Source organism: Crinia signifera, chromosome 2 (genome assembly GCF_055691185.1).
Source record: "Crinia signifera chromosome 2, ASM5569118v1, whole genome shotgun sequence".
Taxonomy (NCBI): domain Eukaryota; kingdom Metazoa; phylum Chordata; class Amphibia; order Anura; family Myobatrachidae; genus Crinia; species Crinia signifera.
In genome coordinates, this window is record NC_139218.1 from 187,070,299 (window position 1) to 187,142,387 (window position 72,089).

The window sequence follows — 72,089 nt, forward strand, 5'->3', positions numbered from 1 at the left end:
GTAGGGATGAGCGGGTTCGGATCCTAGAGATCTGAACCCCCACGAACTTACCTTATCCGAGGACAGATCCGAGGAGTTCGCCGGGTCCCGCCATTTTCAGGAGTCCAAATCGAGGCCAAAACGTCATCATCCTGCGTCGGATTCGGATCTGCCGCTGTGAGTGTGACATCATCATCCTGCCACACTGAGCAAAGTACCGGTCTGGGGATTGCTGCTTCTGCCTCCGCCGCTGTGCCCTGCTGGAAGGAGGCGATCGCTGGATTGTACTTGTCCCCAGCAGGCAGAGTCCTCCGTTCCCAGCCTCCCATCCCATGCTGGAAGCTACAGCGTGTGAATGGTGCGGTTAGCATGGCACCGGAGGTAAGCGGCGGTAGCCTCCCCCGGTCCACTAGCGTTACTACCAGCCCCCCCTCCACTAGCGTTACTACTAGCCCCCAGTCCACTAGCGTTACTACTACCCCCCCCCCCCCCGTCAACTAGCGTTAGTACACAAGAGAGTGGTTTAATTTGTGAGATTCTGGGGAAGTTCCCGGAGTCCAAGAGTTCTGTTCATGGTTCTTTTCTCCCACTACATCTACTGGGAGTTGGCTATTTTCTTATTTTTGATAAATATATATCTTCTATGAGTCTAGTTGAAAGTCATCCTGTACCGAAATGTTTTGGTTATTTAAACACCAAGGGTGCGCCGTGCATTTGGGCATCTGCAGGGTCCTTAAAAAGACCACTGTGCCTGGGTACTGGGGAGGCGTGGCCATATTTGCCCACTTCACAACCATGTAATTTTTTGTCAAGGCATTCCCACTTTTTGGGCACTGTGGGCCATAGTGTCCCGAGTTGTCGGGGAGGAGGGGGGTTAAGAGGCATATATTCATTTAATAGAGGGACTGGAGGCATAGTTATCAGCTCAGAGATCTCTTGGGATGACCCCCATCGTAATGGAAATGAGGGCATGGCTAATGGGCGGGGAATTTTCTGTGAGCCAGGAGGACACACCCCTAATTTCAGGCATTTGTGCGCCTCTGGGTCAGCAGGGGCTTGATTGCTACAATCTGCATTGTTCATTGGAAATACTGTATGTCGCCCTAGATACAGTATATTTAAAAGTAAATATGTTTATAGTAACGTGTGAGCTGTTCAGAATAGACTGGAAATGAGTGGAAATGAATGTTTTTGAGGTTAATATAGCGTAGGAGCAAAAAAAAAACCCAAGAAATCCAAACACAAAACACTTAGGAGGTGTTTTGGCAAAACCCATTAGAACCCAAAACCTCAAGGTAATCAGAACCCAAAACCCAAAACCCGAAAAGTGGCCGGTGCACATCCCTAATTAAAAGACTGGGTGCTGACAGTGAATTTTAGTGCATTCATCTGTGATAGTGATTGCATATGGAGCAAATAGCATATAAATAATCGTGGATACTGTAAATCAAATGGCATAGAAGTGGCAAAAAAAAGCCTCCTATGGCATATGAAAGGGATGCCATAAGGGGGCATGTGGCAGCATAAAATCGGAGGGAAAAAATAGTTGTAACCCTACTGTAGCTTTTGCTTTTGCTCACACTCCCTTTCCGGTATGGAGATTAAGCAACGGTCTGGTGTTCTCTAGGACGGGAAGCACATGTGGCCATTTGATATTTTGCAAAGATACATTTAATTATGTATCAAAAGCCCAAACCAAATGTATTTACTGATAAACATTTAATGTAGATTTTTTGTTAATTCACTTCCTTATAAAAACACTTGCCAGTCTAGTTTTAAAAATGTACACATATCTTTAAATGTGCACATAAATTACTCCCACATGCTGAATATGCATTTTCATAAACACGTGAAAAAGCTCTAATCTGGAAAGGGGTGGGGCCTACAGATAAGGGGGCGGGTCTTGGACATTATGTAATTCCATCAAATCCTACTTTACATTGTAGAAAAATAATGTGACTGATGCTCACAAAGATCATTGTAACCTGCAGAAACCATTGCTGGACACATACTGTAGCTGCTTAACCAATATCATGATACAGTGACAGGCTACAGGAACAGGCTGTACTTTTCCCTATGCCTGCTTCATCACCTGTCCTGCAGAGACAACTATGTGTACTTCACTGACAATTCTCCACAGAACTCAATGATCTCTCTGTCAGTGTCTATCTCTCTTCTATCACCTGTCAAAACAAAATGGAGAAGAGATTAAATGAACTATTGTCTGTGTGCATAACCCTGTGTAAAAGGGAAATGAGAGGAAGCAATATGTTGGGGACATGAGATGATGTTTACCCAAGAAAAAAAACACAGGGAAGGGGTAACTCCAAATAAGGTGAAGTCTAGATGCAGGACTAAGGTGTATAAGCCTATTAACTATACAGAATACACATATACACAAATGTTAGAAAATGTAAGAAAATAAAGGTTCTCTGAGGTTTGGTGAGTGACAGTCTGACAGTGAAAGGGGGCAGCTGTACTGGAGGTAAGTTAGAATTATTTACAGAAGTAATCAGAATTACTAAAGAGAAGTCAGGGGTGTAAATTGAAGGTGAGTATTGCTGTAGAGACAAATATGTTATTGGAGAAAAAGTCAATGTCTGTGGGGATTGAGGTAATATATGAGAAGGAGGAGTGAGTGTTGGAGGGGGAAATGGTAAGGGAAGGGGGTGGTAGAGGAGGATCTGCATGCACGAGAGAAGGAGTATTTTTTCTTTCCTCCACTCCCTCCTTTTCTTTCAGTTGATGAGGATCGAGCATCCTGTCCTCAGCATCCTTCCTGCTGTCTCCACGGTAACACAGACTCTGGTACCACTTGTACTTAGCATCTGTGCTGGAGCAAGTGCTAGCCCACTGCTTGAATATGGAGTTAGAGCTGTCCACTTCACGGCTATACTCAGACATCTTATTCTACAATGCTACACAGAACCTCTCTTCTTCTACTCCATCCAACAGCAGCTTCAGTGTCCCAGGCCAGGGGGTCTCCAGAAACCATGCTTCAATTATAATGGCTGTGGCAATCACTGCCCTCTACTCTGTGGTCTGCGTTGTGGGGCTACTCGGGAATGTCCTGGTCATGTATGGGATTGTGAGGTACGGGATTTAGGTCAATATGCAGCATATTAACCTTGTTAGCCAGCTATCATATTTTTATAACAGATTAGCAGCCTCCTGCGGGAAAGGCAATAGTTTGAAAATGCTTAGTATGAGTATTGGAAAACATGTAAAAGTGTATATATATATATATATATATATATATATATATATATATATGTGTGTGTGTCTATGTATACTAATGCATTTATACATTTATACATTATATATCTATATTTGAGTGTGCCCTGTGTAAAATCAGACATGTGTGCTGAGAATAAAATGAAAGCTATGTTCTATGCAAGGTATTATACATAGCACATATAGTATAGTAAATAATTTATTCCTATGTAATTTATATATGGTTACAATGTTTATGAAGATTTTAAGTCTGCACTTTGCACCCTATATATTCATCTCTGCTCAGAGTTTCATGCTTTCCCCTTGCAAGTACATGTTGGTGATATTGGCAACGCTGACCTGGGAATAGAGAGATCTTAATTATAACGGAATTTTAGAAAGAAGAGGGGACATCACAAAATGTTTCCTAGGCTTTCTAAATGATGCACATTAGTATAACTTATGTCAAACGTTTCTTATAGTTATATGTATTTTATGCTAACTATATAGTGTGTGCACGTGTCCTCTATTTAGCATCTCAAAGTAATGTTTAATTGCATTATTGCCCATACAGTCTAACTATAACGTGTCCAGGTACATGTGATACTCTGTATTACGACTCCCTATATCTTTAAATATTTTCTCCATATATTGTCTTGTATAACTCTATTCTTCCATATAACTGCTCTCTATAATATATCAATTATGGGAGAGATTTATCAAGCTTGGAAAAAGATAACATGAAGAGAGAAAAATTGCTGACCAATCAGCTCCTGTCATTTTTCAAACACAGCCAATAACATGGTAGTTAGGAGCTGATAGATTGGTATTTAATGGTTAAATAAAGTGCTAGTGTGCAAGTTAATGTAAAGTAAGGTAGCAACTATACACTTTGGAATCTATGTATTAAGCCGTGGAGAGTGATAAAGTGGAGAGAGATTAGGTACAATTCAGTTTATTTTTAAATGCAGCCCGTATCATGGCAGTCAAATACGTATTAGCTAGTATTTTAACACTCTCCACTGTATCTCTCTTCAAGCTTTGGTAAATGTCTCCCTTTCAGTTGTTTTCTATTCTAGTCATACCTCCCCCCATATAATGACTTCTATTACTCCCACAACTTTTATTTATTGTATGACTGAATATAACTCCTCCAACATCTTTATAAGACAGTTCTATATAATTACTCCTATATATCCATATAAGTGCTCCCATAATGCCTTATATTCTTACATAACTTCTACTAAAACCACAGGAGCCACATTTTTCTATTTTCATACACTAGAGACTAGTCCGTGTTACATATAAATGACACAGCCACATTTACCATGAAAAATTTATTTTAATACAGATGCAAATATCAAAGTACTAGATACGTTTAATAAAATTCCCATCACCATTGTGTACCAATTTATAAACCACATGACAAACATGGTTCCTGCCACATTCTGAATGTACGGTAGTTATCTATCAAACGTAAAGCAGAATGCAGCAGCACTTAACTTATATTTCAAAGATTCTAATAATGTATAGAGTATAATTAGTAGGGAGATGATTATGCACCCAGACCATCAGAAGTGATCTGCAATCATTATCATCATTGTGATGCTTATCTTGAACCAGAGGGTGAGTATCTGCAACAAAACCTAAACTATTTGAATTCCAAGAGGGAACCGCTTTTGTGATTGTAATGAGAGTAATTGAGCAGATATAGCCTACATAATGCATATTGTGGAAATCCCCCCAAAACTTAATTTTTCATATCACTTATTCCTGTAATTCTTCCCTGTTACTCATACTTGTTTACTCTCCTGGAACAGCTAGGACACTCCCAAATCTTGGGTGGAGCTCCTAGCCACTAGGAAGAGTATTCAAATCTCTTGATGACTGCCCATGTCCCCCCAGTGCCACCCACTTCACTAGTAAAGTGGGCAGTCCTGCGTGGCCAATGTTGCGATTCACACAGAATGATCATACCCCCTACTTACACTGAGGGTAATCTTGGCACTGTATAGTGGGGGTGTGTGGTCACAATTAGATTGTCCTGTCATGCCCCTCACTGCCCACCTATAACCATTCTATGCTCCTCACAAGCCCTCACAAGACCTGACTGCCTTTATCGTACATCATCATATCCTAGTGTTCACTGAGATGGACAGTAGTTGACAACAAATTAAGATTGCATGCTGCCTGAGGGTTTGAGAGATCTCTACTTTGGGAATGGCTTCAATTTGGGTAGAGTAGGCTATCGTATTCAATATGATGCCTCCTATCTCCCATCTAGAACTCCTCCTACCTCTTCATATAACTGCTACCAATGCTTTATATCCTTAGGTGGTATGCATCATGCATCACATTTTGAATCCAATGAATCCCACCACTTATCACATTCATAATGGCAATAATTAACACTGTATGCATGTAGAATAAATCAAAGGACAGCTCTCCTGATAACAGCTGTCCTTTGCCGTGAGGGGACTACCAGGTTCATGACCTGAGAGTCGGTCAGCATGTGTGTCCATAAACCAGCACATGTGCATGCTGCATAGGACACTGAAATGGATCTTATTGGATTACTCCCATGAATTGTATGGAAGAGCCCAAAGGGTTCTATTTGGTTGTTTCGGAAGAAATCTATTTGGTTGCCTATCGGTTGCAAGATTCTGAATGCTTTGATTTCTGGAGCTTGGTGCATATGGGGATTGTTGTCACATCTCCGAAAACAAAATTTCCTGAGGTAGTAGCGCATTGCCAATGACGCATACTGTATGACTTCTTAGACTAGCCCTTATAATTCTTGTCATTTTTCAACTACTGTACTCCATATAATTAGACCTGTTTCTACTTATTTACTGCTTTTTTTTAACTCTTCCTACTTCCATGTAGCAGCTCCTAATCTCTCATATTTCTGAAAGAATAATTTAGTAAAAAAGAAAAATAATTCAAAAGAATCTTATTCAATAAATAAGGGGGGGTGGGATTTAAAAGGTTTGGAGTTTGTAAAAGTACATTTTTTAGTCAAAATTGCTGAAAACTGTCACTTTTGCAAGCACCTACCCATCACATTCCCCTAAGGCTTGCTAAACTTCCATCCAAGCATTTTAATCCTATTATTATGTTTTAAATTCTGGAGTTATTTTTTATTTGGCTAATGTATATCAAAAAAGGATCAATTTCTGCAGCTCTAATATTAAGCACAGGTTCATCATCAACATGTGGAATGTATTCTGTTAAGTCAAGAAACAATGAGATGTACTTGAGAACTTCCTATTGTTTTCAATGGAGACATCTATTATTTTTTTAGAATTACCAGAATGTCCATATCAGTAATGCTGCTCTTTTATGTATGGTGTGAGATTTGGAAAGACTCTGCCTAAGCTTATTTTCCCCTCTTTGGCATACAGCCTCTTCTAAGGGTTGACAGCTGGCATTGCTGTCTTGGCACAGGACCCAGCTCTTCAATGATTTGTGAATCTAGACATACACACTCCTGTTTTTCCATCTATACCTAGAATACCTTGGGGAGACGTATTATACATCTATTTTATGAAGATGAAGCATTCATGTAATGTCACTGTAATTAAGTGCTGAATGCATACACTTATGAGAAAAACAAAAACAAACAGTTTACTGTGGTAAGAAAAAGCTACTTTGGTTGAAAGAGAACCCAGCTATGTCCATTACATAAATCCTGAAGAAATTTCACAATGGCTATTATTTAATGAGGACTTTTCAATGTCTTATAGTTTAGTTCTGACTAATCACAGCCAATAATGAATGTCCCCCTGCACATGCTAAAGGTATGCAAGCACAAATCAAGGGCATGGCTTCACTGGCAGGGGGTGTGACCTGACAGAAGTCACCCAGTCATTGCAGGGAGATCAGTGGCGTAACTACTAAATTTGCGCCCCACCCCCTATATAAAATTTTGGAAGCGCCCCAACCCCCCCAAGTAAAGTTATAACCAACCACAAAAACCCCACGCCACCCAAACCTGCCTCCTCATGCCGCGTCTGCCGCCGGCCTTGTCTGTGGTCCAGGCACTCCTCGAACTCCTGCTAGTGAAAACTGACCCTCACAAAATGGCTGCCTGTAAGAGCAAAAACTTTCTGCTGTATGGGGGGCAGCCATTTTGTAACGGTCAGTTTTCATTAGCAGCTGGAGCCAGGAGGAGAGCCGGGACCGCAGACAAGTAAATCTGCTGGTCCTGGCCACAGTCACGGCAGGTCCCAACAGGCGGCAGTGGCGTAATAATAGCCCAGCAGACCCCTGTCGCCCACACTGTCTAAGCGCCACACTGCCATCGCAGGGTCTGTGGGGCAATTGTTACGCCACTGACGGAGATGCTGATCTGTCCCCTGAGACTCTGGATGTAACTCCTTCTCAGTGACAGAAGCCAAGTGCTACATAATAATGACACACTGCGGCACTTGACTCCTGTCACTGTGAAGGAAACAGTATGTGGTGTCACCCCCTGGAAGGGTGACCCTCAGGTGCACCCTGCATACCACTTGTGATACCACTGGGGACAGATACAGTGCACTTCGAAAAATTATGACTGTAGTCAGGGGCGGATCCAGGATAAAATTACAGGGGGGGCACCATGATAAAAGAGGGTTTGGGTGGGGGAGGGGCGATGTTAGTGGTGCCAGTGTACATGCTAAGAGAGCGGCAGAGAGAGGATGGGAATGGGATTAAAAATAGGCCCTGGTATTTAAAGTACGCAGGGCCACCATGGTGACAAAAGTGCAGGATGTAGTTGTATGCGCGCCAAAGGCGTGCTCTGGAAAAGGGGGTGTGGTCACTCAACAGGGGGCGTGTCCTTGAGTGTAGTGTACAACACCATATACAACTTCTACACATTATGCAACAAAATACTAGACCCCATTATACTTACCCCTTACACATGATGCCAAATGGAATGAGCCAAAAATCACATAATGCCACACTGATTGAGCCAAAATTCACATAATGCCACACTGATTGAGCCAAAATTCACATAATAACACACGGATTGAGCCAAAATGCACATAATGCCAAATGGATTGAGCCAAAATTCACATAATGCCACACGGATTGAGACAAAATTTACATAATGCCACACGGATTGAGCCAAAATTCACATAATGCCACATGGATTGAGCCAAAATTTGCATAATGCCACACGGATTGAGCCAGAATTCACATAATGCCACACAGATTAAGCCAAAATTAAACAATACGCTTCATAAACAGGGACATTGTCCACCAAAGGCATGCATTAAACATTTACAACATAATGTCCATTACACGTTAAGTTACACACCATTATGTCCATTATGTATTATGCCAAACACGATAATGCCTATTAAAAATTATGCTACGTAAGTGCTGCTTATCTACATGCTCATTGCCAAGGGTTCCATGCTCATTGCCAGAGGTTCCATGCTCGCTGCCATGTGGGATTACATGCTCATTGCCAAGGGGGAATACATGCTCACGGTAAATGGGGGACAGCCGCCGCCAGGCAGAAGTGATAACCACTGACAGTGGCAGAGCCTGGCTGTATTCAGAGCACTGCAGGTCCCGCCTATGTGAAATAATACCCCTTTCACACCAGAAAATGCATTCCCCGGTTGGCTCCTTTTACACCAGCCTAGTCCGTGCATTTTCTGGTGTAAGGATGAGAGAAAACCACCCCTCTCCCCCTTTAACCAGTTGTCTCATTTAACCGGCTATATCTTCGGAACCAACTGACCCATTTACATGAGGCAAGTATCATATTGAAGAACTTTTGAGTGGGCTTTGAATGATTTTGGTCCAGTGAAACTGGAACGTTTGGTTCCAGAGTAATCTGCCCTCAAAGAACATGAACAGCCATGAAATTACATTTCAAAAATAAAAAAATAGGTTTACCCGCAATATCTCTGGAACCGATTGACCGATATGGACCAGCCTGATATCATATTGAAGGCCCAGAGATTTGGAATTGAATGAGATCAACCACAAGCTTCTGTGATGCCAGGGAGGGAACTGGCAGCCATCAGAACCGGGTGGGGGTCGGAATTGACGGCTCCCATATTATCCAATGGGGAAAAAACGTTACAGCTTTGCCAGGTGATATCTCCGGTTCTTGGGGGGCTAGAGACACAGGGCTGGGCTCGTTGGAAAGCCCTGGTCCTCAGCTACACGTGCCCGGGTGCCCCCACCTGAATCCGCCACTGATTGTAGTCTGTAGCTTTACTGTGGCAAGATGGTTGGTATTTTATCTCCATCTAAGGCTTAGTACATTTGCCGCTAAGGGAGGATACAGTACAGTATATCTCTAATATCTCCCTTGTTGTACCTTTGTTTTTAAATAGGGTGAACTTAGGTTTATTGATAGGAACCTAAATGAGTATAAGAAGTATGTTACCATGGGCTTGCAAGCCACACTAGATAAAAAATTATAATTTCTCTTAAAAAAAAAAATTGTAGTTATTGTTCATTTTAATTATTCTAACAAAGTTCTCATATGCAAGAACATTTTTGCATATTGCTTAATCTATCTTCTCTTTCGTTTGCATAACTCCATAATAATTAGGGAGTTTAGTTCTGTAAATGAGATTGATTTCTTGATTTAAAAAAATTGTTTACTTTTGAACAGCTCCCCTAGTATAACATGCCCCTTCATGTAAACAGCTTTCCATCATTACCCGAAGCCAGGATGCCAATCACTCCGCAGCAGACATTGTTCTAGGACATAATCATTCAGGGATCCTCATTAGAGCTCTATAGCTGTACAGAGCTATCCTGGAGAGGAATGTACTGTATGGATTGCACACTGATTGTCCATAGGCTTGGACTGCAGCAAAGCTGCACTGGAAATGAGCGGACTGCACATGTCACAGGATTTTGGCTTCAGGTGCTGGGGATTTATGGAGGTTATATTCAGGGCATGCAACCTCTATCATTTAGGAAATGTTGTTACAGCTAGTAATATACAGGGCGTCCCTAAAGTTCCGACACACAGGCAAAAATGCGTATTTTCAAGAAATGAAATGTTCAACATTTTATTTAATTGGAATATTAATAAAATAACATCTTCAATATGATTTATTCTTTTTACATAGTAGTTACATAGTAGTTTAGGTTGAAAAAAGACTTACGTCATTCAAGTTCAACCTTTGATTTACCAGTTATATCCCTGAATGTTTTTATCCAATAAACAGTTGTCTAACCTTAATTTAAATGTAGTAAATGTATCTTTTGAGAAAGACATATGTACATCTGTGCCATATCTGTGGAGGTAAAAAAATATATATAGCTAATGACATTTCCTATGTGTTTAAACTTTAGGAACATGCTGTATAATTAATCACAAAACTCAAATATTTGTTTACTATATAAAGATATATAAAGATATAACCAAACCTCCCACATACAGACAATACACTGAGAAACATTTGAACCAAGAACAATTACATTCTAGTGACCCATCTATCTGCAGGTCAGATCCAGAAGCTTCAGATGTTGTGTTTCCCGTTTGCTGTGGCAATTTAACTGCATAGCATTATTTTAGTCCAGAACATTTGGCTTTGAATTTAACGAATATTAGTGAAATGATGAGATGAACTTCAACAAACATCTAGAAAAATAATATTTCTCTGTTTTCAACTGTAGAGGAGAGGGATTATAGCTAAATACCTCTAAAATAATCTTTGCTTGAAATTGTTAAAAAAAAAATCCCATTCATTCATTTGACTTTGACATTGCATTTCTGTGTGTGCACAAAACCCATTTAAATGTATATCTATTAAAGTTAAAGGGTAAAGTGTTAATACAATTGAATACAAAGCTATTGTGGGATAAAGTCCAAGCAATACACGACTGCCTTTGCATGCCTGGATACAATGACATTTGTAGAACTACAAGCATCAGTATGCCCTGACCATGGCACATGTACAGCTTGCCTCTCCCTCACCAATATGTGTTTAAATGGCAGTTTAATAAGAGAGAAATTAGCACCTATTGCTTGAAGTTATTTTGAAAAGAAAATAGGGAACCCTGATGAGCAATGTCAACTGTTCATTACAATGCCCTGCAGCAAATAGCATTATTTTCTGTGGGATTCGACAAATCACAAGCACCCAACATTTTCGATAAATACTTACAGTAATTCTGCAGCATGCATCACCTCAATTTAAAGTGACTTTCTGCTAACCTCTGACATCACTTTGGCATGGATTTCAAATTCATCTTCTAATTTAAAATAAAATTTGAGATACTATTAGACCTCATTCCCTAGTTCTGGTATTCATTGTATCCTGTCTATGTCTATACTTGTATCAGTCAATTGCTGTCCAAAATGTTGTACCTGTGCAGGGGCGGGAATCCTGCCTACAGCCCGTGGGGGGGGGGGGGGTGCTGACGCTACAGCCCGTGGGGAGGGGGGTATGGCTGACACTACAGCCCAGGGAGGAGAGGCGGCGGTGGAATAGCAACTGCCCGGGGGGGGGGGGGGGGGCACTACTTACCAAGCTCATCAGGTTCGGCCGTCGCACTGCCACTCTTCGGTCCGCTCGGTGGTAACGTCATCCGAGAGCAACCAGTGGCCCTGTCGGGACGTTCTAACAGTTGGAATCCCAGGTTGACTATCACCCTCAATCTTCATCTGTGATTTGCTTGTGATTTCGAAATTTGACTTGTTTTTCCTTTAAGATTTGGTACTTTGTGTTGGAAATTAGCTCATGGTGCAGGTACAGGAACAGCAATTTCAATGTCTCCATGTTACACAAACTCAAAATTGAAGCTGTCAAATAGCAACTTGTAGATAAGATACATAAAATAACATTAACATATTAGACAACTTTGTTTTGGCCTCCTTGACTGGAAGATCAGCAAGGTTCATCTCATTGACAACATACAGATGTGTTCTCTAATGTTACTGCTGCAGTAGGCAGAGTATTCAAGCTCTGCCTTGACTCCATTTTCATTGCTGTGGGGTCATGCCTATACCCCCAGCCCCTCAAGCGGCTTTAACCAATTTGTCTGAATAACCATAGTCGGTTTTCCCAGTGTTTGGGAGCAAATGTTTGATTTTTATTTGCTCCCATACTTTACCAGATTTTTGTGTGTTCAGTTTAAGGTTTATACTGTACTTTAGCCACATGCAGCAACGGCTTATACTGTACAATCTGGAAAATTGCTTTTGGGCTTTTAAAGTATAGGGGAAAAATAGTAATAATTTTGGGAATTACATTTTTAAAAAATGTATGGTAAAACAAAAATAGAAACAAATTTTATACTGTCATAGAAGAGCTACTATTCCTGAGATCAAAGAGGGGGTTGAAAAATTATATACAAAATGGGAACCCTTTATTATATACAAAATGGGAACCCTATTGTATGAAAATATGGATTGGAATTATCTCTACATCCACTTGATGTTATGGGGGAAATTTACTAAAGGAAATTTGTAAAAAATAGGTGTATTTGTATCCAAAAATACACTTATTTTTGACATTTACTATCCCGAAAATACGGCAATTCGTATTTGTATTGATAGCACATCAATACGACTACGAATTGCCATATTTTCGGGATAGTAAATGTCAAAAATAAGTGTATTTCTGGATACAAATACACCTATTTTTTTTACAAATTTCCTTTAGTAAATTTCCCCCTATGTATCTAAACATTAAGGTGCATCAGGATCCGTTGTACAACCGACAACGGATAGCTGCAGCTCTATCTGCCCCATTGTTAATATGGCCCTGAGTGCAGTCACATCTCCACTTTGATGTAACGGGGGGGGGGGTAATGTGGCATTACACCAAGGTAAAGTTTAGTGAGAGCGTGTTGAAGGGCATCAACCATATTGTGAGCTATTTGGAGTGTACCTGTACATGGAGACTGTGTTATTTTCAGTTACGAACATATACATAGACATGCACACAGGGGGAACTCTGGCATGGTGACATTTACCTGATCACTGAGCTCTAAGATTTGCAGCCCAGCTATCAGGTCTGAATCAAGCCCTATGGGGGGGGGGGGGGGGTATTTAGAACTGATCACAGCCTTGCGATTTTGCATGGTGGGCAATTATCGATCATTACGGATCATTAGATGGTGAGTTGCAAATGGATTTGCATTTAAATGCCGATTGGCATGATTTTCACAAGCAATTTGCAGCCTGGCACAGGGCGGGTTTTTACTCTGACGAGGAGGCATATGATTGCAGGGCTCTGCTAAATCTCCCCGCTGCAAACAGGTCTGAATAACTCCCTATATAGTTAGTAATGCCCGTTTCTGCAGGTCATTAGCAAGGTCATTTGTACATGCAGGTCAATATGAAGATTTCTACAGCTATACTTCAGGATATGACCATTGACCATATCATTTGAGATTTTGTTCAGTGTATATGCAGTATATCATTTGTCCAGGAGTTTAAGGAAAATCATAGCATTTATATATCTCATTTGGTAATTTTACTTGCCTTTACCCTTAATAATGCAACGGAAAATGCCATATTCTGGAGACATGGATAGTTTTGTGTGTCACCTACATATTCAATTTGCATATACACAGGTACACCAAGATGAAGACAGCAACCAACATCTACATCTTCAATCTGGCATTGGCCGATGCTCTAGCTACCAGCACCTTACCTTTCCAGAGTGCCAAGTACCTTATGGAGACCTGGCCATTTGGAGAAATCCTCTGCAAGGTTGTTCTCTCAATAGACTACTACAACATGTTCACCAGTATATTCACCCTGACCATGATGAGTGTGGACCGTTACGTGGCTGTGTGCCATCCTATACGAGCTCTGGACTTTCGAACCCCCTCTAAGGCAAAAGCTATAAATGTCTGCATTTGGATTTTGTCATCGGTTATAGGAGTTCCCATAATGGTCATGGCAGTTACTAAAACAAATAAAGGTAGGTGAGAGCTATGGTAAGTGTCAGCCCTTTATTGTAAGAGCTGTTTTAAGTAGTCTAAGGGCCTAATGCTGAGTTGGAAGTAAGCATTGTGTCAGCTCAGACCTGATCGCTACTGTGCAAATGAATACAGTGGACGATTATTGATACAATGTGCCTGGGCCGCAATGAGCGTATGCAATGCCTTATAGTGAATAAATCTTGCCACTTTTTTCCTTCATTAGCAGTTCGCAAGTTGATTGTCAGGAAAGCAGAGTATGGGGGTGTTAACCAGCCATTTAGTGGGCGTGCTAAGAAAAACTCAGCATGCCAAAGAAACGCTAGGCATGCCTAGGGTAACGCAGGTGTACCCAAGTGTTTTAGAGGAGGGTGTGTGACATCAGCTTCAGATGGGTTATGCCTTTATTCATCACAGTGCCGCTGAGTAAGGCCCTAGCTACTTTGAGCCTGCGATGAGTGGTGCTCAGTGCAAAAAGCATTAGATGACGAGCGTCTTATGAAAGGATTTTGACAAATTTGCTCAGCTGCGAAGTCTTCACTAGCCGTACACATTCATGCACATTCATTCGCAAGGTGGGAATTCACAATAGTGGGCCAGCATCTACCTGTTCACTGGCCGCTGATAATTAGCTCAGCAGCCATCAGGTCTGAATCGGGCCCAGTTTACAGTAAGGTTGTATTTGCCCAATTATGAACAGATAAAGATCTGTGTGAAGATGCATATGTTCCTGTTGGTAGCCATATCAGTTGTGGGAGCCTAAGGTATGGCGGCCAAAAAATAAATAAAATACAGGTACCCACTCCAAGCATTAAGAATACTAATAGACAAAATTATTTTGACAAAATGCTACATTTAAATAACAGCATAAGTGAGGCTCTTAGCACATTTGCCCAAAAATGGTTGCCCATCGAACATGTCAAAGTTAATGTCATATTATGGGTCCTTAACATACCTATTGCAGCCTTGCAATCAACCAGAATATCCCCATGGTTAGTGACCATTCTAATGCTGCCCATACACTTGTGCGATCGGATTCGATGCGACATCGAAGTGCGATGTCCATCGAACCCAATCGCATCTTGTGGGCTCAGAGGACTGCCCAGTGTTTAAAGAATTCTGCCGCCACAGTAGCGCTAGCAGGCGGCAGAGGTCAGCGGTGGCGGCAGAAGTGTTTAACCCCTTCCTGACACAGCCAGTTTTTGCCTTCCTGACAGAGCCCTTTTTTTCAAATCTGACATGTATCACTTAAGTGGGGATAACTTTTTTTTGCTTTTACTTATCCCAGTGATTTTGAGATTGTTTTCTCGTGACACATTGTACTTCAAGTTAGTGGTAAATTTGGGTCGATACAGTCTGTGTTTTTTTGTGAAAAATACCAAAATGTCGTAAAAAAATGGAAAATTTAGCAATTTGCAAAATGTTAAATTTCCTGCTTGTGAGACAAATAATCATACCACTCAAAATAGTTAATAACTAACATAGACCATATGTCTACTTTATGTTTCCATCATTATTTCAACTTCCTTTTAATTTTTTTGGACACTAGGAGGCTTACAATATGAATAGCAAATTCTCAAATTTTCAAGAAAATTTCAAACACTGATTTTTTTAGGGACCAGTTCAGTTCTGATGTGACTTTGAGGGACTTGTATGTGAGACACCCCCATAAATGATGCCATTTCAAAAACTGCACCCCTCACAGTATTCAAAACAGCATTTTGGAAGTTTGTTAACCCTTTAGGTGTTTCACAGGAATTAAAACAAAGTGTAGGTGAAATTTCAAAATTTCATTTTTTTTGCAGATTTGCAATTTGAATACATTTTTCTAAGGAACACAGTAGATTTTACTAGAGAAATGTGAAATATATACGTCAAATGTCGGGAAGGGGTTAAACACTGGGCAGCCCTCTGATTAGCTGAGCTATCTTAGCAAATCAGAGGGCTGCCCAGTATTTTAAACACTTCTGCCGCCACCGCTGACTGACCCCCGCTAGCACTACAGCTATTATTCTGCCCTCTCCCACACTGCCTGTGGTCCCTCCCGCCCCCTCTCCCCAACCCCACGCTGCTGAAAAAGCGCTCCCTCTGTCCCCCACCAGCGGATTGCATTCGAGCATCATATGTGGTTAAAAACCACATGCAATTGCTCCTGCAATTCGATTATGTGCAGCACAAAAGACCGTGAGACCCGACATTCGACCGGCGTGCCCGCTCATCGCATCGAATGGTACACATTTTGTGCATACAATCATTTGATTTATTGTCCAGATGTGGCTGAAATCGAATGATTGCATGAAATATCTCACAAGTGTATGGGCAGCATAATATGTTCACAGCAATGCAGGAACCTGTGATGATTAAAATCACCTAAGGGAAGATGGTAGGAGGGCTAATACCAAGCAGCATCATACTAATGATGATGATGATGATGATGATGGTAACAAGCACTAGCTGGCTGCTTATGAATGGATAGTTACAAATTCACCTCTGAAGTTGATATGTGCTTTGTTTACAGATCATTTTCAGGGTTGCCCACCTGACCCTCTCCTTCAGGGAGAAAATGCTATGTTCCTGGACTTCCCTGGTAATGTATGATTGTCATCACAGTCCGGGAACAGAGCATTTTCTCCCTGAAGGAGAGGGTCAGGTAGGCAACCCTGAAAATTTATATTAGCACATTTTAAAAATATTGCATTCTGTATTCGACAAAATATTTGTATTAGAGAAGGGTTTTCATTTAAATCAAACAAATTGCAAATGCATTTTCCACTATTGAAGCAAATGTTTTCTTGTCATTATGAATAATATATAATAATGAGAGATGCTCAATTAGTTTAGTGATATCACTCAGGTGAATGAAAGGGTGGGGTGATGGAGAAAAATCCATTGTTTCCCCCAGCACTCTAAATGCTATTTGTAACCAGATTTAAATAAAAGTATATGGTAATAGAATTCAGAGAAAATTGGTTACATATAGTTGTGCATATATCTGTATATTGGGGGTCCCTATTGCTATAACTATGTGCGGCACCCCAAAAAATAAGCACAAGTCAGAAATCCCAGAGCAGCACACAGGGGAAAAAAGTGTTAATAAATATTAGTGTTAAGAAGCCAAGGCTATATACATAAACAAACTGATATTAAAATTATTAATATAATCAAAATATCAAAGAAAGAGTTAGTGAAAAGATTAGTGTTACATACAATGTAATAATATCTCAGAGCCATCCAATCAGACCAATCCAGGGGCACCCCACATAATAATGGCTCCTTACTCAAATATATCCAAACTAAGAGATACCTACCTAGAGCAACCCTATAATGCTCCATATGGCATATCAGAACAAGGATCTCACATACCCCCCAACATGACCCTCTCCAGGAGGGACACATTGCTCTGCTCCTGCACTTCCCTCTTAATGCATGAAGAAGAAACTCCAGGAGCAGTGTCCCTCCTGGAGAGGGTCATGTTGGGAGGTATGATCTCGTCCTCATACAGGTGGGGCCAGCCCCATACCTTCTAACATGCTCTGTTTCTGGTCTTCCCTCTTAATGTATGATTGCAGCACCTGTGGTGAAACACCTTTCAGATCAATTAACCTGTTCAACACAGGTGATGGCAATCATACATTACCAGGGAGAAGTCCAGGAATAGAGCATTGTGTCCCTCCTGGAAATGGCCATGTTGTGAGGTATTTAGCCCCATCGTTGCTAGCGCATCATGAGCCAACCCGATCTGGCTGACGGCACACTAGCAATCGTTGGCACAAGGGTCTTGCACGTTCATCGCTGGGAATGAAGTGCGCAAGCATCTCAGATGCACGCGCGCCTTATTCCATGGTGCGGGTTGGCGCTTACTGTGCCAGGCACTGCTCTGATGAGAGCGACAGCATCTGTACAAGCTCCCTTCTGCCTATGACTGAATGTAAGCATATATCTAGCTGTATACAGGTGTTGATTAATACTTTATCAATGGTGAATAACCAGATGGTTATGTGCCAACGATGGTAGTCATCTACCAGATGTTTTTTTCCCTGTTAACATTTACAACCTGCTATTGGCGCACATAGTTCTGTGCCACCCACTCAGCTCTTACACTGGGGCAGATGTATGAAGCAGTGATACTGGAGGAGAAGTGAGCCAGTGGATCAGCACTGAAATAACATCTATAATTTGCATAATATAAAATTATACAGAGCAGTGGATTGGTTGCCATGGGCAACTTCTTCACTGGCTCACTTCTCTTTTCTTATCACTGCTTCATACATCTGCCCCACTGTGTGTAAGGGCCGGGAATGGGATGTCCCACCTCCTACAAAATGCTGAGCTGTCATTGATGTAACAATTGATGTTAAAGCACCTACCATCGATGGTTTGTTCTACCATCAACATTGATGGTAACAATCAATAGAGGTGACACCCATGGCCATCCCTAGCGCTGGCATACTGTGTATTTTTTATCCCTAGTTGTAAGCATGCTTAATTTAACCCCTTCCCGCCGCAGCCAGTTTTTGCCTTCCTGACAGAGCCCTTTTTTCAAATCTGACAGGTATCACTTAAGTGGGGATAACTTTTTTTTGCTTTTACTTATCCCAGTGATTTTGAGATTGTTTTCTCGTGACACATTGTACTTCAAGTTAGTGGTAAATTTTCGTCGATACAGTCTGTGTTTTTTTGTGAAAAATACCAAAATGTCGTAAAAAAATGGAAAATTTAGCAATTTGCAAAATGTTAAATTTCCTGCTTGTGAGACAAATAATCATACCACTCAAAATAGTTAATAACTAACATAGACCATATGTCTACTTTATGTTTCCATCATTATTTCAACTTCCTTTTAATTTTTTTGGACACTAGGAGGCTTACATTATGAATAGCAAATTCTCAAATTTTCAAGAAAATTTCAAACACTGATTTTTTTAGGGACCAGTTCAGTTCTGATGTGACTTTGAGGGACTTGTATGTGAGACACCCCCATAAATGATGCCATTTCAAAAACTGCACCCCTCACAGTATTCAAAACAGCATTTTGGAAGTTTGTTAACCCTTTAGGTGTTTCACAGGAATTAAAACAAAGTGTAGGTGAAATTTCAAAATTTCATTTTTTTTGCAGATTTGCAATTTGAATACATTTTTCTAAGGAACACAGTAGATTTTACTAGAGAAATGTGAAATATATACGTCAAATGTCGGGAAGGGGTTAAACACTGGGCAGCCCTCTGATTAGCTGAGCTATCTTAGCAAATCAGAGGGCTGCCCAGTATTTTAAACACTTCTGCCGCCACCGCTGACTGACCCCCGCTAGCACTACAGCTATTATTCTGCCCTCTCCCACACTGCCTGTGGTCCCTCCCGCCCCCTCTCCCCAACCCCACGCTGCTGAAAAAGCGCTCCCTCTGTCCCCCACCAGCGGATTGCATTCGAGCATCATATGTGGTTAAAAACCACATGCAATTGCTCCTGCAATTCGATTATGTGCAGCACAAAAGACCGTGAGACCCGACATTCGACCGGCGTGCCCGCTCATCGCATCGAATGGTACACATTTTGTGCATACAATCATTTGATTTATTGTCCAGATGTGGCTGAAATCGAATGATTGCATGAAATATCTCACAAGTGTATGGGCAGCATAATATGTTCACAGCAATGCAGGAACCTGTGATGATTAAAATCACCTAAGGGAAGATGGTAGGAGGGCTAATACCAAGCAGCATCATACTAATGATGATGATGATGATGATGATGGTAACAAGCACTAGCTGGCTGCTTATGAATGGATAGTTACAAATTCACCTCTGAAGTTGATATGTGCTTTGTTTACAGATCATTTTCAGGGTTGCCCACCTGACCCTCTCCTTCAGGGAGAAAATGCTATGTTCCTGGACTTCCCTGGTAATGTATGATTGTCATCACAGTCCGGGAACAGAGCATTTTCTCCCTGAAGGAGAGGGTCAGGTAGGCAACCCTGAAAATTTATATTAGCACATTTTAAAAATATTGCATTCTGTATTCGACAAAATATTTGTATTAGAGAAGGGTTTTCATTTAAATCAAACAAATTGCAAATGCATTTTCCACTATTGAAGCAAATGTTTTCTTGTCATTATGAATAATATATAATAATGAGAGATGCTCAATTAGTTTAGTGATATCACTCAGGTGAATGAAAGGGTGGGGTGATGGAGAAAAATCCATTGTTTCCCCCAGCACTCTAAATGCTATTTGTAACCAGATTTAAATAAAAGTATATGGTAATAGAATTCAGAGAAAATTGGTTACATATAGTTGTGCATATATCTGTATATTGGGGGTCCCTATTGCTATAACTATGTGCGGCACCCCAAAAAATAAGCACAAGTCAGAAATCCCAGAGCAGCACACAGGGGAAAAAAGTGTTAATAAATATTAGTGTTAAGAAGCCAAGGCTATATACATAAACAAACTGATATTAAAATTATTAATATAATCAAAATATCAAAGAAAGAGTTAGTGAAAAGATTAGTGTTACATACAATGTAATAATATCTCAGAGCCATCCAATCAGACCAATCCAGGGGCACCCCACATAATAATGGCTCCTTACTCAAATATATCCAAACTAAGAGATACCTACCTAGAGCAACCCTATAATGCTCCATATGGCATATCAGAACAAGGATCTCACATACCCCCCAACATGACCCTCTCCAGGAGGGACACATTGCTCTGCTCCTGCACTTCCCTCTTAATGCATGAAGAAGAAACTCCAGGAGCAGTGTCCCTCCTGGAGAGGGTCATGTTGGGAGGTATGATCTCGTCCTCATACAGGTGGGGCCAGCCCCATACCTTCTAACATGCTCTGTTTCTGGTCTTCCCTCTTAATGTATGATTGCAGCACCTGTGGTGAAACACCTTTCAGATCAATTAACCTGTTCAACACAGGTGATGGCAATCATACATTACCAGGGAGAAGTCCAGGAATAGAGCATTGTGTCCCTCCTGGAAATGGCCATGTTGTGAGGTATTTAGCCCCATCGTTGCTAGCGCATCATGAGCCAACCCGATCTGGCTGACGGCACACTAGCAATCGTTGGCACAAGGGTCTTGCACGTTCATCGCTGGGAATGAAGTGCGCAAGCATCTCAGATGCACGCGCGCCTTATTCCATGGTGCGGGTTGGCGCTTACTGTGCCAGGCACTGCTCTGATGAGAGCGACAGCATCTGTACAAGCTCCCTTCTGCCTATGACTGAATGTAAGCATATATCTAGCTGTATACAGGTGTTGATTAATACTTTATCAATGGTGAATAACCAGATGGTTATGTGCCAACGATGGTAGTCATCTACCAGATGTTTTTTTCCCTGTTAACATTTACAACCTGCTATTGGCGCACATAGTTCTGTGCCACCCACTCAGCTCTTACACTGGGGCAGATGTATGAAGCAGTGATACTGGAGGAGAAGTGAGCCAGTGGATCAGCACTGAAATAACATCTATAATTTGCATAATATAAAATTATACAGAGCAGTGGATTGGTTGCCATGGGCAACTTCTTCACTGGCTCACTTCTCTTTTCTTATCACTGCTTCATACATCTGCCCCACTGTGTGTAAGGGCCGGGAATGGGATGTCCCACCTCCTACAAAATGCTGAGCTGTCATTGATGTAACAATTGATGTTAAAGCACCTACCATCGATGGTTTGTTCTACCATCAACATTGATGGTAACAATCAATAGAGGTGACACCCATGGCCATCCCTAGCGCTGGCATACTGTGTATTTTTTATCCCTAGTTGTAAGCATGCTTAATTTAACCCCTTCCCGCCGCAGCCAGTTTTTGCCTTCCTGACAGAGCCCTTTTTTCAAATCTGACAGGTATCACTTAAGTGGGGATAACTTTTTTTTGCTTTTACTTATCCCAGTGATTTTGAGATTGTTTTCTCGTGACACATTGTACTTCAAGTTAGTGGTAAATTTTCGTCGATACAGTCTGTGTTTTTTTGTGAAAAATACCAAAATGTCGTAAAAAAATGAAAAATTTTGCAATTTTCAAAATGTTAAATTTTCTGCTTGTGAGACAAATAATCATACCACTCAAAATAGTTAATAACTAACATAGACCATATGTCTACTTTATGTTGCCATCATTATTTCAACCTCCTTTTAATTTTTTTGGACACTAGGAGGCTTAAAATATGAATAGCAAATTCTCAAATTTTCAAGAAAATTTCAAACACTGATTTTTTTAGGGACCAGTTCAGTTCTGATGTGACTTTGAGGGACTTGTATGTGAGACACCCCCATAAATGATGCCATTTCAAAAACTGCACCCCTCACAGTATTCAAAACAGCATTTTGGAAGTTTGTTAACCCTTTAGGTGTTTCACAGGAATTAAAACAAAGTGTAGGTGAAGTTTCAAAATTTCATTTTTTTTGCAGATTTGCAATTTTAATACATTTTTCTAAGGAACACAGTAGATTTTACTAGAGAAATGTGACTAAAAATTGATTCCCCCAATTCTTTTGTTTTCATAAATATCCTATATGTGGCCCTAGTGTGCACGTTGACCAAACCACAGGCTTCATAATAGAAGGAGCACCTACTTGATTTTGGAGCCTCCTTTTTATGAGATTATTTTTTAGGCACCATGTAGGTTTCTAGGCACCATAAGATGCTAAAAGTTAGGAACCCCCCCACAAGTGACCCCATTTTGCAAACTACACCCCTCAGGGAATTCATCTAGGGGTATAATGTACATTTCAAACCCCCAGGGGTTTCACCAATTGTGGTACAACTGGGCAGTGAAAATGAAAAATTACATTTTTTACACAAAAATGCAGTTCTGGCTCAAAATTTTTCATTTTCACAAGGAATGAAGGAGACAAAGCACCCCAAAATCTGTGCCCCAATTTCTCCCGAGTACGGCAATGCCTCACATGTGACCAAAAAATACCATTTGGGTGCATGGCAGGACTCAGAAGGGAAGGAGTGATTTTTGTATTTTGCAGCTCAGATTCTGGTGGAATTTTGGTAGGTGCTATGTCGCATTAGCAAGACCCCCAAAGCACCAATACAGTGGAAGCCCCCCACAAGTGACCCCATTTTGCAAACTACACCCCTCAGGGAATTCATCTAGGGGTATAGTGTACATTTCAAACCCCCAGGGGTTTCACCAATTTTGATACAACTGGGCTGTGCAAATGAAAAATTACATTTTTTTACACAAAAATGCAGTTCTGGCTCAAAATTTTTCATTTTCACAAGGAATGAAGGAGACAAAGCACCCCAAAATCTGTGCCCCAATTTCTCCCGAGTATGGCAATGCCTCACATGTGACCAAAAAATACCATTTGGGTGCATGGCAGGACTCAGAAGGGAAGGAGTGATTTTTGTATTTTGCAGCTCAGATTCTGGTGGAATTTTGGAGGGTGCTATGTCGCATTAGCAAGACCCCCAAAGCACCAATACAGTGGAAGCCCTCCACAAGTGACCCCATTTTGCAAACTACACCCCTCTGGGAATTCATCTAGGGGTATAATGTACATTTCAAACCCCCAGGGGTTTCACCAATTGTGGTACAACTGGGCAGTGAAAATGAAAAATTAAATTTTTTACACAAAAATGCAGTTCTGGCTCAAAATTTTTCATTTTCACAAGGAATGAAGGAGACAAAGCACCCCAAAATCTGTGCCCCAATTTCTCCCGAGTACGGCAATGCCTCACATGTGACCAAAAAATACCATTTGGGTGCATGGCAGGACTCAGAAGGGAAGGAGTGATTTTTGGATTTTGCAGCTCAGATTCTGGTGGAATTTTGGTGGGTGCTATGTCGCATTAGCAAGACCCCCAAAGCACCAATACAGTGGAAGCCCCCCACAAGTGACCCCATTTTGCAAACTACACCCCTCAGGGAATTCATCTAGGGGTATAGTGTACATTTCAAACCCCCAGGGGTTTCACCAATTTTGATACAACTGGGCTGTGCAAATGAAAAATTAAATTTTTTTACACAAAAATGCAGTTCTGGCTCAAAATTTTTCATTTTCACAAGGAATGAAGGAGACAAAGCACCCCAAAATCTGTGCCCCAATTTCTCCCGAGTACGGCAATGCCTCACATGTGACCAAAAAATACCATTTGGGTGCATGGCAGGACTCAGAAGGGAAGGAGTGATTTTTGTATTTTGCAGCTCAGATTCTGGTGGAATTTTGGTGGGTGCTATGTCGCATTAGCAAGACCCCCAAAGCACCAATACAGTGGAAGCCCCCCACAAGTGACCCCATTTTGCAAACTACACCCCTCAGGGAATTCATCTAGGGGTATAGTGTACATTTCAAACCCCCAGGGGTTTCACCAATTTTGATACAACTGGGCTGTGCAAATGAAAAATTACATTTTTTTACACAAAAATGCAGTTCTGGCTCAAAATTTTTCATTTTCACAAGGAATGAAGGAGACAAAGCACCCCAAAATCTGTGCCCCAATTTCTCCCGAGTACGGCAATGCCTCACATGTGACCAAAAAATACCATTTGGGTGCATGGCAGGACTCAGAAGGGAAGGAGTGATTTTTGTATTTTGCAGCTCAGATTCTGGTGGAATTTTGGTGGGTGCTATGTCGCATTAGCAAGACCCCCAAAGCACCAATACAGTGGAAGCCCCCCACAAGTGACCCCATTTTGCAAACTACACCCCTCTGGGAATTCATCTAGGGGTATAATGTACATTTCAAACCCCCAGGGGTTTCACCAATTGTGGTACAACTGGGCAGTGAAAATGAAAAATTAAATTTTTTACACAAAAATGCAGTTCTGGCTCAAAATTTTTCATTTTCACAAGGAATGAAGGAGACAAAGCACCCCAAAATCTGTGCCCCAATTTCTCCCGAGTACGGCAATGCCTCACATGTGACCAAAAAATACCATTTGGGTGCATGGCAGGACTCAGAAGGGAAGGAGTGATTTTTGGATTTTGCAGCTCAGATTCTGGTGGAATTTTGGTGGGTGCTATGTCGCATTAGCAAGACCCCCAAAGCACCAATACAGTGGAAGCCCCCCACAAGTGACCCCATTTTGCAAACTACACCCCTCAGGGAATTCATCTAGGGGTATAGTGTACATTTCAAACCCCCAGGGGTTTCACCAATTTTGATACAACTGGGCTGTGCAAATGAAAAATTACATTTTTTTTACACAAAAATGCAGTTCTGGCTCAAAATTTTTCATTTTCACAAGGAATGAAGGAGACAAAGCACCCCAAAATCTGTGCCCCAATTTCTCCCGAGTACGGCAATGCCTCACATGTGACCAAAAAATACCATTTGGGTGCATGGCAGGACTCAGAAGGGAAGGAGTGATTTTTGTATTTTGCAGCTCAGATTCTGGTGGAATTTTGGTGGGTGCTATGTCGCATTAGCAAGACCCCCAAAGCACCAATACAGTGGAAGCCCCCCACAAGTGACCCCATTTTGCAAACTACACCCCTCTGGGAACTCATCTAGGGGTATAATGTACATTTCAAACCCCCAGGGGTTTCACCAATTGTGGTACAACTGGGCAGTGAAAATGAAAAATTTAATTTTTTACACAAAAATGCAGTTCTGGCTCAAAATTTTTCATTTTCACAAGGAATGAAGGAGACAAAGCACCCCAAAATCTGTGCCCCAATTTCTCCCGAGTACGGCAATGCTTCATGTGTGACCAAAAAATGGCAGGACTCAGAAGGGAAGGAGTGATATTTGGATTTTGCAGCACAGATTCTGGTGGAATGTTGGTGGGTGCTATGTCGCATTAGCAAGACCCCCAAAGCACCAATACAGTGGAAGCCCCCCACAAGTGACCCCATTTTGCAAACTACACCCCTCAGGGAATTCATCTAGGGGTATAGTGTACATTTCAAACCCCCAGGGGTTTCACCAATTTTGATACAACTGGGCTGTGCAAATGAAAAATTACATTTTTTTACACAAAAATGCAGTTCTGGCTCAAAATTTTTCATTTTCACAAGGTATGAAGGAGAAAAAGCACCCCAAAATCTGTGCCCCAATTTCTCCCGAGTACGGCAATGCCTCACATGTGACCAAAAAATACCATTTGGGTGCATGGCAGGACTCAGAAGGGAAGGAGTGATTTTTGTATTTTGCAGCTCAGATTCTGGTGGAATTTTGGTGGGTGCTATGTCGCATTAGCAAGACCCCCAAAGCACCAATACAGTGGAAGCCCCCCACAAGTGACCCCATTTTGCAAACTACACCCCTCAGGGAATTCATCTAGGGGTATAGTGTACATTTCAAACCCCCAGGGGTTTCACCAATTTTGATACAACTGGGCTGTGCAAATGAAAAATTACATTTTTTTACACAAAAATGCAGTTCTGGCTCAAAATTTTTCATTTTCACAAGGAATGAAGGAGACAAAGCACCCCAAAATCTGTGCCCCAATTTCTCCCGAGTACGGCAATGCCTCACATGTGACCAAAAAATACCATTTGGGTGCATGGCAGGACTCAGAAGGGAAGGAGTGATTTTTGTATTTTGCAGCTCAGATTCTGGTGGAATTTTGGTGGGTGCTATGTCGCATTAGCAAGACCCCCAAAGCACCAATACAGTGGAAGCCCCCCACAAGTGACCCCATTTTGCAAACTACACCCCTCTGGGAATTCATCTAGGGGTATAATGTACATTTCAAACCCCCAGGGGTTTCACCAATTGTGGTACAACTGGGCAGTGAAAATGAAAAATTAAATTTTTTACACAAAAATGCAGTTCTGGCTCAAAATTTTTCATTTTCACAAGGAATGAAGGAGACAAAGCACCCCAAAATCTGTGCCCCAATTTCTCCCGAGTACGGCAATGCCTCACATGTGACCAAAAAATACCATTTGGGTGCATGGCAGGACTCAGAAGGGAAGGAGTGATTTTTGGATTTTGCAGCTCAGATTCTGGTGGAATTTTGGTGGGTGCTATGTCGCATTAGCAAGACCCCCAAAGCACCAATACAGTGGAAGCCCCCCACAAGTGACCCCATTTTGCAAACTACACCCCTCAGGGAATTCATCTAGGGGTATAGTGTACATTTCAAACCCCCAGGGGTTTCACCAATTTTGATACAACTGGGCTGTGCAAATGAAAAATTACATTTTTTTTACACAAAAATGCAGTTCTGGCTCAAAATTTTTCATTTTCACAAGGAATGAAGGAGACAAAGCACCCCAAAATCTGTGCCCCAATTTCTCCCGAGTACGGCAATGCCTCACATGTGACCAAAAAATACCATTTGGGTGCATGGCAGGACTCAGAAGGGAAGGAGTGATTTTTGTATTTTGCAGCTCAGATTCTGGTGGAATTTTGGTGGGTGCTATGTCGCATTAGCAAGACCCCCAAAGCACCAATACAGTGGAAGCCCCCCACAAGTGACCCCATTTTGCAAACTACACCCCTCTGGGAACTCATCTAGGGGTATAATGTACATTTCAAACCCCCAGGGGTTTCACCAATTGTGGTACAACTGGGCAGTGAAAATGAAAAATTTAATTTTTTACACAAAAATGCAGTTCTGGCTCAAAATTTTTCATTTTCACAAGGAATGAAGGAGACAAAGCACCCCAAAATCTGTGCCCCAATTTCTCCCGAGTACGGCAATGCTTCATGTGTGACCAAAAAATGGCAGGACTCAGAAGGGAAGGAGTGATATTTGGATTTTGCAGCACAGATTCTGGTGGAATGTTGGTGGGTGCTATGTCGCATTAGCAAGACCCCCAAAGCACCAATACAGTGGAACCCCCCCACAAGTGACCCCATTTTGCAAACTACACCCCTCAGGGAATTCATCTAGGGGTATAGTGTACATTTCAAACCCCCAGGGGTTTCACCAATTTTGATACAACTGGGCTGTGCAAATGAAAAATTACATTTTTTTACACAAAAATGCAGTTCTGGCTCAAAATTTTTCATTTTCATAAGGTATGAAGGAGAAAAAGCACCCCAAAATCTGTGCCCCAATTTCTCCCGAGTACGGCAATGCTTCATGTGTGACCAAAAAATGGCAGGACTCAGAAGGGAAGGAGTGATATTTGGATTTTGCAGCACAGATTCTGGTGGAATTTTGGTGGGTGCTATGTCGCATTAGCAAGACCCCCAAAGCACCAATACAGTGGAACCCCCCCACAAGTGACCCCATTTTGCAAACTACACCCCTCAGGGAATTCATCTAGGGGTATAGTGTACATTTCAAACCCCCAGGGGTTTCACCAATTTTGATACAACTGGGCTGTGCAAATGAAAAATTACATTTTTTTACACAAAAATGCAGTTCTGGCTCAAAATCTTTCATTTTCATAAGGTATGAAGGAGAAAAAGCACCCCAAAATCTGTGCCCCAATTTCTCCCGAGTACGGCAATGCCTCACATGTGACCAAAAAATACCAGTTGGGTGCATGGCAGGACTCAGAAGGGAAGGAGTGATTTTTGGATTTTGCGGCTCAGATTCTGGTGGAATGAATGGTGGGTGCTATGTGGCATTAGCAAGACCCCCGAAGCACGGTGAAATGATGAACCTAATAATCCATAGATGTGTGGTATATTTTAAAACACTCCTTTATACATAGGCCGGGTTTGTCGGGGCAAGTGTCACACTGGAAAATAGTTTGCTTTCTTATTCCCTTTTTATAGCAAACTTTGCACCTTTTTTGTGTCCTTCCCTTTTTTCCAGTGGAGGGGATTTCATCAGGAAAATGCTGCCCTGGTACAATACGGGGGCCAGTACTAGAAGTACTGGGGCCCTCTGCCTGCTGGTTCCCAAATATTAGGCTCTTTATGACTTCCTCTTGAAAGTGCATAAATGTCCCCCTCTGGCTGGTAGAACGGAATAGCACGTAAGCGTTATACAGTGCCATCTGGATGATATACACGGCCAGCTTCTTGTACCAGATTTTTGTTTTCCGCAGGGCACTGTACGGCTTCAGTACCTGATCTGAAAGATCCACTCCGCCCATGTACTTATTGTAATCCAGGATACAAATAGGTTTGGAGGTGTGGGTACTGGTACCTCGTACAGGGACGGAGGTGGTACTGTCTCCGTGAATTGTTGTCAGTATAAGGACATCCCTCTTGTCCTTATATTTGACCAACAACATATTTTCGGTGGATTGTGCCCTGCTTTCACCCCTTCTCATTACTTGGGCAATGTGCATTTTTGGGAGGCCTCTTTGGTTCTTGCGCACAGTACCGCAAGCTGCTGTACCTCTTGAACCAAGGGCCTTAAACAGGGGGATGCTGGTGTAAAAGTTATCCACATAGAGGTGATAACCTTTATCCAGGAAGGGGTGCACTAAATCCCAGACAATTTTTCCACTAACACCTACGAGGGAGGGGGGGCATTCTGGCGGTTCAATTCTTGAATCCTTCCCTTCATATACCCTAAACCTGTGAGTGTACCCTGAGGTGCTTTCACACAGCTTATACATTTTTATGCCATACCTTGCCCTCTTACTGGGAAGGTACTGGCGGAATTTAACCCTTCCTTTAAAATGTATAAGGGACTCGTCTATGCAAATGAATTTATCTAGGATGTACATCTCTGGAAATTTGGCACTGAAATGATCAATGACCGGCCTGACTTTGAATAGCCGGTCAAAGGTGGGATCATCTCTGGGTGGGCACTGTGCATTATCGTTGTAATGCAAAAATTTAAGGATTAACTCAAAACGAGTCCGGGTCATGGCCATACGGTAAAGTGAGGTGCTGTACAGAACATCTGTACTCCAATATTGCCTAATTTCTGGCTTTTTTACTATGCCCATATGAAACACCAGACCCCAAAACGTCATCATCTCTACTGCATCTACAGGGGTCCACCTAGCAAATGATGACGTGGGGTTTTGAGCAATAAACTGCTGGGCATATAAATTAGTTTGGTCCACCATTAAATTTATAAAATCATCAGAGAAAAATAATTTGAAAAAGTCAATTTCTCTGAGACCTGTGGAATCAAATTGGATTCCTGGGATGGCCAAAAACTCAGGAACCTGGGGCTCAAAATTGTCTGGTGGTGGGGTCCATACGAGATCAATTGTTGGGGGGGGGGTCTCAGCTGCTCTACGGGGGCGTCTTTGAGGGGGTCCCTCATCACTAGAGGAGGAAGAGGAGCTTAAGATGAATCCTTCAAATTCCCAGCTTGCCTCACTGGCTGTGTCAGAGTCAGAGGCAAGCATGGCATATGCCTCCTCCGCTGAATACATTCTTCTGGATGACTGGGATGACATTTGGGATGACATTTGGGATGCCATTTTTATTTTTGTGTTTCTGGTAGTGAAATGTTTCAACACGTGTATAGTGTAGGGGGGGGGGACAAACTTTATTTCAACCCGGGGGGTATGTAGTGTGTAGTGTGTATGTAGTGCAGAAAAAAAAAAAAAAAGGTCCTGCGCCAAAAATTGAGCACAGATGTTGGTCAGTAACGTCCGTCACTGAACAGCGCTCAAAGGCAACAGGAATTTGATCAAAAAAAAAAAAATAGATCAACCCTGTGCCGAAAAAGCTGATCAGTGATGTACGTCACTGATCAGCGCACAGTGGCCACAGGACACCCACAAAATCACAGTGTGTGTAAAAAAATAAATTAAAAAAAGACCCCACAGCACCCTCAAAAAAAAAAAAAAGGTGATCAGTGATGCGACACTGATTACCAGTGAGGGGCAGCAGGTGCACAACCTTTGGTGCAACTGACAGTGCAACTGGCAGCAACTGACAGGTATATATAAAAAAAAAAAAAACCTGCACCCCCAAAAAGTTGCTGATCAGCACAGATATACTGATCAGCACAAAAGGGGGGGTAGCAGACACAAAATATAGCACTCTCTATCACTCTCTGTCACTATCTCTCTCTATCTCTCTATCTCTCACTATCTATCACTCTATGACACTGCAGCAGCAGCACTGACAGTTATATATATAAAAAAAAAACCTGCACCCCCAAAAAGGGGGGGTAGCAGACACAAAATATAGCACTCTCTATCACTCTCTGTCACTATCTCTCTCTATCTCTCTATCTCTCACTATCTATCACTCTATGACACTGCAGCAGCAGCACTGACAGTTATATATATATAAAAAAAAACCTGCACCCCCAAAAAGGGGGGGTAGCAGACACAAAATATAGCACTCTCTATCACTATCTCTCTCTATCTCTCTATCTCTCACTATCTATCACTCTATGACACTGCAGCAGCAGCACTGACAGTTATATATATAAAAAAAAAACCTGCACCCCCAAAAAGGGGGGGTAGCAGACACAAAATATAGCACACTCTGTCACTATCTCTCTCTATCTCTCTCTATCTCTCTCTATCTATCTATAACTCTATCACACTGCAGCAGCAGCAGGAAGTCACAAGAAGTCAGATCCAGGAAGCATCCAGCACGCTACAAGCAGTGATCAGGTGATCAGGTGATGAGGTAAGTATTTTGCAAGGATCAGGTCAGTATATCACGGCAGATAGGTACGGTGACCGCACTGCACGCAATTCCAGACCGGAATGGCGTCTGCAGTGCAGTCACCGTTAGTTTAAATCACCTTCCATGGCTGTGATTGGTCCGTCGGTCCGGCGAACCAATCACGGTCTTTGGGGGCGGGTGGGGTGAGGTGGGGTGACACCAGTGTCACCCTTACACCCCGTGGTGATTGGTGCTGTACTTTACAGCACCAATCACCACCGATCCCTGTGTCACCGGCGAACGTTATTCGCCGGTACACAGAAAACGCTGTAATTGGCTGTTCACATTTGAACAGCCAATCACAGCGATCGCCGACGGGGGGGAGGCATCGCCACCCCCCCTGGGCATGCAGGGACATGTCTGCTGTCAGGGACAGCAGACATGTTTAAACTGTCACCGCGTCTATAGACGCGGTGACAGTTAAATGGCATGACGTACATTTATGCCATGTGTCGGGAAGTACATCCCGGCCATGACGTAAATGTACGTCAAATGTCGGGAAGGGGTTAAACCTGGTGCATGCAAAGCATGGAAAGCTGATGCATCTTCTGATGCGTACACCTCAGCATATGGGCGTAAATTTCCAATTTCTCTTGGCAGCTTTTTTAGAGTAGATTTTGTCCAGTAAGCTCAACATCGTACCCTGTAAACCTCCCTGGGGCATAAGCATAGTGTTCTATAGAAACAATGCATCGAAATACAAGATGACAGTGACACAGATATGTGTGGAGTTAAAACCAAATTTGTCAGCAAAACAATGACTCACTTTATTCAGGATTTTGAAAATAATGGGTTACGCCTCTCATTGCTATTATGTAACTCTTCATTTGGAACAGACAGGGCATAGTTTTTCATATAACAATGAAGCCACATTGATTCACAAAAGTGAAAGCATCAGTTTTGTTCTCACTTTATAGATCATGACAGTAAGACAGAGTACAAAGCATTCATATACCAACTGCCACAGGGAATATGGCAAACTGGTCCTAGCTTTAACAACTTGGCTGTGCGAACCTTGGGCCTAATTCAGGGTGTGCTGTAGTATAATTGCAAAACTACAATGCCGGGCGGTGGGGGGGGGGGGGGGTTAGCTGGCTGGCCCACATGCTGGGTCCCTCCCAGTCATGTGATTCCAAAGTTTTACAATTGCATCGCTATTATTATATTTAGTAATCTATGATGGGTACTGAATTAGCCCCTTTGTCTCTTTACAGGTGTGATCAGTATAACAGTTTTAGGGGCCTATGTATTAATAATTGCAGAAGGGCTGGACTTTTAGTATTTAAGTACAATTTCTGGCTATGTACTAAATGTAGCTAACAAGAATAATGGGCCTTATTCTGACCCAAATTGTCTGAAAATCACAGATTGCACTGGCACGTTTGCGAACACTTAAACTGCAATCGCCTGGTGATCTCAGTTTAAGTTCTGATGGGGGCGATGATGCAGCAATTTGTGGGAGCGGACATGTCCGCACCGCTCCAGGGGAGGGCCACGGGGGGGTTCGCCCAGTGTGTATGCACCCACCGACACCCGATGCGTGCTCTGCGGGGCTTTAATGACTCGCTCCATTGTCTGTGCATGTACAGATGAGGGAGTGGATTGTCAACAGAGGCCATGCCCCCCGCCGTTGTTCGGTGGCCACCGGCATCAGCAGGTGTCTATGCTGCCGATATCAACAGCAGCTGGGATCTCCCAGTTTGTGGACCATTAGGCATAAAGAGGCTTATACAATTTAACGATGGCATAAACCTGTGGGGCATACATGCCTACCCTCCTGGAATGGCCAGGTGGCTCCTGAAAATTGTGTGAACCTCCTGGCCTCCGGAAGGATGGGCAAGCCTCCCGCATGTCTGTGGAACCCCCACCTCTGTCGTCCCCCCCCCCCAACTACTACCTCCATGGGTGAAAATACAGCAAAATGCACCTCTTTGGGGGAGGAGGTGGGGCTAGCCTCACCCCCTCCATGAAGAGCCGCAATTCATGAGATTTACTATAATGGAGTGGGGCTTGATGACATCAAGTCCCGCCCCCTCCCCCTGCCTAGGAAGTCCCTCTAAAGGTGCATACACATTGTACAATTGTTTTGACCAACTTGGTTGAAAAACATTTCCATTGAACCCAGTGTCCTAGACGAAAGATGTTGACGAAAGATATTGATGACAGACGAACGACGAATTATGATTAGAGTATTGTTCCATTCTGGTGCACACAACAGCAGCCGCTGACTTAACTGCTACCTTCTGTTATTTTCATGGGCTGGTAACTAGTTAATAATTATGAGGATTGTGGTCTGTTATTGGTGCATAGCAACAATTTAGAAAAATACACAATTTTATGCAAAAAGCTAGATAACTAGGTCCTTTAATGCATTAGTTTGTAGTAGTGTAACATAACAACTTTATACTGCTTCCATCCATTATCTATTAGTCTGTGACTTTTAGATGACCAGCATTTTCCACTCCATATCATAATATTGCAGCTGTCACTGACAGTCATGCTCTCACTTATAAACCAATGTACAAGTCACTGCCTCATATATCCTGAAATAATCTGTTCTGCTGTGAATATTCCAATTACTTGGTTGGATACATAAATACAGTATAAAAAATGCATCAGTTTTCAAAGTTAAGTTTATGTATATTTAAAAGGAACTAATGGTATATAAAAGACATCTGCACTTATGTTTATCCTGTTTCTTTTTTTCTTTGCCTTCAACAGCTGGCACAATTTTCTGCACTCTTCAATTCCCTCATCCAGATTGGTACTGGGACACCGTAACCAAAATCTGTGTTTTCATTTTCGCCTTTGTAGGGCCAGTGTTGGTCATTACAGTATGCTATGGGTTAATGATTCTGCGCCTCCGCAGTGTCCGTCTCCTATCTGGCTCAAAAGAGAAAGACCGCAACCTGCGTCGCATAACCCGTATGGTCCTTGTTATTGTGGCGGCCTTTATTATCTGTTGGACACCTATCCACATCTTTGTCATTGTGTGGACCATGGTTGAAATTGACAAGAGGAACCCCTATGTGGTGGCTAGCTGGCATTTCTGCATCGCCCTGGGGTACACCAATAGCAGCCTAAACCCTGTCCTCTATGCCTTCTTAGACGAAAATTTCAAGAGATGCTTCCGCGAATTCTGCCTTCCTTTCCGCACCCATTCTGAGCAGAGCAGCTTCAGCAGAGCACGTAACACCACTCGGGATCACGTATCCACATGTGCCCAGTCACATGCCCCCGACAAGCCGGTATGACTAGACATGGTCAGCCGAAGGAGAGGATCCCGAGGCTGCAGTGGAGGAGATCTGAACTCAGAAGTTACTCAGGTTACTAGTACTACTGAATTTTAGTAGGAAATTCCATTAGTCCCTTCTAAAAGAAAGCTAGTTGGAATATAAAGCTATTGTATCACTTTCCAACTAGATCCTTTGCGGTCTGAAATGAAAAGAAAACTTTTGTACTTTTCGCGCAAAGATAACATTTTCACAAATGGATGATGTGACTGAAGAGGAGGGCTAAACCGTAAGGTTACTCATGATATTGCTACATATATATCTTCCAGGATCTGAAATATTACTTAACTAGCTGAATATAAACAGTTTACTGAACATTTACTGTAAACCAACTGCATAATGAATTGGCTGGGAGTAGGGATAGTCCTACTGCCCCAATTTCCAAGTGACTTATTTTTTGTCCTTAGCTTACATGTTCCACCTCTACAGAGGGGGAGTTACCTGGATGTTTCCCATCATGAAATCTTTTGAGCAACAAGAAAGGGCAGACATTTGCTTGTTCTTGGTTTCTAACTGGGAGGACAATACAGCCCTGCTTCAATCTAAACAAGACAGCACACTTACTAGAATTCAATCTGGAAAACAACAAAGAAGTGAAAAACAGATCTGAATACATCCAAATCCACACAATCCTAACATACAGTATTAACAATTTAAGTACAAAATAAAAGAAACACTTATACTTCAGTAGACAGATGACTCCTGTACAAAACTCTACCAGACTACACACAATTTTTAAGAAAAGAAGCAATAAACAACTTTCACAAAAATCTTGGAAACCATTATGATCAATTTGTTTGCCTGAAGCACAGCCTTCTGGTTCTATGTTACTTTATATGTAAGCCACACAATGTATTATAAAAAGAAAAGGTGGCAAATTTGCTGGACAGTATCGGAAACTGCTTAGATTTCAGCCTAACAGGTGTTTGTAGTCCCTTTGAATCAAGGTGGTTTTTTTTGTTTGTTTGTTTTGGGGAGGGGGGGAGGGCAAAGGGAGGTTCAGATAGAACTCAAAAGAGCAACCAAGGTATAGTTTGTTTGTCCTGTGCTATGGGGAAATGGCAAACTCTTAGGGCTTTACAATCCGGTCTAGAGTCACATAAAAATAGGTCCATCGTCCTGATAGCATCATGATGACCGGCCACAAGATTGGGCTAAATATTATGTAATAAAAGTTATATTTTCCTTAATGCATTTTTCTACTTCATAAATATGGTTTTATGAGATATATTGGGTCTGATCATGTCCAGGGTGTATATTTCCAAATGATGCTGACCACACTAACACATCACTGGGGACACCCCCACAGCACTGGTTACAGCTCCTCTATATCTTACAATAGATCATTTCCAGCCACAGGTTCATGCAGCCATTAATTAGGTCCTGGTCATAATGATTCATTGGGCCCTCTGCTTAATATGTGCACCATAGAGTATCTCTGTGCTTCTAGTACCTAATGGTATACAGTACTGTCACCTTTTTTTCTTTCTTAGTAATAGTGTTTAGTTCTATTAGCCCAGGTGGTTAACCTGTCTGGCTGTAGGCCACCCCTTCTGGCTTCAGTGAAAGATTAATTCTTTCCAAAGATATGTGGTAAGTCATTTACTTTGCTGCAGTATACAGTGGATAAATTGATAGATATGCATGTGTGTCATTACATATATATATATATATATATATATATGTGTGCTCAGTCGTCTGCGTCACTGGGGACTGACAAATAACTCACACAACAACCAGCTTGGTAGTTAACATTTCAGCCTTTATCAAGGCTTTTCTCAAAACAGCTTTAAAGCTGTAAAGCTGTTTTGAGAAAAGCCTTGATAAAGGCTTTTGTCGGTCCCCAGTGCCGCAGACGACTGATCACATATTTATCTGTCCGGTGTGCCGGACCCTGCTGAGGGCACGGGGTTCATTTAGTTTAAGGAGCTGAGTGCCGACTACCCACCGATTTATATATATATATATATATATATATATATATATATATATATATATATACAGTGCTATTTTTGTAGGAAAATAGGTTCAGGAACTGTGGGCGGGGCAGATGTGGGCGGTGATGTGGGTGGGGCTACTAAAGGGGCGGGGCATCAATTGTTGCATAAACTTTTTTTTAATACATAATGCCCTCAGCATTGCCATATATAGACATAATGCCACGGTAATGCCATATATACACATGCCATCAGCAGTGCCAGTTATACAATGCCCCCAATACCCACAGTAATGTCCGATACACAATTACCCCCAGCAGTGCCGGATAAACGTTGCCTCCAAGCCACTGGTGCAAGTCTAAAAAAATACTTAGTGGCACAATGCAAAAAAGATTGTGGCCACATGCCACATGGGGTGTGGCCAATGAAAATGGGGGATTGATACACATATTCCACCCAACAGTGCAGTGCTAGATACACATATGTCCCCCATAGTGCCAGATACACATTTGCCCCAATAATGCCAGATACACATATGCCCCAATAGTGCCAGGTACACATATGCCCCAATATTGCCAGGTACACATATGCCCCAATAGTGCCAGATACACATATGCCCCAATAGTGCCAGATACACATATGCCCCAATAGTGCCAGGTACACATATGCCCCAATAGTGCCAGGTACACATATACCCCAATAATGCCAGGTACACATATGCCCCAATAATGCCAGTTACACATATGCCCCAATAATGCCAGGTACACATATGCCCCAATAATGCCAGATACACATATGCCCCAATAATGCCAGGTACACATATGCCCCAATAATGCCAGGTACACATATGCCCCAATAATGCCAGATACACATATGCCCCAATAATGCCAGGTACACATATGCCCCAATAATGCCAGATACACATATGCCCCAATAATGCCAGGTACACATATGCCCCAATAATGCCAGGTACACATATGCCCCAATAATGCCAGATACACATATGCCCCAATAATGCCAGGTACACATATGCCCCAATAATGCCTGATACACATATGCCCCAATAATGCCAGGTACACATATGCCCCAGTAATGCCAGATACACATATGCCCCAATAATGCCAGGTACACATATGCCCCAATAATGCCAGGTACACATATGCCCCAATAATGCCAGATACACATATGCCCCAATAATGCCAGGTACACATATGCCCCAGTAATGCCAGATACACATATGCCCCAATAATGCCAGGTACACATATGCCCCAGTAATGCCAGATACACATATGCCCCAATAATGCCAGGTACACATATGCCCCAATAATGCCAGGTACACATATGCCCCAATAATGCCAGATACACATATGCCCCAATAATGCCAGGTACACATATGCCCCAGTAATGCCAGATACACATATGCCCCAATAATGCCAGGTACACATATGCCCCAATAATGCCAGGTACACATATGTCCCCACAGGGCCAGAACACACAACTGCCCCCATCCCCGCTCACCTCAGTGTGTGGGAGCCTGCTGTCGGATGTGTGCAGGAGGATGTTCCTGCTGCAGGTGCACCTCCTGAGCTGTCAGGGAGGCAGACTGCATATTGCGTGCCTGATGCCTGATGCCGGGTTACACAGATACCCCATCAGCGTCTCTCCTTCACTTCCTTCACTGTGTATCTCTGTGACAGGCAATCAAAGCTCGCGGGCCGGCTCCTGATTGGCTGCCGGCACGTGAGCTCGGATTGGCTTGCGGGCCGGCACCCAATAAGGAGTTCGGCCGATGAGCTTTGATTGGCTAATGTCACAGGGACACACAGTAAGGAAGGAAGGAGAGACGCTGATGACAGCAGGGACACAGATAAGGTAGGAAGAGATGCGCAGTGCTCTCTCTCTCCTCTCAGAACAGAGCGGCGCATCAGAGCGGGGCAGGCTGCAGACGTCCCGGAATGTCGTTCCTGCTGACGTCATTTTGCAGAAGAGCTTCAGGAACGGCGTTCCGGGGCGTTCCGGCCGAAAAATAGCCCTGCATATATATATATATATATATATATATATATATATATATATACACACACTACTGCTCAAAAGTTTGGAGTCACCCAGCCAATTGTGTGTTTTACATGAAAACTAACTTTTATTTACCAAATGAGTTGCAAGAATAGAACATACAGTCAAGACATTGGCAAGGTTAGAAATAGTGATTTTTATTTGAAATAATAATGTTGTCCTTCAAACTTTGTTTTCGTCAAAGAATGCTCCTTTTGTAGCAATCACAGCATTGCAAACCTTCCGTTTATAAGGGATCCTCAACCCTTTACTTTAAACCAGAAACAACGACAACAATGTAAACGGCGCTAATGGACTGTAACACAAGTATCTGAATGGATTTTAAATTATTTATTTTTCACAATCATAAAGAATTTATTATTTCAACATTTCCACCGGCCTGTGAGACAATCTCATACAATTTATATAAAATACAATCATATAGGCCCTTATTCTGGTTGGTGCGGTAATATCCGCGTGCGTTCGTGCCGCCGATGTTTTGTGTCTGCGCATGTGCAGAGGCGTCTCTGCGCATGTGCGAGCCGGACGCACGGCCAAATCCCGCATGAAATGTGAACACTCCGAACAGGGGGTGGAGAGGGGCGTGAAGGGCTATTTGGGCTCATTACCATATGCATACGCCCCGCGTTGCATGGGCGTTCCCATGCAAACGCTGGGCGTACGTATGGTAATGCAGTCGTGACGCACGTGTAGGGGGCGGACATATGACATCGCCGGTTGTCAGCTGCCCGCCCAGATCCCTGCTTTTGCACGGAGAAATGTCCGTGTGGTCTGAGGTTGTGGGAGCTTGTGGACCAATCGGTCCTGCATTCGATGTTCTGCGACAATCGAATGATGGGGGAGGTTCCCTAAGATGGAGGAGGCGTATTCCATGAAAAATACACGTGCGGTCCATTCGGCCAGCTTCTTACCGCGTATGGACGGAGTTGGCGATCCGTATGGAAGGCGGGGTTTCGCTCGCACGGTGATGGCCGCATATTCGGATCCGGCCGCACCGATCAGAATAAGGGCCATAGTGACTAAAAAAGTCATAAGGATAATAAAAATAATAGATCAAATTTATGCACTACAGCAAAACACAGCTTGATATAGTAGCTGGCGAAACCTCCAGTAATGCGCCCAATTACATTTTAGCAACACACAATGGGTTAAGTTCTTTGTTAGTATAGCCACATAAATTGCCTCTTGAAGCAGCTGTTAAGTTTAGACCCACACTTGGGAAAAGCGCCCAGGTTAACAGTGTCAATCAGTGGGTTAATAATTGCAGCTTGTAAGCAGGTTAGACATCACACATGCAGGACACTCAGGTCACTTTGGGACAATTGTCAAGTCTGGATGCACCCAGTAACACTCACTCATGCAGTGCTGTAAACATAGAATTTTCTTGTACTTATGCTCCGTTTTTTTGGGGACTGTAGCTTTGTAATCCACTTTGGGTGACTAATGCACGCCTGGAGCGGGTCCCTGGCTGCTGATGAATATTAAGCCCACTCCATTATCCAACCCTCCCCTGCATATAAAACACCCCCTACCTACCTGGAAGTCATTTACAAGGGATCCTTCATTCAGCTCAGTGCCCCCTTCCACACGTTAGTGTTCACCTTCCCACCACCTGTGCAGTAATGGAGTAATTAGCAGAAGTTACTGCTCCAGGTCTTACATGCTGAATGGAAGATAGAGCACCCCTTGCCACCAGTGGGACATAAAATCTGCTGCTGATAGCACCCCCCACCCCTAGGAGAGCTGAATGGGTAAGAGCCTCAGTGCATTGCTTTGCCCAGGGGCCCACACTGCTGTTAAGATGTCCCTGAGCACATAGGCCCTTATTCAGATCTGATCGCAGTACAAATTTGTTCTCAAAATGGGCAAAACCATGTGCACTGCAGGTGGGGCAGATGCAACATATGCAGAGAGAGTTAGATTTATGTGAGTTATTTTGTTTCTGTGCAGGGTAAATACTGGCTGCATTATTTTTACACTGCAATTTAGATTTCAGTTTCAACACACCCCACACAAATGTAACTCTTTCTGCACATGTTACATCTGCCCCACCTGCAGTGCACATGGTTTTGCCCATTTTGGGAACCAATTTGTACTGCAATCAAATCTGAATGAAGGCCATAGTGTCATTATTATATTTTTTAGTGGTTTAGGCATGCGCAGACATAACCCTCTCTTTTTCTAAAAAATATTTGCATCTGTTAGAGTGTTTCTGTAGTACACTCTAGGGTCCCTGCAGCAGCCTTACATATACCGCACACTCAGCACAGTCTTTCCCCATCCCCCTTTTCTCAAACCTTGATTAGTGTGTCCATAACACTTTTTTACAATCTTCTTGTCCAATGTCTGTGTTCTTTTGCCCATATGTTCCTTTTATTGGCCAGTCTCAGATATAGCTTTTTCTTTGCCACTGCCTAGAAGGCCAGCATCGCTGAGTTGCCTTTGCACTGTAGACATTGACACTGGCATTTTGTGGGTACCATTTAATGAAGATGTCAGTTGATGACCTGTGAGGCATCTATTTCTCAAACTAGAGACACTAATGTACTTGTCTTCTTGCTTAGTTTTGCACTTCTCTTTCTTTTTTTTTTTTAAATTCATCTTTATTTATATAAATTTCATCTTCATACATAAAAATAGGGGGGTGAAGCTTCAACATTTAAGTTATTTGGTCATCTCATACAACATTCAACTTTGAGTACATACATTTTATTTTTACATTTGTTATTTCCTTCCGTTCCTCGGCGCCACATCATTGACCTCCGTTAATTGACTTCAATTGTGACTGTCCATCTGTGCTAACAACTAAACTACTCCTGAGTGTTTTACTTTAATATTATGTGTCTGTTCTTTATTCAGTGTCATAGTGATTTTTTTTTACATTGTGTCCTGTGGTCTACTGTCTGTTATATCTACTTTTTTGACTTAATAATTCTTCCTCCTCTCTCTCTATCTTACTTATTATTACAGTGCCTAAGTTATATATTAAGTTATTCATAGTGTTATTTAGTGATATGTGGACTTATATAATATATAGGCTTTTTACCAATCTTCTTCTCTTCCCCCTACTTCTATATGCAGGCGGGTGTCACTGTGTAGCGCCGAGTCTTGGACGTACTCAACTCACATTGTTTAATACATTTCTATTCTACATATCTGCTGCTCCTATTCCTTGTCTCCCGTCCTCACTCCCCCTCTCCCCCCAAAACCCCCTCCCTTTCTAAAGTTGACTACTATTTACAGATTCACTTTGTATCTTTATCCTGTCCAGTGTCAAGTATCCAGATTTCGTACTTATGTTCTTATTTGTTTCACCATTTATTCCAAATTAAGTGGAATTTATTTTCCGTACCCCTAGTCACAAAGACATGTCTCTCGTGGGCAATAGTCTCATCAACTAGTGCCCTCCACATGCCCACCTCCGGGCCTTCCTCTGCCATCCACTTTATGGCGATGCATATCTTGGCCTGAGTGCACAAGTTGATGAGAAATTGTCTCTCGTTTTTATCCATTAAATCATTCTCTATTATTGAGAGGATGTTGCACTTTTCTTTCTACTCTGGTTAGAGCCTGTTTGTCCTGTTCTCTGAAGGAACTAGTACACAACGTTGTAGGAAATGTTAAATTTCTTGCCAATTTCTTGCATGGAATACAGTAGTCTTCATTTCAAAGAACAAGAATAGACTGTCGAGTTTACCATGAAAGTTCTGGCCATTTTGAGAGTATAATCAAACCCATAAATGTGATGCTCCAGAAAATCAACTAGCTCAAAGGAAGGCCAGTTTTATAGCTTCTCTAATGAGCAAACCTGTTTTCTGCTGTGCTAATACAATTGCACAAGAGGTCTCTAATCATCCATTAGACTTCTAACACAATTAGCAAACACGTATCATTAGAACACTGGAGTTATGGTTGGTGGAAGTGGGCCTCTATACACCTATGTAGATATTCCTTTAAAAAACAGACATTTGCAGCTAGTATAGTCATTTACCACATTAACAATGTATAGAGTGTATTTCTGATTAATTTACTGTTATCTTCATTGAAAAAACAGTGCTTTTCTTTCAAAATAAGGACAAGTGAACTTTTGAACAGTAGTGTATACCAATCCAAACATAATGGCAATCAAGAAAAGTCAATGAATACATCTATTAATATATATATATGATCATAGCTTTCTCATGCACCCTAGATAAGCTCATTTACCTGAAACCTGTGACAGCTGCCCCTTTAATACTAATTCAGGTGCTGTGTTTGGGATTGTCTCACCTTATAAAAGCCATCAGTTACTTGGCAGTTGAGCATTAACCCAGGAAAAAAAACACATGTTCATTTTAGCTATGATGTGTAAGCAGGTGCCAGGTTCTCAAGAAAAACAGTTGTTAGTGTAGGACTTGCAGTGAAATGGGGTCCCTTGGCGATGGGCTGCAAGCTTAAATGCATTGATCAATTCATGAACTAAAACCCCATTATTTATTTATTGATTATTTGAATGTTAAGGTGAGTCAGTTTGTTGTAGTGAGTGCTGGGCTCCCTGTGTTTGTATTTACTAGAGTGTGTGGTCACAGGCCACCGCACCCCACCCTGGGATGTGGGTGCTGTTTGCACCCCATTCCTAGGAATGGCGAGTGTGTTGGTACTTTTGTATCTATATATATATATATATATATATATATATATATATATATATATATATATATATATATGTATATAACATATCTATTAGATATGGAAGAAATGGAAGAAGGTAATGGGGGGGGGGAATTATTTATTTAATCACAGATATGTTGATGACCACATTTAACTTATTTTTATTACTTTATATAATTTCTTTATTTATTGGTTAGCCAAATTGGCAAACTTTACTAACAGAAACACTCTTAGAAAATCAAACATGTTAAAATGCTAAATGCATAAGTTTGTTGCAGGGTTCTCCATATCTGAGTTAAACGCTTTTCACCCTTATATTAAGGAAACAAATTTCTCAGCTGTGTGGTCCTGCAATCTTTACTCTATGCAGTTCGTCACCAAAAGACTTCATCAGGGGTTAATCTCTAGGATGATAAATGATTGATGTCTATCATGTAATGCACATGAGATTAATTGAGTCGGACTAAAAATGTTCTTATTATATTCAAGATCGCAGATTAATTTAGAGATAAATCATACCTTTGTTACATGCCTCATATTTATAAATGTACCAAACTTAACAGGTTGGCTGGCAAAACTGCAGCATCCACCTTTTTATTTATTTATTATTTATTTGCAGTTTCTTATATAGCGCAGCAGATTCCGTTGCGCTCACGAGTGTAAATAAAATCTCCCCCTTATGTAAAATCAATGTTCCAAATGAAATCAATTATCCAGATTAATCCCTGAAGAAATCTCTTGTAGAGGAAATAGATAGCTAGATAGAATATATATATATATATATATGTTCCACGCTCGCATCAATGTCTCAGTCAATATTATCTGTCTATCTATCTATCCATTTATGTTAAAGTGTTACTTAATCACGTATCTGCCCTTAATACCACCTTTTTTTTTTTTAAAAACTGTTTTGCATAGAGTATGTGGCTGAATGTTCCTCAGCGTTCTAATTTACTGTGGTCTGAACCAAATTTTCAGGGCTGGATGTGCTCTAGGTCTGTGTCATGTTCATGTCACTCCAATTCAGATGTCTCTAACTTCATCTGTTTCATATTTAACCTGACTCACCTGGCCTCTGACAACCCAATCCATCACTGCATCACCAGCATCTCTTGCACTCTGAAACCTTGGTCAGAGGCTCTTATTTGCCACGCTAGTGATGCAGCCTTTCCTGTTGAAAATAAAAATTAACCCTTTGAGTGCCAAGTGAATTTTTCAAAATAGGTGTGAAAATTGGCAAGCAAGCATTTCTATTCATCATAATGACCTGTAACGTTTACCTTATACAGGAAATCTAATCTTTTTTTACACATTTTTTATTTGAATTTATATTAAAAAAATGTGGCAATTTTTATCAGATATTTTGCACATCTCTCACAGAGATGTTGGCACTCAGAGGGTTAATACTTGCACTAATTGATATTGTGATAAACTCTTTAAATGATTAAGTATAGTACATACGTATTATTTCTACTGTGAAACTATGCTGTATTGTTATATTATGGAGTAGTTATGTAATAAAAAGTGTGAGTAATTCCATAATAACTATTAGCTTGTATGTGTTAAAACATTTCAACAGCCCATACGTATTAACATAGTATTTTTTCAATTCAATCAACTTCAGTTGTATAGTGCAGTATATCATTAAACAGATCAAAATGCCCTACCATTCAGTGCTCATACATATTCATTTTCAGATATGCTGTTAATCCAGTTTTCATCTAACAAAGTAATACTTGAAAACTGTTTTAACATGTAACGAATGGTTTGGAGTTTGTTGCAACTAGTCTGTTTAAATGCTGGGTTGAATTATTCAAATGTGGCATGGTCTCCCAAATTACATGTGTGACCAGTATAATACATTGTATTGGTGGTACAAGTGTAATTGATTAAAAAAGCATAGAAACACTTTTTAAAATAACATATCACCAAATCGCATATAAATCATGGTTACTTTCAATGTGTTTTACTGATTTACAGCTTATAAATCAACGTATTATGTATAGTAGGTCACCTATCATTGGTTCTCATTGGAACCATTTCCATTTCCCCTTTTTCTCCACATAGTACAGGTTGAGTATCCCGTAACCAAAATGCTCGGGACCAGGAGAATTTTGGATAACGGATTATTCCGTATTTCGGAATATTTTTATATTTCAATTATGTATTTTGAAGTATCTTGCATGTATGCTGTATAAACACATAAAATACACACAAATATATTTTATTACCACATAAAATACACACAAATATATTTTATTTGTTCAAAAAACAAGGTTTGAAAACATGAAACAAAATTTGTGTACTATCTCAGATACTGAATTTGAATGCTAAGCAATCATTTTCTTGCACATATATAGTGCCAGTTACATATCATGTCACCAGTAGTGCTGTTACAAATATCCCCAGTGAGTTTTTAGCAAAAAAAAATATTTTTTATTCACTTTCTGGAATGTATGGTTTTCGGAATAATTCGGATAACGGATACTCGGATACGGGATACTCAACCTGTATAGAGCCATTAGAGAGTACCCTGATTCTGTGGGTGTGGTATAACACACCGACCAACGGAATCCTGACTGCCTAGGACTCAGAGAGAGGGGCAAGCACATCAAGCCCCTTGCGGACTCGCTGCGCTCACCATGCTGTGGTCACAGTGTCTCGCTGTGCTCGCCATCTACTCTATTCTCCCTCGTGGGGGTCTACGACCCCCACGAGGGAGAATAGCCCGTCTGTTGGGGTTTTACCTGATTCTGGGCCTTATTCTGGTTGGAGCGGCCAAATGTGCGTACGTTCCAAAACAACGTACGCTATCCGTACGCGGCCGTTGGGGTTAAGTCCACCCACAACTCAGCCGCATACGTACTGGCAGAAACAACGTCGAAGGGGAGTGGCGTACAAATGTGCGTACGCCAACGTACACGGACGGGCCAGCCCTTACACTCCGACAACTGGCGTACAATTGAGCGTATACCACCGTTTACGGACGTCTCTCGGCCGTCTTCCCACCGACTTCTTGCGGCTATCTGAGCGTACGCCAGCTTGCACGGACGGGTCCCTATTGTTTTCAATAGAAAAGTCAGCTTATGTCACCGCTCGTGAGAGTGAGCGTACGTCCGTGTACGCTGGCATACCCTTCACATATATGGACCTGCAAATCTTGCCTTTCAACTATAATTATGAAAATTAATTAATTGATTGAATTAATTAATGGGCAAAATAGTGCCCATGGGCTTAAAACATTGCTGAAACATCCTTTGTAGGTGTTAGATGTGGTTTATGTTACTGTATCATAAATACAAAACCTATGTTTGTATTAGAGTGAACACGTTGACACATGTCGACTTGTGTAGATTGAGTGTGCTACTGTGTAAAGTCTATGAAAGCACGTAGTGAATGTGTATAACTGTTTAACAAATACCTACCTTAGCATATATAAGCAGGTCTTAAAAAGATTCTTACCTTAAATTAAACAAACCTTTAAATGTAGAGAAGTATAGAAAGATAAGCTTCCAATGTGTTTGAGTGCTGTGTGTGGCTTGCAGGTAGTGAAATCATGGTTTGGACTTAATAGACTGCAGCATTGGTTATTACATTCAGGTGTATGTGTTTGGTAGTAATCAGCGTAAATTAGCAAACTCAGGCGCACGCTGGCATGCGGTATCTGTAGGGGTGATTTGAGATGGCGGTTGGCGGCCGCCTGTTTTGTGTCCGAAATGAACGGTGCCTTAGTCGATCGTGCGGTAGTAGCACCGCTCATTTTTGGTGCACACCCCCGTGTACGCCCATATTTACGCCCATTTTCCCTCATTATTTCGGCCGCTCCCCTCATCACGCCCCTATGCCGCCCCCAATGCCCGTACACTCGCGTATAGGTTTTTTCGCACGTAGAGACCCGTCCGTAAGCGTTGTGGAGTGTTCGCGCCGGCGCATTAGCGAATGTACGCATGCGCAGATCATAAAAAACCCCGGGACGTACGCGTACGGCCCGGCCGCTCCAACCAGAATAAGGCCCTCTGAGAGGTATGGGAAAAAGTCAAATTATCATTCATTCCCATATGTATCTATTTATCTTTCTTAATATAATTTGCCTATGATCCAATTAGTTGTTTATAAATATATATACTGTATATTTCTGGCTTTACATTTGCAAATGGTAACATAATTATATATGTGACAGGATAATATAAATGATACTTTTATAACTCAGACATTACACTATAGAGATTTATTTGCATAATTTCAAATTGCGATAGGCTACAGATGGATATACAATATGAGGGCCCTAACTAGGAGTGTGCAAGTGGTGTTTTCTTAAAGGGTAGAACGCTTTGGGTATGCCGTGCAATTGTTCACTCTCGGCCCCTGCTGTAGCGCTGCTGCAGTGCCGGCGCTCCGATCAACACCCTACAGCCTGTACAGCTGTTTGGAGCATCCTTAGAATGTTCTGCTCAGTGCTCGCTGCTCAGGGTATAGAGCTCCTGCTCACCCAGCACATAGGGTGCACCATTATGACTGCATGTGCTCAGTAGTGGGGGATGATGGTGGCATATTGAAGCCATGTTACAGGGCTGTACAATATAGAACTCTAAGATTTTTGTATTATCATCTATATATATGTCTAGTGTCCGTGAGTCTCCGCTGGCAGAGAGTGAAACTACATCTCTTTCTCACACATGCACAAACACAGAAGGTAGCATACTAGCTTTGGAAGCGTTTGCTTCGAGCGGGCTTACTAGTTATTATTATATAAATAGAAGGAGATAATGAGGGATTGGTACTTGTGAGTTATCCGGGCGTCCGATTTTTAAATCGGGTCGGATCGGGACATCGCATCGCATCGCATGCGACCATCGGATGCGATGCGATGCGATGACCCGATTTTTCCATAGGAATCAATGTTAAAATGGACTGAGTCCATTTTAACATGGAATTCAATGGGAAAAAGGGGTCCTTTTCATACCCCTACTATCCAAGTGGGCATGGAGTTGGATATAAACCTGTGGCGAGCGTAGCGAGCCACCGAGCCCGAAGCGTGGCGAGCGTAGCGAGCCCCGCGAGGGGACACATCGCATCCGATGGTCGCATGCGATGCGATGCGATGCGATGCGATATCGCATCGCATCGCATCTGATTGTATGCCTTAACTTAAGGCATACAATCAAAAAATCGGACGCCCAGATAACTCACAAGTACCGAGGGATTTACTAAATAGTTTCAAAGGACCCAAGGCACAAATATCTCAACTGTCATTGGGAATAAGCCTAGATACCAATTTGGGTTATGTTTGATAGTCCTTGTATAAATACTTTGTATCAGTAATTAATAATCTGGTAGGTGTCTGGCTACACTGACTCGTGAGGAAAGCAGTTTTCCTTTTCATATTGAATTTCAATGGGTGTTCGCACTTTAAATATCAAGCTATTTGCAATAGCTGATTTCTAAATTTTTTGCTATAAAACATTAAAATAAATCAATCACAGTTTAGTATAAATAAAAATATTAATGTAAAAAATCTGCCTGTAAATAAATGTAAACACAACAAGAATTTAAGAGGAACAATTGTACATGGGTAGGGGAGTATAGAGTTTTGTAGGTAATCATAACCGAACCATTACTTTTGTGGAAAAGATGCATTGGCATATCTATAATGGTTGCAGGGTATGCGATGCACACAGACCCTTGGGCCTCTCTCCGGGAAGGTCTTCTCCACTCACCTGCACCCATTTCTACAGAACTTGTTCCTCTGTAGTCCCGGGTCGGCGCCAACAGCGCTGCAAAAACCACTGGGAAACCGTTTTACAGTATTTTGCTCATGCACAGAAGGAAATTCACCATCAAAATGGCTGCTGTGCCTTTTTCCCCAGAGACCTGTGCACTAGCCTATGGCACAGCACTATGGACTACTAGTGACCCTAGTGCCCAGAGTCTACAGCGCTGCTAGCTAGAGATAGCTGGAGGGGGCTGACAGGCTGCACACTGGCCCCCTCCTCACTTAATATACCCCTGAAATATGATGGGTGTACAAAAAGTAGAATTTAAAAAACATAGTTAGAACTGAAGAAGGAAAGTGAATAGATAAGATTTGCTGATCTGTTCCATGGAGACTTTGGTATAAAATAAAGTTGCTAATGCATTATATAAACACTGTGTTAGTGAATATTTGTGGTTTTGCGTTGTTTTGCTCTGCCGGTGTCACTGTGCATCTCCTCGACTCCTGTTGATGAATTGCTGTCTGTATTTACTTTTGTAGTACTTAATAAAGTGGATGAAGCAGCAGAATCTTGTGATCGCCTAAAATGGAGATCTCCTTTGCATACATCTTAATATGGGAGTGTGGCTGCAGGCTACCTAATAGAAGTAGCTGATTAAAACATTTAACAAGATGCAGAGGAGGAAATCAATTAGATATTTGTTGACATTGGAATTAAATGACATGAGACATTAAGTACTTATACTTTTCTTATAGGAGAAAGCTAATATAAGTGTCATAGAACTCTGGGACTACGAACAAATATGCATATGGATCATTGCTGAATTCCCTGGGGTTTTAAATAGGAAACTACAGTGCAAAGCCCATTAGGCCAATTATGTGAATTATAATGAGTACTAGTTCTAGAACACACAAAAAAAATGAAAATTTTTATGTAGCATTCCCAAATCATATTTTCCAACTTTGTGGCTGTCCCAACTGGGAGGGGACAGCATGATCAGCATAGCAAGGGCTCTGCAGAGGGGGAGGGAGGTGATAGGCATAGGTTGCAGGGCACAGTACATCATAGGAGGCTGGACATGGGTGTGGTAACATAGTAACTTGAGGCTGAAAAACGGCGTTAGTCCATCGAGTTCAACCTATTTTACTTGTAACTACTGACTTGAGTAAGTCATATCTATAGGATTCCCTTAGTGGCCAGAAATGTATCCAGTTTTGATGTCAATTCATTAACAGTAGTTGCTGTAATCACCCCCATCGGTAATGAGTTCCAGAATTTTACTGCTCTAATGGTGAAGAATCATCTTCTTAATTCAGTATGGAATTTATTTTCCTCGAGCCTCAGTCCATGGCCGCGTGTCCTAAATATAGGTCTGTTAGTGATCAAATCATCTCCCAGTTCCATATGATTCCCAATCCTGTATTTGAACATACTAATATCACCTCTCAACCTCCGTTTCTCCAGTGAAAACATATTCAGCCTGGTTAACCTATCTTTGTATTCTAGTGATTTGAGACCTTTTACTAGCTTAGGTCACCATTCTATGTACCTGTTCCAATTCATTTATGTCCTCTTTAAGGTGAGGTGCCCAGAACTGAACACAATATTCCAAATGTGGTCTCACCAATGCCTTGTAAAGAGGCACTATCACATTGGCATCCCTTGAATCCATACCCCTTTTAATGCATGCCAGTGTCCGGTTTGCTTTTGCTGCTGCACTTGAACAGCGTGCACTATTACCCAATTTTTCATCTACGATGACCCCTAAGTCCTTCTCTACAGCAGAATTCCCTATAACAATTCCATTTAGACTATAAGTAGTTTGTTCATTTTTGTTCCCATAATGAATTACTTTACATTTTTCTTAAACTGCCTTTTCCACCTTTCCAGTTTATTTAAGTCACTTTGTAGTGCTTCCACATCCTCTCCTGAGTTAATTTCCTTAGGCAATTTTACTCACTATGTCACTTCCAATATCATTAATGAATATATTAAACAAGGTTCATGGTGGCCATGGACACATCACAGTTGCCACGCCCTCGCTATACAATGCTGAGATTACTTGCATTATACACAGGCCCGGGGGTCAAAGTAGACAGCTGTCCAGGGCCCGACATCCTGAGGGTCCCCAAGGTTAGACCCCCCCGGCTGCTCGGTCCGGCACTCTGCAGCCCCCCTGCCCTAGCTCAGATGCCGAGCCTCGTTCAGAGGCATAGGACTCATGGGGGGCTAAGCTACAGTGACTTGTGGGGGCGGAGCTACATGGTACTCAGGAGGCTGATGAGCCTGAGTGCAATATGTAGAAGAGAGCATACTTGCCTACCTGACCCTCTCCATGCGGGAGAAAATGCTCTGCTCCTGGACTTCCCTGGTAATGTATGATTGCCAGCACCTGTGGGGAGCTAGGTAAAGGTGTTTCACCACAGGTGATGGCAATCATACATTACCAGGGAAGTCCAGGAGCAGAGCATTTTCTCCCATATGGAGAGGGTCAGGTAGGCAAGTATGGAAGAGAGGCTGCTGCAGGGCCACCCAGCCAGTGAGACTGTATTCTGTGGTGTGGGGTTTGTTAGAGATAGACTGCACGGACGGGGGTGCAGTAAGAGTTAGGTTGCAGGGTATGAAGGTCGGGATTAGGCTGCAGGAGCAGGGTAGGGATCGCATCAGTGTGATAAAGTGCAAGATGCGGGGTGAGGGACTGTGTCAATGTGAAAGAGCGCATGACGCGGGGTGAGGGTGTGTCAGTGTGATAGAATGCAGGCTACAGTGCAACCAGTTTATTTTCCAGCATGGTGGGTTGATAGCATTTGAGGAGGTGGGGGCCCTCAGAGATATCATTGTTTGGGGCCCCAAGATTTCTGTTGCCGGCCCAGGTCATCATGGCAGCTCAGCTCTATTTCCTGCTCCGCCCATAGCATTTGTGCAGGCAGTGTAGGACAGCAGTTCCCAACCTTTTTCCACTCCCGTACCCCTTGAATAGGCTTTTCATTTATGAGTACCCCCTGCACTCATTTTGAAATAACCACAGTACTTATGAGTGCTCATCTTTAGGTGAGTCCTTATATTAAGGAGCAGCGAAGGAATAGTGTGCGTCAGGAATCGGGTCCCTCTGTGTGCGTGGCCTCTGGCTGTGTACCGTTTCCAGGGTTCCCACTAACACCTTTAGGATTAATGCTGCTGCACCTGCCATCCATGTCAACATGGGACAGATGAACACTGATGTTTTAGGGCAGCACAGGTAGCTCCCAATGGATTGCTGGTCGGGCAAAAGCATGAGGAGACGATGATGACACGGCAGCTGGATCCAGAAGTGATGTGACATGGTTCATCTCCACAGCAATGGGAAACTTCTTACCCCATCTGGAGACTTGTTCCTCTTCTTCCGCCATTTATCAATATAATTTTCAAGTACCCCCAACTGGTCTGCCGTGTACCCCAGGTTGGGAACCACTGGTTTAGAAGACAGCTTTATGTTTACACTGCAATGTAGATTTCTTTTTGAACACAGCCCACCCAAATCTAACTCTCTCTCTCTCTGCACGTTACACCTGCCCCACCTGCAGCAAAACGGTTTTGTCCATTTATGTGCTTATTTTGTTTTGCTAACAAAGACGGCTCACATTGCAATTGCAAATGAGATTGCGATGAATCCAGTGGACGTCTTTATTCATTTCTGGGTAGCAGCAACACTTGCTAACATTAGCAATTCCACAGCCTAGAAAATTGCACTCGCTAAAGTATTAGCAAACAAACATGAATTAGACCCTTTGTTTGTGAGCATTACAGTAAGTGGTGCTCTAGCTACAGCTACTGGGACTGGACGCTACAGGTTCTGCAGCGATAAATTACATGGCAATACTACATTGCTATCTAAGCACCCATGATATCCGGCATCCAGAAGCTGCATCTAGATCGCACCTTACCCTAATATTCACAAAGAAAATATTATTTTATTTTCTGCAGACACTAAATTAACTGATATTAATAAATAGTGGAGATTTATTTCATGAATTGATCAATGCATTTAAGCCTGCAGCCCCCTTCACGGGACCCCACTTTTCTGCAGGTTCGTCGAAGTCCTACCTTGTGACGAAACCGGTCGGGTTTAACAAGCACTGAAGACGTGGTGACGTCATCTGCTATCGGGCGGACGGTGATTGGTGGCGGCGTGGAGTGTGCAGTGTGAGAGACTGCACATGCTGGAAAATTCTACATGTGTCCATGGACTCGCTGCAGTATTAAGCAATTGATGTCCTGCCTGGTGCTGACAAGCTGAGATATTTTAACCCCCATGGATGTGATCATTTGTAATAAGTAAAGAACTGTTTTACATCGTTTACTGATGATTCTCATTTTTTTTTCTTCTTCCAAGTATCTATGTGACCGTGGTATGGTCTGAGAAAAGCTGCACACTACAAGGGGAATTAAGAGAAATCTGTGTCACCTAAGGATTGTTGCGCAGTGGTATTTCTTTTATATGTGTGTATATATATCCAATCTTGCCCGCCACTCCTCCAAATGTCACTTGGGTACTGCCTGGTGCCATCCTTACTTTACCCGCAGGTCCCTGTATGCAGATAGAATTGATCAGGCGGCACTCTTGGACTCGAAGTGAAAAAACGTGTGGTTTAATACTCCAACATGTTTCGGGCTACTGCCCGTCCTCAGGTGTATTAAACCACACGTTTTTTCACTACGAATCCAAGAGTGCCGCCTGATCAATTCTTTCTATCTATCTATATATATAAATAAATAAAAAATGGAAGAAATCCGGCTCTACTTGTGCGGTATTACTGCACTGGGTGCCCGCAACAATGTAAGCAAGGGCGTAACTATCATAGGTGCAGGGGGTGCAGGTGCTATGGGGCCCAGAGCAGAAGGGGGCCCATCTTTACTGTCAAAGTTATATGTTTTAGATACATTTATCACCATCAGTTGCTAAATAGGGGGCCCTTAAAAACTTTTGCTATGGGGCCTATGAATATCTTGTTACAACCCTGAATGTAAGGCATATAAATAGCAGGGGGGTGCAGCACTCCAAGCGTCTTCAAGAAAGAACCACTCAAGCAAACATATTAAGACAACGTTTCTTTGCCTTTAATGAGGCTATTTCATATTTCTTCAGGTCATATCAAACAAAGAATACAGAGCTTACTTTATAACCCCAGTCTGCTGACTACACATGTGATGTGATGACCTTCTGCAGTAACTTGCTGGGGTCCTGCTATTATTTTTTATTGTCTGATGGGGTCCCAGAGCAAAATAGTTTGAGGACCCCTTCAATAAAGAGACGATAAACAGAATCTAATTGGTTGCTATGGACAACATTACCTCTTTAGTAAATACAGTAGGTACTTGTTTAGTTTCACAGCGGCAGCCTTTCAGTCTCAGCAGGGTCTGTGTCCCCATGCGGAGCTCGCTTCGCTCGCCCACGCTACCGGCTCGCTACGCTCGCCACACTATCTAAAATCAACTCCATGCCAACTTGGATAGTGGGGGTAGGAACTATTCACGTTGGCATGGACTTTATTTTTGAAAGTTTGCAGAGCGCCGAACCCGGAAGTAGCGGGCGGCCATGCTGCCGCCGTGAAACTAAACAAGTACCAGTAAATATACCCCTCATTGTTTGTGACCCAGATTTGTCAGATGAGGAGCGCTCCTGCGCTGCATCCATCCATAGTGGACTCTAATGTAACTGGGCTGCAGTCTCTGGAGCCTGCCAAAGCTCAGCAGGAGGCCTGGCCTCCGACATGCATTACAGTTGCATTTGGGAATATGTTTACTTTTGCCTTATTAAATGTCCTTTAAATCAGTAACAAGTATGAAGAGAAATACCAGTAGAGCATGTTTAAGCAATTGGAGCTAGATTAACTAATCCTACAGTAGGCTGGTTTAGTATATACTGCATTTCTATTGCCATTTTAAAGTCCATCGGTCTACACCAGCCTTAAGAAACCAGGGGTGACATTTAATAGGATGCGATTTTTAGTCATTTTTAAATTCGCCCATTATCGTACTTTTTAAAATCGCATTTTTTGCTGTGAATTTGCATATTTAATTAGGTAAATATTTCAGGCAAAAAAGCGCAAATAAGTTTGATAATGTGCGAATTTTAGGCATGAAAATGTGCGAATTTGAGGAAATGTGCGAATTTGTGTTAAAAAAATGGCGCGAGGTCCCCCCCTCAGTGCTCATGTTTCGGCCGGGGGATTTTTTGTCCCCTGGATTTTTGGAATCAGGTCCGACTCAATGAGCCAGGGGCTGGTTAAGCTCAGGAGGGGGGACCCCACGCTATTTAAAAAAATAAAATAAAAACGTATACACATTTTTTTTACACAGGACCATGCACAGATCGCAATGATCTGTGCAGGGCTCTGGCCAATTCGCCTGTCAGAACCTGGTCTACATATGTGGCGATTTTTAGACACATTTTCCCGATTTCGCATCTCATTAAATATGCAAATTGTATACTTTTCAATGGTAAACCTCTGGATGTGAGTTCCGGCGCAACAAAAAATTTCAGAATGTGCTATTTCGCAGCAAAAGCTGCATTTTTTGCCATTTTTCGCATCTTATTAAATATGCAAATTCGGGGAAAAGTGCGGTTTCGGATGTTTTTGGTGCAAAAAACGCAAAAATCTAATTTTCGCATCTCTGACATTTTTCAAACGCAGTCTGTCACATTGCAGGTAGTAGCTGATTGGCTGGCTGTTTATCACTCTCCATTTGATCACGTTTGAAGCTTAGTGCATCTGGCCCCATATCATGTGTGTATCAGAGCTTTGAATAACTGACAGCTTCAACTATATGACTAATTCTTTTGGGATAACCAGAAAACATGCACCGTGATGCATACGGACATATTTCCAAATGACTGCCTTAGATGACAAAATGTAATACTTACATAAATTGCAATAGCCAGATTGTGTAGCATGTTACATCTGACCAATGGAAGATTGGTTTCTCTGGAACAAGCAAAGCCAAAAATTTCCAAAGAGGTAGGCATCATTATATGCTAGCACAATGCACACACAGCATGTAGCTCATGGTATCTTTGTTTGTGAGCTGCAAGTAGTCCATAAGCTCTTGTCCTTAATGCCGTGTCATGCTGAGGAGCAGTGCAGTTCCTCTGCTAGAAATGTTACAATGAATACATAAAAGCATTCACCTTGCAGAGGTAATGATATAATAATCAAAGTGCCAAGACCTGATCTTCTGACATGACTCATCCACATATAGGAAACAGGCAAGCATTGTCCTAGAGCAGTAGCCCTATGAACTGGCCGTTCTACAACATTACATATATGTGTTTGTGTTTATTGTAGTATAGGAACAGAAAAACATTTTACTTATCTCGTAGGAATCTTTATTTGTAAACTTGTATAAAAAGTCTGCAATATCTGTCTCACTCCTTTTCCACAGGATGCCAGCATCAATAGGGAGATGTTTATTTAATTGTGAAAGACCTCATTTAAGTTGCATTGCATATTGCATATACTCTACATATTACAGATAAAATTATAAACAATTCTAGAAAGTGTTCTTATGGTTCTGTCTGATGCATACATTCACTGATTAGAGATTCCCTAGGCAACTTGGAGGCCTACCGATTAACACACGCTGGGCAATATCGTGTGTATGGACCTTAAGGCTATCTTTGGAAAGACAGGACTATGGGAATGTGACTATCCCTCCGCTCCTTCAGGCACTTTCTCAGGGCTGGGTCACGGTTTTTCAGCGCCCTAAGCGAGACTTCAGCTTAGTGATCACCCCACCACCCACACACCAATATCACCACCTAGACTCCAATACTGACTTTCCAGAACCTCAGGTGAAAGTGTGGAGGTGTTTCCTTAGAAGTTCAACCTCTGTTGTTTGCATTAAGTTTAACATTAATGCCTCTGTCAGACTCATCCATCATTTTGTGATAGTCAGCTGCCTAAAGCTTCCTAATGGTAGAGCCGGCCTTGCACTTGTTGCATGTATGTGTGACATAAACTGTGCATGTGTAAGAACATGCACAGAATCCAGCAGTGTAAACTAACTTTTTTAATTGAGTATTTTTTATTGAGTTTTAAAGAAGAGAAGAAACTAACACAGACAGCAGTGCTATGACAGAGACATATAACAAATATGGTGCATCATTATACATACATACATGATATATAGGAGTGTACATACATATTCAGGCCCATAAACATAAGGATATAGAAAGCAAATATCGACCAATCATAACAAAAATAAGTACACAATCACCCAGAGGCGCCATCCGGGCTCTCGTGGACAAAGGCACAAATATGAAATGACAGTACATGGATATGCATTTAAGTACAAACGAATTGCACCATAAAAGAAAAAGGAAAGAAAGTTGAACACAAAACTGCCAGCAGTCAGTTGCACTACCGTCCTCCTAAACACAATAACCCACCACCACCCAACCTTACAGAACCTAAACCTACTTATAACCCAAGAGCCCAAAAGAACCTATTAATACTAAGAAAACAAAACCACCCACAAAAACAAAAACTAACCTCCCTAGGTATACCTGGATCCCAAACAGCTTATTCCCCCCTAACTAACTATACCAACTATCTAATTCTATTATGATAGATAAAGACCAAATGGGCTATAGGAAGGAGTAAACTAGGGTATTTAGCTAAAGTCAAGTGAATGCCACCGGATCAGGGTGTGAACACCACTATTTTAGCTAATCTTCCCCCTCCACCCAACTCACCCACCTATCCAACTGAAGGATAATTGCTAAATGGACTTACAGGGGCAATGGACAAACAGTAATGTAATGTAGCAGACGCAGTCGTACAAGAGAGTAATCTAAACATGCCAAATGGATGATTAGCCTTAACTAGAGTAAACCAACTCTCCCACTATAGAAATAAATAAAGCAATTTAAGGCATAGTGACTGAGCTCCAGCCTGACTCGTAAATAATCCAGTACAGTATAAAGTATGCGCAATCCTGATTAACTAAAAGGCCCAAATCCGACAACTCTGCCCTCCCACTGCAGCAAAGTAAATAAAAATCATACAGTGTATCATGAACATTGTATAAGACCATATACAGCAGGCATGTCCAAACTATGGCCCTCCAGCTGTTGTGGAACTACAAGTCCCATCATGCCTTGCCACCATTTTGCTATTAGGGAATGCTAAAACTATAGCAAAGCATGCTGGGATATGTAGTTTCATAACAGCTGGAGGGCCACAGTTTGGACATGCCTGATATACAGCATAGAAATATTAAAGCAGGATATTGAATAAAAAAATAAGTATGAGGTAAAAACGGTATCCTTAATAGAGAGGCATAGTGGAGTATCATGCAATGAGGATTAATTATCCAGACATCAATACGGCAATATCAAATATTAACAGGCTCCGCTCAGAAAAAGGACCAGTATACTGGGCCAATGAAGCAGGCACCCCTGTAGAGGACTGTAAGTGCAGTGACCCCGTTTTAAAAGAAAGGGTAAGCAGATCCAGGCTTATACAGGCAAGGGAGGAATAATGGCACCTGATACAGCAGCACATTTCAGATCCAAGATGGCTGCGGCCTCCACCCTGTCCCAGCGATAAGTGGCTGGGCTGCGCTGTCTCCGGGCGTCTGGACACAAAGTCAGTGTACCTCAGATGTGGGGCAGGATCCCTCCACTCAGGCCCCCAGCTGCCACAAAGGGCACCGGATGGATTAGGTGACTCCCAGCAGCGTGCCCAGATCCTACTGCCGCCGCCACACAGGGCTGTAGTTGAAGCCGCAGGAGGAACGGAGGACCAAAGATGGCGCCCAGCAGCACAGAAGGCCCAGCCAACCGCAACAGCTTGTACGAGCCATATAGGAGAGCCGCGGGTGACACAGGAGGCACAGAAGAGGCTCCAGAGGGTAAGCAGAGAGAGGTAGTAGGTCCGCTGTCTCTGGGGCAGGATAAACAGGCAGGATATTAGCAGAGTCCCGCTACGAATTCGGCTCTTTACGAGCCAACGTGAATGACCCCCTTTGTTTGTAAATGGACAAAACCATATGCACTTTAGGTGGGGCTGATGTAACATGTGCAGAGAGAGTTAGATTTGGGTGGGGTGTGTTCAAATGTAAATCTTATTTGCAGTGCATTTACCCTGCACAGAAACAAAATAACTCACATACATCTAACTCTCTCTGCACATGTTACATTTGCCCCACCTGCAGTGCACATGGGAGGTTATTCTGGTCCATTCGCAAGGACCGTACGCTTGCAGGGGACTGATGTTTCACGTACGCGCAGCCGCATTTCTGCGCATGTGCATATATCAGGTGTGTGCGACCATGGCGAACAGACTGTTCGCTGGGTGCACGCATCCAAGGCTGCGGGCAGGAGGCTTGGGGGGGGGGGGTGGATAGCCGTGCCCATGGGAACGCCCAGTGTTTCATGGGCGTTCTGATGAAATGCTGGGCGTTCCCATGGAAATCGCCGATGATGTGGCGAGGGCGGGCAGCTAACATGACCGGATGTCAGTTGCCCGTCCACTTCCTTCTGAAAGCCCACACACATCTAAGGTTACCTCAGAGTAACCTTAGATGTGCGTGGGCCTTCCACATCATTTGATGGTCGGCGACCATCAAATTATGTGGGTGTTCCCCCACAGCCTGCAAATGGATGTTTTTTTAAATATGTTTATTAAGGACCAGAAATTAGTATATAAACAGGAATGGCCATTTGAACATGTACATATAGGTGTAAACAATGCACCACCCTGAGGTGGGTCAGACAACTTGAAAGAGATAACAACCATATTAAGACAGATAGCAGTATCACCAGCGGACGGTGCTTTTGGGGTCAAAACTATTTCGACTGCACCTAGACTAACATCAGTAAGCAACTCAAACGAATCCTGGCGTGCCAGGGAATAGGTAACCAACATTTCTTATCCTAAACTTTTTGTAACTTTTCTAAATGGTGGAACAGGGGGAGGGGTAAATAGGGAGAGAGAGGTGGGAGGAGGGAGGGGGGGAGAATTGCAGTTACTAGCTATCTACGTATGTCTAGGGTCAACAATGCTTACAGATCTCAGCTCTGTGGGGGGTGAGGGGGTGGAGTGTCTCAGAAGGTCGTATTTGTCATAGTATAAATATTTCAATAGTAGTGTTTCTACCTCAGTCACCGTGGGTAGATGAGGTTTTATCCAGGCTTTGAGGATTACCTTCTTTGCCACTGTGACAATAAGGGTAAGGATGGGAACAAGCCTAGCGGATGGGGGAGAAATGGGCCATGAGTCGAAGTTGGCAAATAAAAGAGGAAGGGGGTCAAGGGTAGCATCAAAGGGGAAATGATGTCTAATATAAGTGACGATCTTGTTCCAGAATCTCGCTATGTGCCTGCAGGACCAGAAGTTGTGAACAAGGGAAGCTTTCGGTGTTTGACATTTTAGGCAAGAGCCATCTTCATCTTGGACAAAGAAGCTCCGCTGATGTTGAGACACATATGCTTTGTGTACGCATTTCAAAAAAAACTCTTGTAAAATTGATGACTTTAGTATCTTTAAGGTTTTGTGATGGTATTTAAATATTGTGCTTGGGTCCGCTAATAAGTAATATCTCGTGACCATGAATTAGAGCTACAATGGGATCATAAAACAGTTTAGACTTAAACTTACCCTTTTGAAACTTGGTCATCACTCCGGATAGCAGCAAGATAGCAGGTTCAGTATGGTTAAATGGGGGAGGGAGTGAGTGTAATGACTGAGCTGGAGTAGAGGAAAGGAGGACGAGTGAGGTAAGTTAAAAATACTCTGTAATTCGGGAATGGTATATAAGCGGCCTCCTGGATCAAACACTTGAGAGATGCGTTTTAGACCTTTATGAAACAGTCTTCTGAAGCCAGTGCAATCCAGACTAGGAGGCAACATGGGGTTGCCCCATAGGGACATCCAAGGGGAGATCAGGGGGGGAGTGACCCAATGCTCTTGAAACAGACCACCATGCCGTATGTATATCTATGAATATTTTGTTTTGGGCTATTTGTTTGGGTCATTTGGCTTTTGGGGTGTGTAGCAAAGCACTCGGGGAAAATGGCGCAAGGAGTGCTTCTTTCATAAGAAGCATATGAAGAACATAAGTAATCTCGAGATTATAATAGACTTAACTACCTCCGCTCTTCCCAGCAGGAACAGTGGAAGACCTGTCCAAGCCTCCATGGAACCAGTCATGGCAGTGGCGTAGCTACGTTTTGGGCGCCCCCCCCCCCCTCGCCCCCCCCCTCGCCGCCCCGCCGAGCACCCCTACCCCGCCGAGCACCCCTACCCCGCCTCCCCGCCGCCCATGCAAACCCCCCCTCAATCCCCTGCAGCGCAGACTTACCTATCGCGCTGGTCCCGGCGGCTCCGTTCTTCTGCTGAGGACCACCAGAAAATGGCCGCCCCCATACAGCAGACAGTTTCAGATAACTGTGTGCTATATGGGGGCGGCCATTTTGTGGTGGTCCTCAGCAGAAGAACGGAGCCGCCGGGACCAGCGCGATAGGTAAGTCTGCGCTGCGGGGGATTGAGGGGGGGTTTAACTATAGCACCGCAGCCCCCGGCGCCCCCACATGCACAGCGCCCCCCCGCGGTGGCGGGGGCTGCGGTGCTATAATTACGCCAGTGAGTCATGGATAGCATAAGGGGGTCGAAGTTGCATGTGTATAATCTGTCTAAACGATTTGGAATCTGTATTCCCAGATATTTTATCTGAGAGGATTGTAATTTAATTGAGTGGAGGTCTAAACCCACAGACATGAGCGGGGTGGGGGGCATGCAGCATCATGAGCTCAGATTTGGTTATGTTGATTTTATAGCCCGAGAACGAGCTGAAGCTATGTATAAGTCTTAGGGCCTCAGGCAGGGAGTGATGAATAGTAGCATGTCGTCGGCGAATAGCGAGACACGTAGATCTACACTCCCTACCCGAATGCCTCCGAAAGTAGGAGTCTGACGTAGGGCAGTGGCTAAGGGTTCAAGTGCAAGGTCAAAGAGCAGGGGTGACAGCGGGCACCCCTGCTTAGTCTCACGGGAGATAGGGAATGGGTCCGAGAGGGATCCATTGCACATGATCTGAGGAGAGGAGTTACTATATAGGGAGCGTATTAAATTGATAAATGTATCAGGGAAAATCTACGAAGCGTGTCGAATAAGTGGTCCCAGAGGACCATGTCAAATGCCTTCTCCACATCCAAAGAAAGTACCGCCATTGAGGTATCCGACACGGCCCCCTGGGAAACATAGAGAGCTGAAAGCACCTTCCTAATATTTGTTACTGGGTTACTTCCTGAGATGAAACCCGTTTGATCCGGGTGGATCAAGGAGGGTAATAGTACCTTCAATCTTTCAGCTAAAATCTTAGTTAATATTTCATAATCCATATCCAATAGGAATATGGGTCGATATGAACCTAGGTCAGACAGGTCACGACCTGCCTTTGTGAGGACCTTGATGGTGGCCAAATTGAAGTGTGGGGGCACATTACTGGATTGCATAATCTGATTGTACATAGCTACTAGTATGGGTGAGATTTTTGGGGATAATAATTTATAGTATTCTGGAGTAAAGCCGTCTGGACCAGGGGCTTTCCCAGAATGCAGGCCAGCTATGGCCTTTTGGACTTCCTCAAGGGTGATAGAGTGGTAGAGGGTGGCCGCATCGATGGGGGATAGTTGAGGGATGTTCAGACCTTCCCAGAAATGTCTGGCCTGGCCATTATCAGGTTGTGGGGCAGCATAAAGGTTGGTATAAAAGGAGCATAGCGTCTGTGCGATTTGTGTGTTTGAGGTAGTTACGGTGCCATCTTGACGTTTCAGTGGATGAACTACAGATGGAGCCTCGTGTCCCTTAAGTAAGTTGGAAAGGAGCCTGCTAGACTTGTTTCCAAACTTGTAGAAGTGGGCATTTGTGGCAAAGGTGTGGAGAGATTCCAATTTTATAAATAGACCCTCAAAGGAGGATTTGGCTTGTTGGTACTCTATCTTGGAAGCCGTAGATAGGGAGTTCTTATATGCTATGTATTTAGCCGACAGATTGGCTTGGGCAAATTCTTGAGCAATAGATTTCTTTTGGAATGAGTAGTGGGAGATTATGGCTCCTCTTACCGTAGCCTTAGAGGCTTGCAAATAGAGAGAGGGATTGGACGATGCAATAGAGTGATTATGAGATGCATAGTCATCCCAGGCGCCATGTACAATTTTCTTTAGAGAGGGAGACACTGGGAGGTGGGATGGCATCTCCAAGTAATAATGGGTATTTTTTCAGGGGAAAGGCGGATTTTGAGCCATGTGGCCGCATGGTCTGACAGAGATATGGGTTCGATGAATGACGTCAATACTACTGGGAAAAGTGTGGAGGAGAGGAGGATATAATCTATCCGTGAGAGGGTTCCGGCAGAGGTGGAGAAGCAAGTGAAATCACGGTCTGTCGGATGGAACACCCTCCAGATGTCCATTAGTTGAAGCCTCGTCGCCAGAGCCGGGACCCCCAGTCTAGGCAAAGGTCTATGGGTCGGGATCTGTTTGTCTAGGTCTGGGTCAGAGATAAGGTTGAAGTCGCCACAAAGGATAATTGGCAAGTGAAGGTATGGGGAGAGGACATGGATTAAATCCAGGAAAAATTGCCTGGAATAGGCGTTAGGGGCATAAACATTAAATATTATGTATTGGGTTTGGGTTTGGGCCAGGGTGATACGGCACCAGGTATATCTACCTTTTGGGTCTGAGTGGAGGGGTTCGGCTGTAAGTGGGATCTGTCTCTTCGCGAGGATCACAACCCCCCTGGACCGGGAGTTGAAGGAAGCTGAGGAGAGAACCTGCCAGTTGAGAATTTGGAGCTTGGCCGTTTCGGGCTGTGTAAGGTGAGTTTCCGGCAGGCAGGCAGGCTTGTTTGTTAAGGTACATGGGAATAAGCTTCCTCTTCTGAGGTGAGTTTATCCCACCCACATTCCAGCTACCCACCGTCAAAGTAGACATGGAGGAGGAATGGAAGTGGGTGGGATGGAGCTGCACATGGTAAACACATTTTTAACGACATAAACATATACCTTAGTGATATCATAACTGCAAGATAATGGAGTCATGGGAGGGAGGGAGAGAGGGGAAAAAAGGGGGGGGGGGGGAGAATACAATGAGAAATAGACTTCCAGAGAAAGGGACTGACCATCCATTTCAGACATTAGGAAGCTCAGGCCAGTAATGGGGAAGCTGGAGAGACTCCTCCACCAAGGCGTAAAGGATTAATGGATTGGGAAGGACGGGGGAGGGGGGGGGAGGGAAGGGATAATGGTAGAGGGATATAGGGGGTAGCTTTCCTGGTTCGGTTAGCAGGTAATACACCTCACATGTCAGTGAAATCTAAAATCTAGCATCGCTATGAACCATTAGGAATTCTCATACATATCGGACAGTCCCATCTAACCTCGAGATCTTTCAAGGCGTAATAATGAGACCAGGTGGGGGGGGGGGGCCGAGGATGAGGGGGGGGGGGGTGGTAAGAGGGGAGAGAAGGAGGGGGGGGGGAGTAGTTGGGCAGTTGGATCTGAGATCTCCATGTTATTGAAGCAATGTGGGTTGGGTGGATATCTTCTTAATGACCAAGGAGGGAAAGAGGATAATAAGAAGAGCAGTCACGTAGAGAAATCACTCTTTAGATATAATAGTTGTAGAGGGATAGTCAGTGTGAGTTCAGGAGGGGTCGTTGGCCCAAGTGTGGGCAGGCCTGGACTCTCTGTGAGCCTTGGAAAGTTCTGCAGAAAAGACCTGGAATATCAGGATTTTGTGATCCTGCCATTTGATGTCCCTCTGCTTCCTGGAGGCCGACCAGATCAGCTCTTTGTGGATAAAAGTTAAGGGTTTGAAAATCACTGCCCGTGGTTTAGCCCCATCTTGTGGCCAGATTGAGCCTAGCCTGTGAGCTCTTTCTATAACACGGTCTTCGAATCTGTCTGAGACCTGGAGCAGTTTAGGGAGAGTCACTCTGATAAAATCAAACAGGGCTTGGCCGTGAACTGACTCAGGCAGGCCTATGATGCGCAGGTTACATCTGCGTGAGCAATTCTCCAAGTCTTGGACCTTGTTATGCAAATAAGAGATTTCTTTTGGGGCATTTTGTACTGTGTCTTTTAGCTCTGCAATATCAGCAAAATTCGCCCAAGCAGTCTGCTCTGTTATCTGGACCCTCTGTTGCAGCTGAGCAATTTGCTTATTGTCTGCCGTTTGCTCTTTGAAAAGGGGACCTATAGCCGCCCTTATGGCCGTCACCATTTCCCCATACGTGACTGATGCATTCAGTGGGGGCAGGGGCATGTCAGAGGGTCCGTACGCACTGTGCTGGGTATCACCTTCTGCCAAGGGGGAGCCAGGAGTGCTGTGGGCAGAGGAGCCTTTGGAGGCAGAGGAGGGTGAAGCAGGGAGAGCTCTCCGGGGTCCGGCGCCATCTTGGATCCTGGAGCTGGCCGCTCCCTGTCTCTTTTCTGGTGGCTGGAGGAGCTGGGCATCGCACTGAGATAGCGCTTCGTGCAGCTGGAGGCACAGGCTGATGGTAGGAGGTGGCGGGCGGGCTTTTGGGAGGCTTAAAGCCTGATTATTTGCGGCGTGGAGTGCCCAGGCAGCAGAGCTCCCCTATCCCACTACCGCTGCATTCGGGGGCAGAGCCGGAAATCTGCGAATGGATGTTAATGTTAAACATCCATTCGCAGCCTGTGCGTATGAATGTGGTATGCGAGCGGTGGAGGGAGAGTTCGTATTGGCATTCACAGGGCGGTGTCTAGTGGAATCGCAAGGTTGCGAATTTTCAGCCTTGCAAATCAACCAGAATAAGGTCGGCGCCACCACTAGGCAAATCTAGGCATTTGTCTAGGGCGCCGGCCACTGGAGGGTGGCATTTTGCCCCCCGTGCCGCAGGGGTACCTGTCCTGCGGTGCAGTGTATTTAAAGCTGGCGGCGGAGGCAGCGAGGGGTCCCTGCAGTCAATAAGAAATAACGAGAAAAAACACTGTCCGCACGCTGATTGGCTGAGATTCAGCCAATCAGCGTGCGCCGTGCGGCCAGTGTTTTCACAACAGAATCGCTTCCGCATAGCCCGGCAGATAGCGCTCGTTGACTGCAGGGACCCCTCTCTGCCACTGCCGCCAGCTTCAAATACACAGCACCGCAGGACAGGTACCCCCCCCCCTCCCCCGGCATCGGGGCGCCCCCACCCCGACTCGCCTGGGGCGCTCCGGTGCCTTGCACCGGCCCTGAATAAGGTCCATGGTTTTGTTCATTTGCTAGCAAAATGTGCCCTGCAATCAGGTCTAAATTAGGCTCTGCGTGCATGAATTAAACTTTTCTGCGCATGAGAGTGCAATCCTGCTTTGTATGTCAGACACACATTGGCCTGCATATGACTGTACAATGTGCCGAACATGTAAAATCACTTGGAATGTGACGTATGTGGATAAATTATTTAAAGACAGCTGACGTCAACCAGAAGAGAAAGAGAGAACCAGAGGAAGCATGCATAATCTTCGCTCAGAGGTTGTTGCATTTGCACCCCAATACATAACAGCTATATAACAATGGGGATACCAGATCAAAGGTACTTGTTACACGCATCCCTTTAGAAATCTTTACATTCCTCATTATTCCACATCTGATATAACAGCACTGAGTTTATATAGTCCACAATACCTATTCCACCTTGGGTTTATTAGAGAGGCTGACTGTTTCTGAGGATTGCAGCGTATACCTATCTACAGCATCTCATTGTTAAAAATGAAGGATCCAACCAACAAAAGTGATTGCATTTTATAATAAGCAGAATTTAGCAACAAGGAAAAAAAAAAAAGATATTACTTTTCATCCCACTTCAGAGCCGACTGTGTGGAGTTAACTGGATGAAACAATGAGGGGATACTGGGAGGGGGCAGATAGACGGGAGTGGGTGTATAGCGAAGGGGAGGGGGGAGTGTGACCTGAGGATGCGTTGTGTTAATAGCCACTTCCTGAGATGTGAATGTGTGGCCTGATTGAATGAGCGTATCAGCCAGAGGAAAACGGAGGGGGGAGCAGAGACTATTCAGAGAAAGAAGTAATAATGTGAGGGATGCAAGAACAGATGAGCGAGAGAGAAAGAGAGAGAGAAAAAAAGGGAGAGAGAGAAATGAGATAGAGGGGAGAGAGATAGTGTGTGTGAGAGAAATAGACAAGACAAAGAGCTAACATAAATAAGAGAGGGTGGGTGTTAGAGAGATAGATGGAGAAATAAAGAAGAAAAAGTCGGAGACTTGCACAAATAGACACAGCAGTAAGGAAGGAGGAGGGAGTCTGTTTTGATCCTAGTAGGACATTTGCTTCAGGGGTCTAGGATATGAGACGATGGTGTTGGGTACAGAATGGCCCCTGGGTCCTGAATACCCAGTAGGGCGAGGGTAATAGGGCAGCTCTGTGTGCCAAGGATAATGTGGGTGACGTCTTTCTACAGACCCCGGAGGAAACAAGAGATTTGGGATCTTCAATCAGATACTAATCACATGGCTGATCCACATGAGCCGTTACATGAGCATGTAACTATTCCAATAAATTCTTTTTTAGCTTGGCATTCTGACAACCTTCTCATTCATTTTATTATTCGCTAAACCTCCCACTTCATCCCCCTCCTCCTCCTCCTCCTTTCACCTTACTCTCCCACATCCCATCTTCTATCTCTCTCCCACTCCTGTCTCTTCTCTCTTTACAAGTTGCAAATGATAAGATGCCAGTTTTGCCCAAAGTCACGTACAGAGCCACAGGCAGGATGCACATAAGATTCACACATTGGGAAGATATTGATCTGCCTCAGGGTAAATAGAGTACATGCTAGTACTGAGCTCAGTGAAAAAGGGCAGAAGGAAGAGGTACAGAGGAAAAATACAGTCTGCTGAAACCCTCCAGTGGAGGAAATGAAGCGGATAAAGAGGTTGCACTGACATGTGAGCACCCTGGTGGTAGCTGCTGTAAAACGCCAAAAGGATTCACAGAAACAGGCAAGTACAGGAGTGAGAGAGGAAAAATGCAGAGGTAAAAAGAAATATGTCAAGTACTGACAACAAGAGGCCGGTCCTGCTTTTCAGGCACTGTCCAGCTGCCTCACCCGAGGGCCGCACTGATTAAGCGCTGAATAAAGGTTGTGCGCGAGATACATGACCGGTGATTTGGATGCTGGCGGTCAGAATACTGACATTGGCATCCCAAAGGAGGGAATCCTGACAGTGGTCAGGTAAGTATACTTACCCTCCTCCTGCCTCCCTAACTGTCGCTTGTAGCGGCCTAACCGTTACTCCCCCCCCCTCCCTGTAGCCTGGCCCTAACCGACCCACCTAGTGCCTAACCCCCAAACCAACCCCCTAACCCTAACCTTCCATTTTAAGTACCTAAACCTAACCCGCCCTCCCTCCAGCCCAACCTTAACCTTGAGAGGCCTACTGTAGCCAGTTCATTAGTTAAGCCCTGCCAAAGCATTCTTTCCAGACAGGCACCCTGCTATCTGTACATCAGATTTGAGCATCCTCAATAGAGAGTGAGACTCATCATAACCATGCACACTCATTTGCTTTATCATCGGTTGGCTAGTTTTCATTGGATAGTTTTCTTTGTTCTAGCAAGAGAGGGGGTAGACTCAGTAGGACCTGCACAACAAGGCTACCTAGCAAACAAGGTAAAGAACTCTAGACACCCACAGGGTAATAGTGTGTCAGTCCATGGGAGGGCCTGGGTAATGTGAGAATTTAAGTGGGAATGCAGAGACATGTTCTTGGGAGAACTACCTGTTGCTGTGACAGACATCTATCAGAACTTTGGGTTTGGGGCATTATCTGCTCACAGGAATACAGAGTGGGTAAAACCAGTCCTAGGGGTTTGGGTGATTACCCTTTTATTATTGTGATATTGGTGTAATGTATCGCTATAATAACATATAATAAATCTACAGTTCTCCCTGTTGTTTTGTCTGTGCGACCCTGATTTGGACTATCTAGTGAATCCCGACTCTTGCAGAATGGATTTCGATATTATGATGAAATAAGCAGGCCTTTCACTGTATTAAGCTTAACCATTGCAGTCATCACATTATATCAAGTTGCTTGGAAAAATAATTGTTTTGAATGGAAGTAGGCAGAGGCAACAAGAGAGCACAATCACTGCTATTACTGGAATTCACTACAACTTGTATTTCATTTTACTAGGCATGAAGACTTCTGCTGTCATTTTTGGGGCAAATGATCTGCTGGTGAATAATTTATGGCAATTACAGATTCTTCTGGCATTGTAGGTTACTACTACTGTTCCCTCATTAATGGTTATTACTGTTACAGCAGGCATAGTACTGTTCATCACTGCAAAGGTTAGCACTTTATTGGCCTTACTATTATATATGGCTTATTAATGTGCATTACCGTAGATACATCACTGAGCACTATTGCCAGGGCCGTCTTTTTGTATGGGCTTAATGGGCACTTGCCCAGGGGCCCCAGGTGTATAAGGGCCCTATGCTGATAGCTGAGGATCCCCTTTTTCCAGGGATACCAGAATTTTGAAAATCGGCCCTGGGGAACTGGAGATATCCAACTTCAAAACAGTAGTCCACATCTGACCTGTTAATTGCACTTCCCAGTCAGATTTCTCAGCTTCTGCCTGACTTAGAGACTTTAGATTCCAAAAGCTGGGACTCTCCCCTTTCTGTCGACACTAGCGGCTTGTCTCTATCATGCCCAGAACCAGAGATAACAGCCTTCTAGCAGCCGGTCCCTACTCCAGATCCAAATGTCTGGTGTACAGTTTTAGATTTTTGTCAATGGATTGCTCTGGCTCCTGATCTCTGATCCCCAAGTCCCCAGCACCTCCTGAAAGTTGGGACTCTAGGATTGTATACTATTGAAGGCTAAGAAATCTATTTCCAGATAATGGTGATATCTGCAGTCAAACAAGCTGCCCTTCCACCGGAAAATGACGAATATTAAGCCCACTCCATTATCCAACCCTCCCCTGCATATAAAACAACCCCTACCTCCCTGGAAGTCATTTACAAGGGACCCTTCATTCAGCTCAGTGCCCCCTTCCACACATTAGTGTTCTCCCTCCCACCACATGTGCAGTAAAGGAGTAATTAGCAGAAGTTACTGCTCCAGGTCCTACATGTTGAATGGAAGATAGAGCACCCCCTGCCACCTGTGGGACATCAAAGCTGCTGCTGATAGTACAGCCCACCCCTAGGAGGGGAGAATGGGTAAGGGCCCCAGTGCATTGATTTGCCCAGGGGCCCATACTGCTGTTAAGATGGCCCTGACTATTGCTGTTCACATGACTAAGTAATCTCCCATCTAGTCATGTGACAACCTCTTAACAAGAGTGCTTTTGAAATCTTGCACCCTACCCACCACCTAGTTTATCACTAAAATACTACTGAATAAAGATTGGAGATCTTGTTTTTTAATGCCACCCAGAGCAGCCATCGACATGCCTGCGCATTCCCCTGCTACCACCCCCTGCCCGCACCCATTCTGCCCCTCCTGGAGTGAATGTCTCGGTGAGTGTGAAATTTACTGAAGCTGTTCGCTCCTGGGGTTTGCGCATCACCATGGAACACAGGGCCGAGTTTGGGCTGGAATTAATGGGTCTGAGGGCTTTGTTTGTTTTGTCCCCTTACCCTTGCTAAGTTTTTTCCTGGGCTTACAGTTAGATTTTGGTGCTGTATGCTCAGTGACTCTACTGTTGACTCCCCATTACATATTTAGTGGTACTGCGGTCTCACCTGCCCCTTCTGGCACAGGTGTTATCTGTGTCCAAGCCGATAATGGGTGAGTAGGCCCCTCTGATCCTTCTTTCTGGTTTTTTAACATATAACCTGGTCCTCTGGCAAGTGACAAAATGTCCTTGTTAAAGTTTCTCCACAGTGCTGCAAAGCCAAATCCTGGCAGTCTACTTCCCCCTCCACACTTAAAGATTGGCTCACCGGTATAGACTTGTATATGAGAGAATCAGGAGTTTTTCTCTACTTGGCACCCATGGCTGAAATTGAAGTCCTTACAACCCTACCTAATGATTAATATCTGTGTCCAGATACCTCCTCTTGATAAGGCTCATATAGCTATCCTTGCTGAGACCATCCTTCTGTTCGTCTACTTTTGGACTTCAATCTTCCGTCCCTTCTTCTTTTCTCCCCTTATGTACTTTCCCTTTCTTTTTGTGAACTCTCTTTACCTATTTTGGATTATTTTATGTTCCTAATATTTAGTTTTAATTGCACTGGATGATTTTGGAATTGTTGCTGATTTGTTCTGTTATTATTATGACTAGACTATGTTGTTGTGCTGCACATTTTGATGTAATACTCTTGGTTATCTTGTAACTGATATTGCTAACAATAAACATATTGAAAACAATCAGGAAGGTCAGAGTTTGTTCTTGAATTTACTACTTACAGCAGTGTTTCCAAGCTTCAGTCCTCATAGACTCATAACATTGCATGTTTTCCGGGTCTCTTCACAAAATCACAAGTGAAATAATTAGTGCCACCTGCAGATATAAAATGTGTCAGTTTCAGCAAAGAGATAAGGAAAACATTACAGTACAGTTCCCTAAGGACTGGAATTGGGAAACACTGCATTAGACTATACAGTATACTTGCCTACTCTCCTGGAATGGCCTGATGCTCCTGAAAATCAGATGGCCTCTGGGAAAAGCGGGCTAGTCTCCCACATTCCACTTCCCCCTGCCCACACCCCCAATTCTATACGTCCACATCCTGAGAAGTGGGCGGGGTGATGACACTATTTGTACTAATTGCATCATGATAGCCCTGCCTACCACTTTACACTGCCATTAGCACAA

At 43.1% G+C, this 72,089-nt stretch overlaps 1 protein-coding gene across 1 annotated transcript; it reads left to right on the top strand.

The window, feature by feature from the left end:
- The first annotated feature begins 2,677 nt into the window (after positions 1-2,677).
- Positions 2,678-36,842, top strand: OPRD1 (opioid receptor delta 1). The gene is made up of 3 exons (XM_083173359.1): positions 2,678-3,072; positions 13,741-14,093; positions 34,292-36,842. The coding sequence occupies exons 1-3, from the start codon at positions 2,843-2,845 to the stop codon at positions 34,822-34,824; spliced, it is 1,116 nt and encodes a 371-aa protein (XP_083029485.1). The 5' UTR covers positions 2,678-2,842; the 3' UTR covers positions 34,825-36,842.
- Positions 36,843-72,089: the final 35,247 nt, after the last annotated feature.

Bases quoted from the DNA above. Each gene is read 5' to 3' on its own strand.
- OPRD1 (XM_083173359.1), top strand. From the start codon at position 2,843: ATGGAGTTAGAGCTGTCCACTTCACGGCTATACTCAGACATCTTATTC. The intron at 3,073-13,740 runs GTACGGGATTTA...GCATATACACAG, and splicing joins GTCATGTATGGGATTGTGAG to GTACACCAAGATGAAGACAG. The intron at 14,094-34,291 runs GTAGGTGAGAGC...TGCCTTCAACAG, and splicing joins AGTTACTAAAACAAATAAAG to CTGGCACAATTTTCTGCACT.